This window comes from Tachysurus fulvidraco, chromosome 24 (assembly GCF_022655615.1).
Source record: "Tachysurus fulvidraco isolate hzauxx_2018 chromosome 24, HZAU_PFXX_2.0, whole genome shotgun sequence".
Lineage (NCBI taxonomy): Eukaryota > Metazoa > Chordata > Actinopteri > Siluriformes > Bagridae > Tachysurus > Tachysurus fulvidraco.
The window spans coordinates 7,147,137-7,219,225 of NC_062541.1; the positions used below are offsets into that span (position 1 = coordinate 7,147,137).

Genomic DNA, 72,089 nt, shown 5'->3' on the forward strand with positions numbered 1-72,089 from the left:
CAGATCTGTAAAATGTCTAGGTTTGTGTAAAGTGTTCCCTTGAGCATGGGAGAAGGAAATCAATGCTCCGCTCTGTTAAATCTCTCCCTTCTGTATTCTCTGTTTGGTGATTTGTTTTAATGTTGACAGTCTTGACAAGCTCAAGAAGGTGAAAATGCCAGATGATGTAGAATACACTGGGCATGTTTCAAATACGCTCTCATATATTCTTCTCACCTCCAGGATGTGAGAAACTATTTTTGCTTGATGCTTATGGATATTTTCTTCCACTGGTGTTAAAATCATCAGCTAATGGCCCGGCACAATGCAATACTCAGTCATTCATAAAAATGAACAAACTAATACATTATTGGAAGCCAAACAGTTGTTTAATGCATCTTTCCTAAAAAGAAATCTATCCTAATGAGCCTGAACGTGATTAGAGGCTTTTCTGTTTAACTTTGTATGTTTTCATGTTGTAATGTAGTAATGAACAGATTATTTTGAACCTGCCAGGTTATTCTGAGATGTATAATTTAAATGAAACTATAGGTATTATTTGAAACTACAGCTACACATTTACTCATTTTTATGCAGTTGTCACACAGCTTACACGCCGTCAGTCTGCGAAAAATCGAAAAGCGGCTATTTAACTCACGGAAATAGTTTCAGTGTGACAACTAAACATAGGTGTTCTGCTTTAAGCTAAATGTGAGGCTTTAGAGGAGTTTAAGTACCTGTTGATACGCACAAAAGAAGGACGTGTTAATAGATACTGTTATGTGTAGGGGGAAGCTCGGCGTGTTGGCGTTCAGCGGGGCAGATTGCTGTCGAGCTCACCGTAAGGCGGCAATAAAGAGTTAATGACATGCTGTGCCTGCCTCACGCCTCCTCTGCCTCGGCTCCCTATTGTAAAGGCCCGCGCAAAACAAAGCCGCCAAGAGGGATAAGCAGACAGAGACGACGGGGCTGCCAATGAGCAGGAAATGAAACAAAGAGACGGAGGATGGCCTGATAGCAGTGATTATTACCCAAAATATAATATAAAGATGACAGAGAGCATGAGAGGGAGGAGGACATCCATGCCACCCACTTAGCCCCTTATAATGAAAATGAGGAAGGTGCAAATACAAGCAGGAGGAGACGAGCCATTTACATGACAGTGTATACTGTACGTGTGCTGAACATCTAAAAGTAACACTGAATTCCGAGCCAAAACGGATACAGATAGGCCCAGAGTGGCGTTGTTTTTTTGTTGTTGTGTTTGTTGCTGTTTTTTTTTTTTTTCATACTCTGGATCCATGCCAGTGAGACTGAGACAGACTTTAGATACAGCTTTTAAAACGCCACTTAATCTGGCTGTAAAGTGCATACAAGCTCTCTACACTCTCATAACACAGAATACCAATGTATCTGGATGATCAATGTGCTTTTCTTTCACGAGCATATTCTTTAAATTAACTGACCGATAGTGTTACGTCTCGGTGGCACACGAAACGAGCCCGCGACCCACCGACGACGAGTTAAATCGGCCGCTTATGAAGATATTACCATGTATTAGCAGCTCTCACTCCCCCAAACAAATGAAATCCTCAGTAAGTTGACTTTAAATCAATAGTTTTCAATTGCAAGCAGCTGAAGTTTTGGGTTGAGATGAAACAACGTCCTGGTCATTGTGGCTGGTGAATAAATCTTAGGGTCATGCCCTCTATGTGGGCGATAGCAATGTCAGTGGAAGAGAGTATAGCAGGAATGAACTCGTGCTGATGGAAAACATTAAAATATTTTTCCATCGTGTAGGACAACTAGATTAAAAAAGGACCCGAGGGTCATGTGTTAAAAAAAAGTAAGACCATAAGTAAGTAATAAAACAATTTGAGACAAGCTGTTTTAGGAAAATAATCAGTGAGGCAACACAACATTACTCTTACCAACCTATGATTTATTTTTTATTCATTTATGGTTACATTTAATGTTGTGCAATGTCCATGAGGCGAATTAGTTCCTCTTATCACTTGTGGTATTGCATCGCAAAATCCTATGTCCTAAAAACTCTCCCATTGCGGAAGAATTAATACTCACTCCTTCCGTACACGTTAAATAACATCCTTTATTCGAAACTTCCAACAATTAGATAACAATTCCACATTTCGTCGTCAGTTTCTGTACATTTTATTTTGAACCTTCTCCTATTTAAGCCTTTTTATCTTAATTTTAGATTGTGATTATGTCCCGTATCGAATATGTGAATTATTTGTTACTATGGAAACAATAACATGTTAGAGTGAGCACATTAATATAAACCTTGCAGCCAGCACTATGAAGCGTTGTAGGAAATGAATCAGCACCTTCTGTCCCATCAGCTTTGTGATACAGGTGATGTTAAACTTATCTATCTTAATGCCAATCTGTTAAAAAAAGAAAGATCCATCTTTAACGTCGACTAACATGGGCCTCACCCTGTGTAAGACGTCCCAGCTCCACTTAAGTTCAGACTTCCTTTCGATACAGTGTGAGACTTAGCGGTCCTCTCCCCTCCGTCTGACCCTCATGGGCACGGTGTACCATTATGTTTTAATATGATAGGCAGATTCTATTTCCTGTCCATCAATCAGACACTTAAAATGTGCTGTAGTACAGATTATGATGAGCAAATTACACATACGAGGGATCTCAGGCTCCGAATGGCTATGGGAGCTGTTAAGAGTATAATTAACCTTGTGTTAAGTGGCATTTGCTAATGATTAATGCACAGTATTAAAAAGGTAGATTGTTTCCAACAATGAATATCTCGAACACACTCAGCTTAAAGGGATAGTTCAACACCGACACACCTCCTTATTTCTACACAAATTGATATTAGCACCATTATCCTTCTGTGTGTGCAGTGTGATGGTAGTGTAAGAGGCATTTATTTGGTACATCAATGAATTATCTGGAACAACAAGAAGTATAATGATTGCTCATTTGTAGCTCGCATAGCGTTCAGTTGCGTTTAATACGTTCATTTAAAAAAAGAAACGTAATCAATAAAGTAGAGTAGGTTACAGTGCATTAGGAGGTTAGATTATACTGTGATTTTGCATTTTATTTCTATTTGAGGCCTGGGACTTTTTATTTTATTTTGTGGTTGTGTGTGTGCGTGTGTGTGTGTTTAAAACTGCCTTAAATAATATCTTAAAGGTGTTATATCTAGGTCTTTTGTAAGTATCTATCTATTTATTTATTTATTTATTTATTTATTATGTTTTTTTATAAATGGAACCTAAAGTGTTCTGGATAATCCGTGAGCAAAATGTAATAAAACGAGAGCGCATAAATAATAAATAAATTCCCTTAATGGAAAGCACTTTAAAAATAATTAAAGAATTAATAGTCTTCATGTAATGTTATCAAATTATTAAAGTCAAAAAGCTCAACACATTTAACCTGGCACTGTTGGCTCATGTTGAAAGTGTTTCTGATAGACAGATAAATGCTTTATTCTAATTTATTTATTTATATATTTATTTATTTATTCTGGAGAAATATTGCACAAAATAATGCTGGAATTGTGGCAGTGTTTGCTGGCAATGAATCTGGATTTTTTTTTTCTCTTTGTTTGCTTTTTCTTCTTTTTTTTGTGGATACAATCCAAATTTCCTGGATGCTTTTCTTAGAAATTTTAGTTTAAAAAAAAAAAAAAGATGATGATGATGATACATCTATAGTGATGACTAAAATAATAAATAAATAAATAAATAAATAAATAAATAATAATAATAATAATAATAATAATAATAATAATAATAATAATAATAATAATAATAATAATAATAATAGTCTTTTACATGAGTTAATGCAAAAAGTATGTTTTTTGGGGTGGATTTGGTCATTTCTCAGTTCTGTAGTTACTCTAGAAAATATGAATGTTTTGAAATCACACACATTTAGCTTTCAAGGATTAATAAACTTGAATAAATCAGTAAGAATGAAGCTTATGTGTGGAGTGATGGAGTGTGAAATGCATGGCATATATTCCCCCTTACTCATAGTAAAAAGACATAAAGAAAAAGAAAGAAAGTTTTAATAATTTTAGCCACTTTTAACATACCAAAACATGAGGAAAGTGAGGGGGTGTGGAGACTCTGGAGGCATTTGTGTTGAGCTGCCATGTCACGTCTACCTGACATGAGGATGTAAGGATTCACCGTGATCACGAGCACAAAAATAAAATAGGGGGCCCTGCTCCCTCTCTGTTCTTTCATTTCTCTTTCTCCTGCTTTCACTGGCTGTGTTTGTGCATGAGTGAGGCCCTGGCCTCTTAGCTAGCCTTTCACAGAGCAAGACGCCTGTCATTCTAATCATCCTGCTGCCCGTCTCCTGTACCTCCGACTGGCTGAGTCACAGAGACGGAGACAGAAAGAGACGCTGAAAGAAAAAGAAAAAAGAGAGGAGCGCTCGCTGCCAAGGAACATATGCCTCTGTAACCGTCCTCACTTCCTGAGCCCTGAAGCAAACTCGTGATGGTCTTCTCAGCCGTCGCTGGCTGGCAGGCCAGCCATGATCCGTGTCTGTTAAACTCGAGTCTGACTGATGCTGTCAGTAAGCTTTATCCTTTCCTCTGTATCGTTGACAGCACTAGCATGGAAATCATGCCTTAGTAAAAATAGCAGTTCTAGACATAGAGGGAAAGCTCATGATGCTATGCAGAACAGGTTATTACCATAAATATTGACCTTGATAAGCAGATCCAAGATATTTTAACGTTTAAAACGTCCGATTTCACATTTCCTCCTTATTATGTACTAAATGTTGACCTTACTGTAGAAGTTTCTAGAGGCTGATTCTGAGACATATTATGAGCGATATTCCTAGCGTCTCTGCTTGCTATGGTGTGCCATCTGCTGGTCTTCTGGGTAACAATATAATTACTGAGAATACACTTGTGGTTGTGCCTTTGTCGAAGATAATACTGTAATCATTACTAACTGAAACATTTATAATGTAGCGGAATTTGTGACGTTATAAAGCATTTCTAAGTATACGTATAAAAGAAGGTGTTGATTTATTATCTATGTCGGCAGCTCTGGTGATTATTACAGGTTTATATGAATGCACTTGTCTTAATACACTATTGTTTCTATAGTAACAGTGTATACAGGGACCTTGTATCAAGGATGCTCCAGATACAAGTGTGTATTTGTTAATATGGTGAAGTTTTCTGTGAGCTGTTTGTTTAGTATTTTTGGAAAGACTCTCTGGTGTCAGAGCTTTGGAACAGTCAGAGGTAAAGATGGAAGTTTAACAAGACTGGAAAGTCTTCGGGAAAGAGATATTTTAGGTTTTGTCATAGTAAAACAAGCTGCACTGGCTGTCTTAATAACTTCACAAGAGAGAAAACTAAAGTTTGTTGATAATAAAAATGTTATTTCCAATATTAATGTATCCATAAATGGATAAAAGTATGTGGGTCATGCTTTAAGAAACATAATAATATTTCTTGTTGCCAAACTGCTGTGGAATAAAGGGAATAAAACATTTTGCAACATGCTGTTCGTCGAGTCTGCACTAGTTTCGGTATGTCACTGTTTCTATAGTAACAGCTTATTCACAGCTAATTCAGAGCGTACTTTCACGTAATCCAATCTTAGTAATAATTTCATTGAAAAGTGTGTTGTTTAACAAGTACAAATATAGCATTGGTAGTATGGAGGTGCTTTCTATAAAGAGACGTTTATTTAATATACATGAAAGGAGTCGCCTGTGTTAAAGCTTTGTGACAGTCAGAGGGAAAACTGCAACTGCAAACGATTTCCATCGTGGTAAAACTTCAGCATGGAGTTACAATTAAAGCAACAAGAAGTTTACGAAAGGAGGAAATGGTGCTGGTGAGTCAGCAAAGGTTCCCAGCTGCTATAATGTAAGTGATAACAGGAACTAACATGGTTCAATCATTGTAAGGATAGGTAGGTAGGTAGGTAGGTAGGTAGGTAGGTAGGTAGGTAGGTAGATAGATAGATAGATAGATAGATAGATAGATAGATAGATAGATAGATAGATAGATAGATAGATAGATAGATAGATAGATAGATAGATAGATAGATTGATTGATTCTGGGATCTGATGTTGAATCATTTTATATCAGTATTTTATACCATGATGTGTTTTTAAATAAAATAATTTGTTCATGTTATGTTCAGATGTTCATGTTTTGCTAGACCAGCTTTGTGTTCATTTAACAACCAAAATTGGTCTAAGGAGATATAAGATATCAGTACTGAATCATGATTGGGTAGTGTCCAATACTCAGACCTCAGGTACAATATTAAAACTAAAAAAAAAAAAAAAAAAAAAAAAAAATCATTCCTCAGTTCTAATTTCATTCAGTCATGTAACCGACAAATCCTTTTCCCGGCAACGCCAATAGCAATAATGAGTTTTCTTTCATTCCAGCTGACCTATTTCAGCTAACACCTATGAAATACTTTAAGAAGGTAATGTTTGTTTCAGTTCAGCTTCACTATTTTACATACATCACTAGGGGACTTTTTAATCCACTCAAGACGGGCGTGTAAAAATTCCAGCACCATGACAGTCATTAAGAGGTTGTGATGTGGACACTTTCTTGTGTGTTATTCACCTTGCTAAAGTCACTCTTGGCTTTTTAAGACCTTTTTTCATTAAGAATAATCCGTCAGAGCTTGGCTTATGGTATATCTATGCTCTCGGTTTGCAGCTCTTTGTCGACTTTATGGTAACACTAGAATATATTAAACTCTGGTGCCCTTCTCTATAACTCTTTCCCACTGTGAGTAATTAGCATTTCGTGGGGGTGAAAGATTCCAGTGTGATTGTTAAGTATAATCCAAAAGAAAAAAAAAGCTCAAATTACTCACCATTTGCTTTCATTCATACTGGGTATTTATCTTAATGACTGACAAAGTGCTGTTCCCGGGTGATTATGGAAAATACCTTGAAGGAGACAACAGACTTAACTGTACAAAACTACTTGTGTGTCTGTGATGCATTACAGAGTCTGTGGGACAGCATAATGTAGCCCCTAACTTGTAGTGGCCCAAAGATGAAACATGATTGATGCTCTCGAGAAGGCAAAATCTCGTTATCATTGGTAGCCACTTCTCATGTCTCTAGTTCCCCAAATCTCTCAGGTCCTCTCAGGTGATTAGCATAATGTATGCACAGTTGTATGTGTTTCTCCTTAACTTTGTTGAGTGTTTAGGGAGCCGTCCTTCCCCCCTTTGTTTGTCTATTACGAATTTAATGTGGACTAAAAGGCCTGATCAGAAATTCCACTCCACTTGGTCTGGGATACTTTCCCCATCCCAGATGCCAATAAAGAAGACCATGCCAATAAAAAGTCCCCCAAGATAATTACACCAGAGTTTAAACCTTCAGGCTAATAGCATTGGCACAGACACATTGCCAATATACATTTAGCACCTTTAGGACTGGATGGGCCATAGGTGGTTGGCCAGAACCATGTCCCTCTTAAAGGTGTCTGGTTGGAAGATTGGGTTGTCCATCATCGTTGGGCCTGACCATTTCCCATGAGTGCGCAAGAAGCTGAACAGTTGTTGCTATTGAAGGCAAGGTGATTGAATTGTCCTTGTACTGCTCTGACTTTGAGAACATCACTTAGATGTAGGGCACAATGAGTGTTTTAGATGTTCTCCTCCAGGCAAAAGACCTTTACTGACTTGATAATTAGATCAAATGACACGGGTGAAGAACTACATGCTGTAAAACACAAAAAGTGCTTAAAAGTTTGAAGCATCAGGCCATTTTGGCCCATTTTGTCACTACCGAGCATATTACATAGGGAATTGATTGTCTTGTGCTAGAACACTTGCACTAAACTCAATACAAGGTTATGATTTTAATGAAGGATGGAGTTTGTACAAACAAAGCTCAGGATAGAAAGTAATAAAAATCTCTCACTAATATATTTATAGTGTCCAAATATAAATACATTCAGCTTGAACAGATAGAGTCCTAACATCGGGTCATATTGGTGATCGTTCCAACCACAATTTAACTCACAGGTTTATATGAATGCAGTGTACAAAGGACCTTTGTATTACGGATGCTCCAGATAAAAGTGCGTATTTGTTTTCTGTGAGATGTTTATTTAGTATTTTTGGAAGGACTCTCTGCTGTCAGAGCTTCAGAACAGTCAGAGGTAAAGGTTTAACAAGACTGGAAAGTCTTCTGGAAAGAGAGATTTTAGGTTTCTTGGTAGCCAAACAAGTTGTAATTTTTGTAATTAAGTTTTAGTGAAAAATAGAGGATGGTGATGGACTGACTGTTTATAGCAGATTGTTTTATGGTCGTTTCAACACTGATGTATTCATAAATGTATAGGAAGTATAAACCTTCTTTAACAAGTCTGAAATATTTCATGTTGACATACTGCAACGTTATACAGGATCACTGTGCTTTTTACCTTCGTTCTGAAATATCACATGCAGATTCAAACAAAAATAATAACTGTGCAAGCAAGAACACAATAAAACAGCCCCCCCCCCCCCCCCCCCCCCCAAAAAAAAAAAAAAAAAAAAAAAACGTCTCAGACACATGTGTAGCTCAGACCAATTATTGACTGGAGTGATGAAGTACAGTATCAGAGTCAGAGTTCAGAGACGATGATGGCATTTCTACCTTTTCCAGTTTGGGACACATCCACTTCAGTTTGAAATCTAAATGCAGTTACAGATACAAAGATTTGGAGCAGATACAGATACTAATAGTGAAATTGCCTTACATCCCAAATCTATAGCTTACATTAAAGATGCTCTAGAAATAGCTCTCCTTGGCATGCTAATCCTCTCTTGCATTTACTAGAAGAGCACTGGTTGTTCCTTAAAATGTCAGCCTGATACTCTGAGCTCCATGCTACAGGATTTACACTTTTTTATACAATGTATTTCTTATTGTTGGATAGCTTTTCTTCTACAGTCATTGTCCTAAACAGACTACGCTGGCATTGCTAGCGACAGAAGGATTTTTTTTTTTTAAACGCCAAAAGCGTAGCATTAGTTTAAGCTCTGGGATCCTTTCTGCCACATGCTTTAGTTAAGTATCAGTAAGAAAAAATGTGGATGGCAATGTATGAAATGTCATTAATGTTAATGCTAATCACTTTTTGCCTATTAAACACAAATTAGTGTAGGCGATGTTAAATGTCAGTGGATATCCTGGGAACCATTTGCGCTTTTAAGAGCAGGGGCCAAGCGAATAGCTTCTGATTAGCATACTTTAGATCCTCCTAATTCACTTCTATGCCGATATGAGTCACGAGTCTTCGCAAACCATAAAAAAGACACGGTAAGACTGCTAGATGGCTACAAATATACCCAGGGTTGGACATAAAGTTAGTTTGATTGTTAAATAATATATATATATATATATATATATATATATATATATATATATATATATATATATATATATATATATATTAGGTTTATATATATATATATAGGTTATATATATATATATATATATATATATATATATATATATATATATATATATATATATATATATATACATAAAATGCCTTTTTCAGTGGATGTAACGTGCATGTTTGGTTCTGAAACCAGTAAAATCTGTGCATCAACTTTAAAAAAAAAAGGCTCTCACTTGGGGCACCATCCTCTTGGCTACTGGCCTCATATTTGACAGCAGGCCTGTGAGGTGAGCTAAAGTGAAGTGAGCGTGCACGTCCCTGATGACTAGCGTTCCCTATCTCAGCTGTTTGGGTGTAAATAATCGTTGATATTCATAAACAGCTCTCTCCATTCATTACTGTCAGCGTAGTGAGAGGCCTGCAGGCAGAGGTCGTCCGCCAGGGGTCCGCTCTCCGCTCTCAACCCCGCGGTACCCGTCATTCCAACCTGCTCCGTTGATGCCCTAAACCCTCCATTAGCAAGGCTCTGGGTCACGACCTCTCTGTGGCATTTGCAATTCCAGATCGTTTGATTAGTGGCGTATTTACATATTTCAGCCGCCGAAGCTGTTGGGGTGTCGGGAACACTTGAAGTGTTGTAAATTCCTTTGGCCTTTTGTCGAGCGTGGCGATCAGGGCCTGGTGCGTGTTCCCTTCTTTCTTCTATTCTCCTTCAACAGCGCCAACAATGTCCTTAGTTACTTCTGACAACTCCCCAGATTCGCTCTGACCTCTAACCTGGGACAGAACTAGTACCAACTGGAGTGAATCATACTCTCTCCAAACGCTGTGATGTGTCTTCTTACCATTCATATCTTCACTACTTAAACTGGTTAAGTTTGTAACTGGAAATAATTGTGTAAAAAATAAAAAATAAAAAATTAAAGTTAAAGTTAAGTTAAACTTAAACGAATAAAGAAAGAAAGAAAGAAAGAAAGAAAGAAAGAAAGAAAGATTTTGCTAAGATTTTATGTACTAATAACTAGTCACTAACTGTACAGCTTATTATTTTTAAGGGAAAAAATATAACCTATTATATTTAATATATTATAACATTTACATTTACATTTATGGCATTTGGTGAATGCTCTTATATAGAGCTATTATATATGTATCTTATAGAGTGACTTACATTTAATCTTTTTTTTTAAATAACAAATACAGTTCGAAACAAAATTTCACAGAAAAACTATTTCAAAAATGAGTTTTTCCCTGATCTTCTTATTTTCTAGAACAATGAAGAAGGCAGTGTATGATATCTGACACAGGTATGCTTTATGGGTTTGTTTAACATCTTTGTGCTAACAGTGTGAACAAGGCCAACATTTAAGTGTGATGATAACAGCAGAAAGGGAATTAAACCTTTGTGTTTCTGTTGTCTGCTACTTTCACTAATATCTTAACATTATTATTATTTGTAAGTAACTTTTTGTAAATAATCATTTGTAAAAGTAAACTTACTTTAAATTTTCAGTTAAGGTTATGCAAACGTTTGCGCTTGACTATAGGACTTGACATATTGAAGAGTACAACAGAGGCGGCTTTGCTAATACCCAATTTTTCAGCTCTTTCAGTGTGGATAATCTCTTTTTCCAGTATGAAACAGATCAACAGTTAAGCTTAATATATGTCACAAGGCTTTGGCAAACTGCTAGATAGTTGGCCAGTGTTACACCGGATGTCAGTTATACTTTACATTCTGTTTCAACACTATAAAGTATTATAATACCTGAGGCTATTTGGCACAAATTCCCATGTCTAGACCTTGTTAAATATCTTTCTTTCTGAACTCACAGTAGATTTATATGTTCTGTGTTAAGCCCTCGGTTTAACAACTACAACCTATAACATTTATTTTAGACAGCCAGGTGTTATTCTGTAACTTTAGTAAGCAGCCATTAGAAATGTAAATTTAAATGAAACGCTGGTTTCCTCTCCAAGTCCAATTGTAGGCTGTAGGCATCTTGTGGGGTCAAACAGTATGTGTTTAGGTATTAAAAACAGTTAAACTTATGAGGTTTGTACCTCCTACTGTATTTGGACAATCCTATAATATACCAAGAGTCTTCTTCTTCTACTTTTGGCTTTTTCCTTTATGGGTCTCCACAGCGAATCATCTGTTTCCAGCTAACCTCGGCATCCTCTACACTCGCACCAATATTATATTACAAAGAGTATTGGAATCTTATAATACCTGGAAGATATTATTATTATAATTATAATAATAATAATAATAATTATTATTATTATTATTATTATTATTATTATTATTATTATTATTATTATTATTATTATTATTATTATCACTGTTGTTGTTGTTTATTTATTTACGTATTTATGTATTTATTTATTTGAGTTTGCTACTGTCAATATTTTTTCATTAAGCCTGCCTGTCTGTACCATTAATGTAGTTCTGAGCTGCATTTGTGTGTGTGTGTGTGTGTGTGTGTGTGTGTGTGTGTGTGTGTGTGTGTGTGTGTGTGTGTGTGTGTGTGTGTGTGTGTGTGTGTGTGTGTGTGTTTTGTTCTTGTTGGTTCTCTTTTGTTTTATTTGTAGGACTTGTGTAATATTAAATTGAAAAGCCCAATAAATCTAATTATTATTCTCTAATATTCCATCAGCTCCTGCTACTATAAGTTGGCGTTAGGTGTGAATGAGTGCGTGAATTTGTGTGTGCATGGAATCCTATGATGAATGGGTGTCTCATGCTGGGTGTATTTCCGCCTCAGGGCCCAGCGTTACCGGGATATACTCTGAAAGCCTTGCTACCCTGCCTAGAATGAATGAACAAACAAATAAAAAAAGAACAATAGTTTGAGTGAAGTAATAATTCAGAATTAAATAAGAATTGAAATAAATATGCAAATAATTCAGGACAGAAATCAGTAATTACACAAGATGTGAAATATTAGAGGTAAACTTTATTTCGGGAGGTTTCAAACTTAAATAATGGACAGTGTATATGTGATGGAATGAATCCAAACATGTAACTGACAATTTTGTGTAGTTCATTAAGTTATGGAAAAACAAATCTGGCAAACACAAACTCATACCACAAAAATCCACACATTGGATGACTACTACTAAAAAGCACAAAAGAATGTTATATAAGAAAGAAAATCGAGGGGGAAAAAAACTACTGTTAATGAAACATTTGAATCCAAATTTTCAAACAGCTGCTATTTCACTCATTACATTCTGGTCTAATTCATCTAGGTTTTTAGCTCAGCAAAGAAATAATCGAATTCAGCATAGGATCATTTGTTGCTTAAATGTTCAAATAATCAGATTCGTTGATTTATTGGGTTTCACTCAGCAATACCTCACAGAGGGGCAGGTGACAAATTAAAGGAAAAACTGGAGAATATGATACAACATGCTGTGGGTGACTGCAGATCAATACAAAGATATCCTGACATGTGAAATCATGTTTTTTATTTTTTTGTTTTTTTATATACCAACACAACAAGATTATGTTGTGTATGTTTTCTAATTGAATTTTCAAGGCTACAAAAACTCTGACTAGATTCCAACCCTGAGCATGTGCTTATTAGGTGATAACTCTTATAATCTTAGAATATGTTTAAAACAGACCAAAGTAAACCCTTAGCTTAGTTTTGTGTATCATCTACTCTCTTAAAAAGTCGTTTTTATTCTATTTATGTTGACAGTTGTGTTTATTGACTATCTAGCATGACCGAACTGAAGAATATGACTTAGTGTGTCACGTTTGACTGCTGCATTGATATTCAGCTAATTTCCAGTTTAACATTGGTGCATTTGTTTCAGCAGGTTTGATGGAAATAAAATGTTAATCTTCTTGATTAGTGATAAAATAAAACAGTTCAACCTTGTAGTACAACTCCCAGCTCCTTGTACTCTAGTTTTTATACTGAAATTGTTCTGATGGATCGTGTAGACCAGACTCCTTACTAACACACATCATGTTAAGTTTTCCTTTAATCTGTCACTCATCACTTAACTTTGCTTGCATGCACATGATCACTGTGTGTAGGAAAATGTATGTTTAACTTCATATGCTGCTATCACTTTAGATAAAACTAATTGACAGACGAACATATATATATATATATAAATAGGAGTGTAACCTGGATAACATTATCAGGATGCCTCATGGCTAGCAATTATTTTACTTTTTTTTTTTGTGAGTTTTCCTTCATTCAGATTCAGAATATACATTGCAATCAGGAAATATCAAGATAAATGTTCACCGTCGACTACTGTAAATATATGAACGTATTCAAACTTGCACAACTGTGTATTACTAAATGTGTAAATACCTAAGTATATTATTCAACATTCATAGAAATATATGGCCATGAATTTCCTTGCTTTAAGTATTTACCATCTAAAAATATGGCATTCTAAAGCTTTTTAAAGGCGTTAAAAAACACGCTACCTCTTGATCTATAGATCTGATCAGAGCTATTAAGCTAATTTCTATAATGCAATAATTTAAACTGAATTAATAACAGAACATTGCAGTTATGTACATTTATATTAAGTCCTCTAGCAACAACTTGAATATTGGGGGGGGGGGAAAAATCTACCATGGCTTTAAGTCCTTATGTGCCATCAGATGTTTTTTTTTTCTTTTTGAGATTTTAAGGTACAATTAATGGTAATCACATAACTCTAGAAAAGAAAATGACAGAAATGATAGATAGAAAATCAAACTAGGGTAAATCACACAAACGATATTAAAAATGGATCGTTTCCTGACTTTCTTTGTGACATCACAGAAAATAAGACATTTCTACACATTCCTTTGATCTTAAAAAAAAAAAAAAAAAAAAAAAATTGGTTTTGGGCCCAGTAATGTTAAGAGTAGGTTTTAATTTGTTTTGAGAATACTGGCCCTGATTTTACAAGACATAGACTTCCATGAATTAGGGAACTCTAAGATAAAATTCCTGTGGTGAAGCGTTTAGAAACCTTGAGGATTCTTCTGGTTGTCCCTGTGGTGTAGCCCTTAAAGGTTGAATGTAGGTACATGCCTTTTTTGGAACCTAAGAAACCTTAATTATCCAATGAAGCCTCAAAGAATCATTTTTCTAAGAATGTACCAAGTACCAAAACATCTTCAGTAAGGACTTTATCCTTGAAGATTACTAATCCTAAGAGAAGAGGACTGTGGATTTGCAGTACACCTTGGACAGGATTCTAGACCTTTGCATGACCAACCTGTACTTTTTATGGAGGTGGGGGAAAAAATTGTTCACCCAAAGGAAAATGGGGAGAACAAATGAATGGAAAAACCCATACAGACAGTAACCACAGCCCAGGATTGATCCAGGAACCCTGGGGCCATGAGATGGCAATGCCCCAGTTTCACCAATTTTCAAATGACTGCCACACTGTTAATACATGGTTTCTAAAGGGGTCTTGAAGGATTCTTGATGCCTTTGTTGGACAATTAATGGTTCTTAGCTTATGCACAAGGTTTTGACTTGGAATTTTGTTGATGGATTCTACCAACAGACAACTAACGAATGCTAACTTTATTACTGTAGACTGTACATACCATGGTATCTGAAATCATAATGACATACTGTGTGTATAATGCCAGAGAGATAACCTGCAGGTTCTCTAGAAGTACCACAAGTAATCTACAAAAAATAAAATAAAATAAAATTATACTATCCATAATACAGACTTTGGAATTTTATCTAACTGAGGTCCTGAGGAGTGAAAGATATGGACACACAAGCACACAAGCTAAGGCTACTACTTCAATTTATAACATCATCCTGGCCATTATTTGTAAGGAAGCAGCATTTTTAAGGGATCCACTGATGATAATTCAGGACAGTGCATAAAAACCTACAGTACTTTGTGTCAGGTTCAACATTTCGGTCAAGTATGAAATGAGTTAAGAAGGAAAATTGGAGCATATTAGAAACATTGGTTTGGTTTGCAAAGAAACTTAGAATTCCACATGTCAAAAAACCTTGACACCGGCTTCCAATTACAGTTGGCACAGAACCTGAAACTAAAGATTACTGAACAACTACAATATATACACTTAAGTGTTTTCATTAAATCTATCCTCCTTGGGTATGTCTATGAACACATTACCCCAGAGGAGATAACAGATCTTTGGATGGACATGTTCTCCTCTTTAACCCGTGTAGCCGAGGTTTTCCTGTTCAGGATGTGGTCGCTCTGTGGGATGATCCGGGACTGGAAGGGTGTGTGTGGTCAACAGATGGGGCATGGTGGAGCCTCCTGTCAGGGTATTGGGCATTGTCAAAGGTGAGCCGATGTACAGTCTGGACATGGGTTTTCAGGTTGCCTTTCTGCGAGGCACTGTAGGGACAGTACTGACACTGGAACGGTCTCTCACCTGGAACAGAGACACACAAGGGCAGTCCGAGGTCAGAGTCAAGATGAGACATTGCGAGCAGCGAGAGAGATTTTGGCCGGTGAGCTGGCTGTCAAAGTGATACTTTCCTTTTTTAGGAAGAAAACAGAGGCAGGTTGGGAGCGCATGGGGTAGAGGAGGGGCCATAGCTATGATTGATGAGCTGATGACATGCCATATGGAGACGGTTGACTGTTCCCCCTAAGGGGAAGTCAGCCTTTTGTTTTCTGTTTCTGTCAGCTGCTCATAGAAACACAGAAACCCACAGACATGAGTATCACTGCCTACCTTCCCCTGAGCCATAGAACGTCATAACGATGGTGGATGTTGAAAGTCTGGGCACATGAAGTTTTCACTGAGAGGAAAACTTGACAGGTGTGCACACACCTAAGCTTTTGCTTTTGCTCATCTCTTACAGAGCATCGGAAGAGGTATAATTGTCTTGGTCCTGCTTTTCTCTGCTTAATTAGACTGATGCACTGCGTTATCCTCATGCAATTGCATAAAAATATCCCCCCACACCTGAGCAAAACAAATGAGTCTGCCATTCATTTGCTCCATATTATTATTTTTGAAAAATGAATGAATTACCCACTAGGAAATAATTGTCATTCCGAGAGGCTGAAAAAGAGGGCATTATCATAAATCACGTATTATAAAAAAAAAGGAGACAGACACTATTAATCAAGACTATCTGAGTCTCGCTAGCAGCATGATAAGGTCTGAGCCAGAGTGAGCACTCCTCCCAGGGCAGCGGCCCTGGCTCCCCAGTGGAAAATAAAGTGAAATTCCGACCAAAACACAACCCACTTAATTACATTAAAGGTTATTGTCAGTACATCACATAGAGGCTAGAATACATATTTAATTTGACCTTTCCTCTCTCCCTGATTTTACCATTTGTCGTATGCAACACATGCAAAGGGGGTAATTCATTAAGGAAGGCACCCTTGCTGCAGCAGGCCACATCTCTTATTGTTAAAGCAGACACAATACATTTGTCCTTCCAGTTTTCAGAGAATACCGGGCACAATGGGACCTGTTTATTTTTAGAAAGTTGTGTGGCACTGGTGGTCATAGCAATCACACATAATAGCTGAAGCGACATCACAGCCCATGGTACAGTGGAGAATGTAGAAGATGGTACTAATAGTCTAGATGAAAACACACACACACACACACACACACACACACACACACACACACACACACACACACACACACAAACACACACACCCTCCCCAAACAAAAAAATCAACATACTTGTTGGGGGGCTTCTGTAAAGGTTGGACTCCCAGGAGTCCATTGCACTCTAACAGGTCTGCAGGAAGAAGGTGGCCAGCTAAGAACACAAAGTGCTAAAAATTAAAAACAAAACTTCAAACATGAAAAAAAGTATTTTTCTTGGGCTATAAAATGAGTTTCGCCATGGCAGATGTACCTTAGACACACGACAATAAAGACTACGCAGAACACTTGGTATCAATGACAGAATAAATGATACTGTGACTATAAATGATAGTGAATGTTCAGGTTCTGAAGTTCTTTGGATGGTTAATGGTTCAAGCTTTCCAAATGGTGCTACTAGAAACCCTCTGTATCCCTATTCTACATTAGAACTAGATCTCTTTATCATTTCATTATATGATGAGCATCACGTCATGCGCATCAGGTAAAAGTAACACCTGGTTTGACGGCTTGTGTTTTTTTGTGTAGCCTAATGTATTAGTTAGTATTCTTTTTGGTGTTAGATGCTGAATTAGCTATTTAATACACCACCTAGTTTAGTAAGGTTTTTGTATATACTTCTCCTTAGGTAATGCCACTGTTCCCTCTCTTGGGTAAGACTATCTTGCTGAATATTTTGTGTTTGTTCTGGTACTATAAACCAGATGGTGCCACCCATTCAACCCACAATCTTAATATTGTTAGTGTTCACACTCTCGCATGAGACCTTAGTCTCCTGTGGGACTGTAACCTGATGCTAGATGGAATCTTTTAAAAGAATTGTAAAGGAACTGCCAGAAGGACCAAAAAAAAAGGTCCCCCAAAGGCTGTAATACAAGATTGAGTCTAGATCCTAAGCAGACCATGCCCGAGCAATGATCAAATATCCCTATTGCTTTATTGACTACAGAACACATGGCGAAGTAGACATATGTCATATTTGAATGTGATTTGGTAGACGAGACATCTTCATTGAAGTTAAATCTCTACATATAATATTAAACATGTTTATGGATAATGTTTAAGGAACATCTGCTATCACTCTATATTATTTATTTCCAAAGTTAGATCATTTCATTGCCATTGTCTTAGACAATATGGCATATCACAGTGATATGCATATAAGATCAGCCTTCCCTACTGTTTTAAAGGTCAGAATTTCAGTCAATGCACCAAGTGCTAATACAATATTCCAGTCAGGGACATCCGTACACGATATGTCACATGATTAGGATCAGATCATGTCTTGATAGTCAATGTAGTCATAATAATGATTACTTTTTTCCTGTCTCAATAGCTAACAGTGTCTAATATTGTTTTTAAAGCCCATGATGTGATGTCCTCAATCCAACTAAAAAAGAGGGACATGTCTTTCTAAAGGCAGATTACCGCATTAACAAGACAAGCTACATCAATAAATAAACAACTGCAGCTTGGCTTCTCATTTTTAAGGCACACTGATTAAAAGTCCAGGTTAAAATGTTTCTTCAAGAAGATTTCAAGGCCAGTATATCTAAGATTTTTGTAGAGATCATTTATGAATGAACTTAAAAGCAACAATGTCATTTCTATATTCCTAACTGGATGGTACCCCACGAACAAAGAACTAAAATTCAATTAGATACGTTGAAGAATTTTCTCCAATTTGAAAAAACACCTTTATTCAAAGCAACTGAGATGTATTTCATTTATACAGCTTAGTAGCTGAATTGGACTTAATGTCTTATCCACTCAGTTACCATGTCCCAGCTACCATTTGACCATGTCCATTGTCAGATTTACGCTCACTTAGAAGGTCCTTGCAACAGGAATGTCACCAGGAAATGATCTTACAGGGAAGAAAAGCAAAGGTAAGAGAGATAAGGAAATAAAAGAAAGACAACTATCTTTCCATTCTGCCTTCAATTTAGGGCTAAATTTTGCATTATGCAAATGATTTAATATATGGATCTTTGGAGACCACTACCCAGTCTGAAAGTTCCAGGGATTGTGCTTGCTGAGAAATCCTTCTAATCCTAAGCTCCAGCTTGTTTCTAGCACCGCTTTTATTTACAAGGTGGTTGAGGCTATTCAAAGTCCATTCTGAATAGATTTCTAAACAAGCCAGATGACTACCTCATGCTCACCCTTATAAAGCAACTGGCTACACCTTCAAAACCAGGAAAAAGTCAAGTATGCTTATTACAACTGCCACAACAATTATAATGGTTAATGGACATGGATAATGAGACTTTGTCTTGCAAAATCAATGCTTACTGATCATTCGACTTCATAGGGACAACCTCGCAGCAGGTTTACACGGGCCACCTCCACCCGCTTGTACGGCGGTGGTATTCAACTTTGGGGCTATGCCCTGTAAAACCACCCCAGTAATGTCAACTTGCAGTAGCCTTGTATGATCTGACCTTTGATATGATTCCCTGGTTTGGTCTGATATCTGTAATCTTGGTAGCTGCCTTGCCTGCTATACAACCAGCAAAGCTGGATGAGAAGTCACAAGCTTTATCTGCAGGTCTGATTGTTACCAGATTAATATTACAGCATCAAATAGCCCTAACACAGACCTTTTGTTTGACAAACCAAATGTTTACTTGTCACAGAATGAATGGATAAGGACAATACCCTTGTTAAGGTCATATTGGAAACCCATGAGTATACTGTATGTGTTTATTGGACTGCCATGTAAAGGTGTGTATTGGGACTGGGTTGCAGGACTGTGTTTTTCGTCTTATATGCAGATGGGAGCAAACGGTCAGATATGAAACTCAAGGGAGATAAAAAAAAAAAAAGGCCAAGTTCATTAACATGGGAGAGTAGTGGCCACAGCAGGTTGCTTGCACAGGGGGTTGCCATGTTCATTCATTCTTCTTCAGCAAATTATCCTGTCCAGGGCCACCGTAGTTACTAATCTGTTTGTATTTGAGAAACAACTAAATTAATTACAAAATGTCACTGGAAGGTAATGACAACTCTACTAAGGTGTGGGTGAGATTGATTAAGCAGATCGGTTAAGCAGTGATGACTCAGTGGTGAAGATTCTGGATTACTGATCAGGAGCTTGGGAGTTTAAGCTCAACCGCCCTAAGCTGCCACCATTGGGCCCTTGAGTAAGGCAGTTTACCCTATCTGCACCAGACACTGTATAGTGGCTGAGCCTGTGCTATGACCCCAGCTTCCAAACATGCTGTGCTGTAATGTTATGTGTGACAAATAAAGGCTCCTTCCTTCCTTTAGTAGAGATGAGTTAAAGCTTCTGTCAGGGTGAACTGGTGAGTATTCCTTTGTGACTAGATTATGGTTAGGTAATTAGTTTAAGCGTTATACCAGGAATTTGGCAATTTTATTGGGTTTGTTCAAGGATGATCTATTTGCTCATCTGCTAGGAAAACATCAACCCAGTGCCAGGTTTTACAGCCAGAACATAAATTTTGCTGGTTCAACTGTTTTTTTTTTTTGTTTGTTTTTTAAAGCAAATTTGATAACTTGTTTATTTATTTATATATTTATTTGCAATTAATTTTTTGAAAATTATAATTGCTTCTTAAAGTATTTTGCATCCATGGGATTTGCGTCAACAATATTCAGCTACATAGAATTCTAGTTCTTTGAGCTAGATGCCTAGCGGTTTTCTAGAATAAACACGATACGGGATTATGGAAGTCATTTTTGCAATTGACAAATGCGTGTTGTCGTATGTTCAAATATGAATAATACAACACTGGCATTTTCATTGCTACAGTGTCCTCAGATACATCACACATGCTCAGATTAGTAAGTCAGCCCTTGCACTAGCCATCTGGCAGTTTTTTGCTTTTTTTTTTTTTCCATTCACGAATCAAGACTGCAAATCCATTGCCTCATGATTTTAAAGTACTTTGCCGATTTTGGCTGATTCTTCTTTAAATAAACGACAGATGCCATCTTGTAAGACATTTATGATTTACATTCTGAATCCGAAATAAAATACTGATTTTAAAGTAAAGAGCTTCTTTAAGAGCAGCCAGACAGCCGTGCAAGAGACTCACGCTCAACCAGCATTAGCCTTAGATTAGCATCACCGGTTAGTGCAGCAGAAGCAGCAGACAGTGAGCTGAAACTACCAATTTAGTCTGACATACAGAGTTAGCATATGCTAATGGAGGCCTGGGGCCCCTGCCCCATTTCATTTGGACACTAACACTGAAGCAAGCAATCACTGATGACATTGATTATAACTCCATGCGTGGAGAGAAGCCTCTTTCTGTATAATGTAGCATTTGGCCTCTGTCACTGGGGATCAGGCTGGCTAACACAAGCAACCTTCGCACATTCTTCTAAAAGAACTCACACTTCTCTTGTGCTGCCTGCTTGCCCAAGTGCTTCTAGTCTAAATGAATGAACAGACGTCTGTTCTTTTATTGAAAGGTTCTGTGTTTCAGTTGGACTTTGTTGCAAAACCTTATAGATTTTTTCTAAAGTCTGAGCAAGGAAAAAAGTCACTCACAAAGATTTTTAAACCACTTCCACAGTTGTTCACCTGTTTTAAAGTGAACACACAACAGATATTTCATAACTCATCTTTCCTCAGCATCCCAATGCAAACTCCATGGATCTTTTATATAAATAAGGTTACATCGCTGAATATCAGTTCTTGCATTCAGAGTACAATCGTACTCTTGAGCTTGTTAAGAATTGGTTGTTTTAGTTGTGTTCTTAGCACTATGAAGTATGCCCTTATCTCCATAAGTTCTATTAATAAAACTCATATAGCTATTGAAGAATATGAATGTACTTTGTTACAGATGTCCTGTGTAGCTTGGCTTGGTAGTACTGTTACACTTTGATGGATATTTTGTCAGATTAGTGAAACCTCAGCTCACCCACATAAGTCAAACACAGGTTTTTGGTTTCTGGAGGTGAAACAAAAGTAAGCCAGCTCATCCAAGGACAGAGACATCACTCACAACTGCATTGCATTTACACCCAGACACAAAGAAACGTGACCTCGGTGACTTGAGCTTAGGTGATTTCATAATTTCGAGGCATAATGACTCATTGTTTACAGATGGAAAGTCATTTTCATACAGTGTACAGTATGTATGCATCGTCCATGTCTGTGAGTTTAAAAAGATATTCCATGATTGCGGTACCATCAAACTTTAGAAGTGTTAACAATGAAGAACGACATATTACGGACATTTGTTAAAACATCGCAGGCAACAAAATTTACAGCAAAAATGATTTTCGTCTTTGTTAAATTCAGGAAATTTACAAGAATATAGGATTTTAGAATATTTTAGAATATAGGAATGAACGTTTTCAGACAAAAGTTTTGAGTGACTAAATACAACTAGGGATACAATTAAAATACACTATAATTATAACGATGATGTATTTTTTTATAACCTATGACAGACGACCCATGGATAAAGGATGTCTCAGGCATCAGATTTTTACTTGCATTCTTACTTGCTTGCAAATAGAATGAGATTTTTGAGAATTTATTATTTTCATTCCAACTTCGAATGTATTGACAATAGAATGGAGGCAGTAAATATTCTACTTTATTGTTATTGTTCATGTTTTAAGACATTCACAGAGAAACATGCACACAGATTGGACACTAAAAAGGAAACAAATGGCACCTCAATCATGGAATCATCCATTCTGTAAAGAAAGGGTTCTTACCTGTATGAGATCTCATGTGTGTGCGGTAATGACTGGGTTGACTAAAGTTCTTCCCGCACACTGGACAGATGTACTCTCCTTCTTTCTGCCCTGACCTCGCCATCCCTAAAACACACACACAAAGAAAAAGAAAGAAAACTAAGTTGAATAGAAGAAACATTGTATGAAATATCCAGCAAGAGAAAGACAGGGAAAGAGCGAGAGACAGAAAGAGAAGCAAACATCATTAGTATGTCTTATGTGTCATTATGTGAGCTACCTTGAGGGCCTGGATGAGAAGCTGTCTGGCTGCATCATGCGAGCAGTTCTGACAGGCTGACACACACAAGGCCCCACACAACCGCATAAATTACAGTGAATTAAAAGCCTTGCCCTGTGATGTGCCCGTATCTACGCTACCATGTCACATGTCAGGTGTGCCATTCTCTCCCTCTCTCTCTTTCTCTCTCTCTGCCCTCCCTCTTGCTCTCTCCCTCTCTCTCTTTCCCTGCCTTTGCTCTTTTCTCCTCTAGCCGAGCAGCTGGATGCTCTTTTCCTGCCTGTCGCTCTGGCTCTGTCAAGCCTCGTCCGCTCGGCCGATTTGCTAGGACACCCGTGTGGCAGCAGAAGGGCCCGGCGGAGAAACGGGAACAGAAGTGGAACTTGGAGTGGTCCGCCTTTACGTTTTTCCCCTCAGGGCTGGTAAAAAAGAGCACGCACAGAAATGCTGTCCTCTTGGCTCGTGTCCGTCACTTGGCACTGGTTGCCTCTACCTGCTCTGACCCCTGCGGCCCTGCATTGTCGTGGTGACAAGCTGTGACTGAGAGTGTTGGTGGCAGAGCGAAACCAGGCCACCTTTCGTAAACATGAGTCTCCAAGTTATTAGCATGCATGAGCTGCGCTAACAGGAAGAGCAGCGGACGGCATGAACAAAAGGGAAGCCCGATGTTAGAAAGGTCACTGTATTGTATGTGACTTAAAGGGCTAAAGTGGAGCCTGATGATATCAGGCTGGACAGCTGACAGGAACTTCCTCTGTCTCTATGTAGTTTAACACTCAAATCCTGGATGCGTCGGACAACAGCCCCGCAAATTGTCTTGCAGCAAAGAAGTGCAGAGGGAAAAAAGAGATAGAGAGCGAGAGAGCGAGAGAGAGAGTCAGTAATCACCATTTTTTTTTCCAAAGCAGCTGGTGGCTTAATTTGACTCCTCTTGCTCTTTCACTCTCTCTCTTCCCCTCTCTGGGCTGCTTTGCATATTTGTAGCATTGAGGCACTCTGAGCCCTCAGAGATTGCCTGCCATGGCATTGGAAGCATGTTGTTTAAAATGCCTCTCAGCGATAGCTGTCTGAAATGTTTTTGCACATTTTAGGAGTTTGCATAAAGATGAAGACATTACTCAATAGTCCCATTAACCTTTTGAGGCCGTGTGTTTGTGTGTGGTGTGTATTGGTGTGTCAAATCAGCACAGAGGGATCCCACCTCATGCCACCAGAGGTCCCCGTCTCTCGCGTAATACCAGCTTGTCCTAGTGACTCGTTACACTCACCTGTTTTGCGTCGGGCTGAGATCACAATTTTACTCCTTTTTGGGATTTTTTTTTTTACTTTTACAGGTTTACTGTACTTTTAGTTTCTGTGTCTTTGTGTTTAGAATTGTTTCCAATATTAAATATGGATTTGCTTTATGTGGTTGTTCTATAAAGAATCATCATTACAAATAAGAGATTTCTAGAGATTTCTATGACTATGACTCTATGATTTTTCCATTTATAAAATCCTCTATAAGCCTGGACAAATACCTGCTATTTATTTATTTATTTATTTATTTATTTATTTATTTATTTATTTATTTATTTATTTATTTATTTCTTATTCTAGCTTAACTGAATTCTAGCTTAATTCTTAGCCCGCCCACCCCCCCACCCCACCCCAAAGAAATGGAACTGATTCCAGTAAATGATACAATAATAATGACAAATACAACATCGGCTGTTAATTAAATAAGGAACGATGAGCACAAATAAATAACTTGGATAAAAGTCAATTAAAATGTTGCCTGACAATAAAACATGCATATGAGAAGCCAGCTGAATCTTCGAAACCATCAGCATTTAATATGTGTGATGTACAAGTGCAATAATGTTTTAATGAATGTTTATTCAGTGTATCCCGCTGTGCTGTGTAAACGCAGATCAGTTATGGAGTGACAGGCGATAGCTGTGCAACAAGTTAATAAATGAAGTCACTTTAAAGTGATGCTTCAGTAAGCAAGAACGTCTCATTAGGCAAATATGTTTGCCCTTGATTCCTCCTGTCCTTATTTGCTTTTCTTGCATGCTGTTTTTTCTTCCGCTGTTGCACTAAGACATGAAGCAAGGAATGGAAATAACACAAAGTAAAGAGAAGCACCTTTTTGGTCTAAATATATGCATAAATATGTTAATTAGAATCATCCACAATCTTACAAATGAGTGGACCTGACAGAATTTTCTATATACGTCTGTCACACGCTACTCACTCACTGCTTTTTCAATGCAATTATTAGCTCCTCTTTACAACTGAAAAATCTGTAAAGATTAAATATGTGGAGTAATGTGAATTAAGCTGGGCTCCAAAATACTCCTGAGCAAGCAAATTCTACTTTAAACCTGAATTAGTTAATATATGCTAATTAATATACGTTGATGATCGTACATTCCTTTATTTGCTAAGGTTATAAGATTTACTGATTGTACATAAAGGAAAAATCTACTCCCTAGGCCAACCTGTACATTAATCTTTAATATTAGCCTCTGCTTAGCTAGCTAACGGTAGCTAGTCGTAGTTAGCCTCTTGCTCTGGTGAGTTAGGGAAAAAAAAAAAAGCTCTTCCTGTTTTGTTTTTCTGAGCTAACACTAAAGCCTGAGTGTTAGCCCTTGAAATATTTTCTCCAATTTGACCCCAGTGTCATTTTGCTAGCAATGTCCCTCTGTGACATCAGCATGGCAGATGTGTGCTAACTTCTCACAGGAATAATACAACTACAAAATGTTCCAGAATCACTAAACACAAGAAGTTCAACATAACCACATTTAACGTGTGGGTTTTTCTTTTAAAGTAACAAAAATCTTTAAATTCATTCATCTTATCTGTCTTTTTGCAAGGTTCTGAATTCAGGTCCTGATTAGACAATGTCATATAGTACAGGGTGTACCAAAAGTCCCCATACAAAGAGGAAATGAACACTTTTTAGCAAAATGTCTTCCAATATGGTTCTTATACAGTTTTATATAAGAATTAATTTGACAAAAGATAAATGTACTGAAATAATTTTTATGGCTGGATCAGGAATCTGTCTCAAGGATGCGATGAAATTTAACAAAAAACATGGCATGTATTTCACACACGACTCGATTGTCAAGTTAAGGGAAATGACTCTGTGGGTGTTCTAAAAAAAATGCTATTCATATAGAGAGCAGTTTGTAAATAAACAGAAGTATAAAATAATTACATTTTGAAAAAAGGTTTCAATTTCCTCTTTTGAGACTTTCAAAACCGCATGATTATGTTTTAACTGGAAATGTGGAAACGTCTACTTTGAGTACTTTCTCTTCTTACCTGCTGGTTCCATCATCATGTTACTAAAGCCCCAGTGATGATAAAGTGCTGCCAAATCATGAGGGCTGCAATTCTTCAAGAAACTGTAGATGTCATTAAGAGCTCCTGGACTGTCTCCTGTCTGCTGTTTTTTAGTTTGGGGGTGTGAGGATGATCCACCTAGATTAAGCCTACTACAGAAGTCATATCCAGAAGAGCTTTCTGCGTCCTGGGGCGGAGGTTCAGACCGGCTGGAAGTCTGAGGTTTAGGACTTTTATGTTCAGAGGCATTGTGTTTGCTGGTGAGCATGAAGCGAAGTCCCTCTTGGGGCAGCAAGCTACTTTCCATTAGTCTGCTACCTGTCTTTGGGCTTCCAGTCTTTTGGGGACTCAGTGATGGTTTTGCTCTGCTTGTCGATGAGGTGAAATATTGGTTGGTATCCGCTTTGATCCTGGTGCTCTTGACTTCATCTGTCCGGGACCTGCTGGGATTTTGCTTAGAGGAGTGTGACAGTCGTCCAGCATGTTGACCTTTGCTTTGTGAGAAAGTGGATTCAGCACTGCTGCTTTGAGGTTTGTCCTTGGTTCCTCCGGGTCTTAATTCAGGGGGACTGGTGCGGAGAATTCGTGTCTGAGGCAGCGGAGGGCAGTCCTTGCCCTCCAGAAACGGAGGAGGTCCAGTGCGTCTCTTGAAATCAAGACTTGACTTGGGACTCTTAACTCCATTTTTAGGGGCCCACTTAGGGATCAGAGTGGTGCTGTCAATTTTATGTGCAATTCGTTGATGGATCCACAGAACCTCAGGGTACAGTGAGGCATGGGAACAGTAAGGGCACTGATGCCTCACTAGACCATTCTGTACTGAGACTACAGCTCCATCTTTGTCACCTTCGGCCTCCACGGACAGATTCAATAGGCTGGCATCCATTTTGTCAGAACTGGCCTCTTCATGCTCTTTGCACTTCTCATCCTCGTTCTCATCAGTGTTCTTGGAGCTGCTTAGTGCTGCCCTCTCCAGGTGGGTGGAGGTGGTGTAGGGACAGTAGGGCTGCTGGAGTAGTGCATTCCTCAACCTTGGGTAGCCACTGTGGCTGGTGGAAGGAGAGTGGCTTTGGGAGATCGTGCTGGTTAAGGCCTCATTGCTGATAGCTGCATGCTGAATGCGTATGTGGGACACTAAGGCAGCTGAGTCAGCGGTGCTGAAGTCACAGTGATCGCAGGTGTATGGCTTTTTATCTGTGTAGACAGAAAATTCATATATATTGAAAAAAACAAGAATTCCAAACTTATGTATATGAGAAAGCAGCCTACTGAACCCATTGTATTTTTCATAGGAATATATAACAATGTAGTTAATCCATTTTAATTTACCATTTTTATTTGGATTATATTTGCAGTTGAGTTCAATTTTTTTCACACCCAGAAACAAATGAACAGGACTCTTTGTCTACCAATATTTCCCAGTAAACTGTATACCAAAATGATTTGCCTTCATAACTGGAACTGATTATTCGCTCAGGTCATGCTGTATAGTCATAAGCTGTATATGAGCTACAGTACATCATCTACTTTTCATCAAACCATTCAGTGAGCACTCGTACCTGTGGATAGAAATGCTTTATTGTAGGGTAAATGTGATTAGTCAGAAGAACTGTGTATAGATTTGCACTGACTCTTCTGTGCAATACAGTAGCTTCCTGAACTATAATTGCCAATTTTTTTTGACCAATCTTTGCCGTTTCTTGTTAATCTGCTTTATGAAGACTATGAAGACAGAATGTATTATGACACAAGATTGAGGCAGGTGCCATAACCTGTTATTTATAATAACATATACAATTGTTAAACGTTTGGCTAAAAGGAACACCAGTGCATTTTAGTCAAACTGGTGCTAGTCCTAAATTCTCAGTTTGACCACAAGATGGCAGCACTATACTGTAAAACAACAGCTCTTCATTAGCTTGATGCAAAACATTTAGCAAAGTATAAATTCACACACACACACACACACACACACACACACACACACACACACACACACACACACACACACACACACACACACACACATAAACACTATATCTTTAGAAATAAGTGTTTATCTAAATTTTCAGTGGTGCTGTTACATAAAACACAACCACAAAATAACCATACTGTAACGTTTACTGATGTTACACAACAAAAGTAAGTAATTCAACCACGTTAAGTTGAATCAAGTAATTCAACCACAGAATGGGGTAATGTGTGTGAACAGTAGCTGCGTCCTCCCACACATTCAGCTGTGAGAACAGAAGAACATAAGGAAGGCATAAGAGGGAGTAACTGAGAGGGCCTGGGAACACAGCCTGAACCCACCTTCTCTCATCTGTCACTGAGATGTTTGTTTACATTGAGTTTGTCTGGAACCAGCAGTATCCTCTCTCTCTCTCTCTCTCTCTCTCTCTCTCTCTCTCTCTCTCTCTCTCTCTCTCTCTCTCTCTCCCCCTCTCTCTCCCCCACTCTCTCTGCCATCTGTTTTGCATTTGGTGCTTGAGCCTGGCTGCTGTATGGCTCTCTTTTGGCCTCTAAGGAACATTTTTTCAGCCAAATCGGAGTAGGAGGTCCTCACACATTAACTGTTCACAAGTTTCCTCATTATGGCCATTCCCATACATTACATTTCCCATAAGCACACATTTTAAAAGATGGATCTCCAGTCTTATGTTAAAGTGAGTTAAGGGGATCACTAACGTTTTTGACCCATAACTTTAATCAGTAGTGAACACTTTCTCACACACTGCTGTGAATGGTTCTCTCTTTGGTTTCTTTTTTGTTGTTGTTCTTGCTGTTGTTTCATTCAGGACTAAAGATATAAAAGGGGCCCTTGTTGTTTTCTACACTAGATGCCTTGAAGCATGCTATTTGCTAAGGCACACTAATCCTTCCTTACTCTAGAACATGGAAAAGATTTTTTTATTGCTACATGTGGTGAAGCTTGCGCCAAAATGATAAGGATGAATTTAAAGCAAAGCGCCACTCAAAAACATATTAAATACATTTCTATTAAAATATATGTTTAGCGATTATGATTCACGATATATGTTTAGCGATTCTGAGTTAGGAATAATGACTAAATATTTTGCGTTTGAAAGGTCTGAGAAGTTTGGTTGTGTTTCCCTATAAGCTCTATATAGAAAAGGGAAGAGACAAAAAGGCACATACTGTACATTGTGGGGGTTGTCTTTATGAGACAGGAAATCCTAACAAAGAATCATGCAAAACAGGCATACAAGTCCATAGGCAAACAAGCAAAACAAAAAGAAAATTAGCAATGCTTAGGATTCTTCCAGGTGTTTGGCTTTAGCACTGTCCCCAGTCTGTAATCTCTAAAGAACGAAAGCTGGGCTGATTTACAGGGGTTTTCACTTAAACAGTTGGTGAGAAGTACACCTAGTAAAGTGGATGAATATGTCTAATAATAATAATAATCATAATAATAATAATAATAATAATAATAATAATAATAATAATCGTAATAATAATAATAATTATTACGATTATTATTATTATTATTATTATTATTATTATTTTATTTTATTTTTTTTTAAATCATCTAGAACTTTAAACAGTTTGTTGGTTTGAACCCTTAAAGATTGCCAGGACAACTGAAGGTGTCCTTTTCCGAAGGTACCACTTCTTCTAGAATAGAACAATCTTATCTTTACTTTTAGCTAATTATAACAAACCAAAGAACCATTTACAGTAGGTAACACGTCTGATAGAGAACTGAGGAACTGAGAAGCTGATCATAACAAAGATCTCTTAAAAAATCTCGTTAGCCAAAATGAAGCTAAGTGTATGTTGCCGTGTATAGATATTTTATTTGTTTGTTCAGAGGGTCAAAAAAAAAAAGAACCCTTCAGGGAATCCTGGAGTGTTTTATGGAGAACAGGGGGCTTAAAGATGCCACTACTTTAGGAAGCTATGATCTCCTAACTATCTCTTTGGTTAACTAGACACCAAAGGGAAGTCTGTTAACTATAGAACCATTAAGGTTTCCTTCAGAGGGCCGAAAGAAAAACCCTTTAGGGACCCCTTAAAGGTTTTTATGTAGAACAGAGGGCTTCAAGATGCTGAACCTTTAGGCAGCTAAAAACTCTTGTTGTCCAGGGAATCTTTATATATTCTCTCAAGACACCAAACCAAATGATCCTTTAGATATTATGAAAAACAAAACGCTTTCCCTTTCAAGAAAGTGTCATTCCTTAAGAAGCTAAAAAATCTTAACTAGCTCTTCAGCTTAGAGAATACTAATGCAGTGATCTGAATGAACAGCAAAATGAACCGCTGTTGTATATTCATCTGTGCTTCAGAATTTTCCCACAAGATGTCTCCCTGCTCCATTACTCAGGAACCTGAATTACACAAGGGGTAATATGCACATCCCTAAACATACAGTACATGCAAACCCTTTGGCATAACAATTTTTGCATTTTTGTAAAGGTTTTTTTTTTTTTTTTACTCGGAATCATTTTTACTACTTTCTAAACACTGCAAACGATTCAGCACAACTGACTGAATTCACTTCTATTCAGCTGTATTGCAGGGTGTGAAAGACACAGCTGTACACAATGGTGTCATTGCTCAGTTTAGCTTGTGAAATCAAACAAAGAGGATGCTGTATTTCAACACTGTCTGTATATATAGGGTAGTTGCTAAGCCTTCCGCATAATGTCCATCATTAATGATTCATTGTAGTACCATTTCTGGTGTTGGTGTCTGGTTATAGTGTCAAGATAAATCTACCAATGGTAGAACTCCTAAGTACAATAATTCTTCGCTACCTTATGGACCATAACATTCTTGTACATGTTAAGCAGTACCAGCCTGAAGCAGCCAAATCGAAATAATTTTTTTGTTAATTATTCACGAATCCTAGATGACCCAGCAAGAATTTGAATGAAAATGATATGAGTAGCCTTTCCTTACCTGTACCTTCAGGGTATGTTGTCTGACTTTGGTCATCTGCAGTTTCCACAGGTTTAGAAAGACTGGGCTGTGTATTAGGAAAGAGAGTTTGGAGAGAAACCCCATTTATGCTTTCACTCATGCTGCCATGTCTTATGAGCATATGAATCACCATCTGTTGCTGAGTTCGAAATCCTTTTCCACACTCCAAGCACTCAGAGGTCTTATTCTGGGAATTTTTACGGCTGTTGCGAGAAGAGGGACGATATTCAGAGTCACTCAAATTCTCCAAGCTTCCACCCACTATTGATGTCTGCCCACCATGTCTATGGTGATCAGTGGCAGTGCTGGTGTTGCTTGAGCCTTGAGTCACTGTTCCTCGCTTCTTCTTATTAGGAATATTTAGAGTGGCATCCAATTGTTTCTTTCGTTTCTCCTGTCTCATCAGTACATATTCACCCTTTTTCTTGTCATAGACCACATCTGCATCTGCTAACCTCTCCTCCCATCCCAGGCCTTTTTCAGAAACTTCCATCACCCTGCCTCTGGTGGCCAGCTGCCAGGCTTGATAGCTGCTAACAGGGTCCAACTCTGGGATTCTCTTGCCAAGCCTTCCTTCTGAGAGCTTCTCCGTGTCACCTGCTGTCTTCAAGTTCAGGCTCTCTAGGAAGCGTCTCTTGGTGAGTGGAGATGGTCTTTCATCAGCACTATTAGCAGAATTATCTGCGTTCTTATGGACCTGCTCGTGGAGCCGCAGACTCTTGCGATCATGGAAGAAGTTACCACATTTGGCACACAGTTCATATAGGCATACATCATTTACCAGGGAAGCTTCAACCTGCGTCACCTCATTAACAGTCACAGGAAGTTCAGAATCACTCTTTGGCTTGGTCTTTGTGTTGTGTGTCTTCATGTGGCTGCGCAAGAACCAGGGTTCACGGAATCGTCTACCACAGATGCGACAGCCATGATCCCTAGTGTTTTGATGCTTCTTCATGTGGGCTTTGAGGAACCAGGCTTGCGTGAAGACTTGGTCACACTGATCACATGGAAAGTCCCCTTTACCAAGCTCGTTCTCTTTCTCTGCTTCCTCCATGTTGGGACTTTCCTCCATGGTGCAGTTTTCATCCGTGGGATGTGTGTTTTGTGTTTCTGCCTGCAAGTGCTCTTCCTGCAATGTATCATGAAGGTCTTGCATATGCTGCTCCAGCTCAGATTGACTCCGGAGCCTCTTCCTACACAGCGAACACTGCTTTCCTCCCTCACTGTTTGCCCTCTCTTTTTTAACTCCTTTTTTTCTTGTCTTAGAGGTTTCCTCACCACTGACCACTTTATTGCAAGCAGAGGTACTTTCTGTTGGGCTGGAACAACCTCCCTGCTCCTCTGGTACTCCTCCTTCCTTGTCTCCTTCATCTTCCACCTCTTCCTCTTTACCTCCAGTGCTCTGACTCATACTATCTACCTTGTGGGTACGAATATGTGCTTTCAGGCTGCCTTTCTGGGCTGAGCGATGCTGGCAATGGGGGCATTTGTATGGCTTCTCACCTGTGTGCTTCCTCATGTGCTGGGACAGAGAGCTTAAGAACATAAAAGTCCTGCCACAGAGGTCACAGTTGTGAACTTGATTCTTTTCCTCATCCGGACCTTTATGAGAGGTTTTGGAGAGGGAGTCATCCATGACCTCTTGCCGCTCAACCTCCATGTCAAACCTCGAGTGCTCTTCTTTGCTGTTATCTTCTGTCTAATTCGTTACGTCCTAGCAAATATGTCTGCTCTGGTCATACGTATTGAATGGAAGTTCTCTCCGCAGAAAGTATCATTGCTGAGTGTTTTAGGAAAATTGTGTTGTTTTCCACTGGACTAGAGCTGGGGAAACTTCTGCTAGAACTCATTTTTACCAGCTGGAGACCTGCTTCATTTTGGGACCTGTTGAGCAAACAAGGAGAGCGTTATAGAATGAGCCAGTCTATCACTTAAGTTTGTTTGTATAAAAGATGAGCTAGCATTAACAAATGTGAACAGGAGTGGCACTATACATGCTTACAATACGTATAATGGTCGATTTGCTGAAAGACAAGTACCCTTGGGCATTTCTGCTTTGTAAGGTTGTGTATTGCTGAAATATGCTACAAGGAGCACATCCATGTCTATGACTTTTTAAACTGTTCAACGTTCAAGCTTTTGAACCTTGAGGTTGCTCACCTTAAGGTTGCTCACCTAATGCACAGACTCTGTATCAAATGTCCACGTGTGCATAACTTACTAGTCATCTTAACCCGTGCAATCACATCCACATGAGACAAGTTCAAACACCAGGTAAGTTATACTGCTATGACTACAAGACGGTTAAGTGTTATCATTGTTTTGTTTGCAGTTTTCCTCTATACAAGTTTAAGATGTGATCAGTGTTGTGTAACTGGACACGGTATACTAAGCACAATAGACTCTATTGATACACTATTTAACAAGGAGAGCAAGAGAGAGCAAACACCATTAGTATGTCTAACGTGTCATTATGCAAGCTACCTTCAGGCCCTGGATGAGAAGCTGCCATCTAAACACTTCTGACTGTCTGATATTTCAAAGAGGCAGAAGGAAAGATAGAAGCTTCGAAATCTCTCACCAATATACCAAAAGATGAAAACATGGAACTTTTTTTTCTCCCAGAATATATACTACTCACTCTTTTTAAGAAATATGTGTGCAAACAAGCACCTTAAAATGTTATTTGTAAGTAAAATGATTTCAGCCATTTCATCAAAAAAAGAACAGGGGATGTTTGTAATCAGTATTCACACATCGCAGTCAGGAAGTGAGGATTTCCTGCCATTTTGTCTTGCTTTTCATTTGTTCTAAACAGACAAATGATTTCCCATTTTCTAGGGAGTATGTCTCATTGAATACACAGCGTGCCTGCTTTGTCATTATTTCCTTGTAATTCATGTTTATTTAATGTTTAAGAAGTTGAAGAATGGTGTGTATGGGTTTGTATGTTGTCTTTCAGAATGCTGTGAGCATGTAAGGCTTTGACTTGGGGACAGTAGTGCCAGGATCATCCTACTCTGAGATCAGCTTCCTACTGTAGTCAGAATGAGTGATGGCTGTGTGCATACAGACATAAACCTCGCGTGTGTGTGTGTCTGTGTGTGCACTGAGGCATTAAGCACTGCATTCCCCATGAGCAGGACAGGAGAGGAGTTGGGCTGGGACAAAGCCTCAGGGCCAACCCTCTCTCTTTCCAACCAATCAATAGTCCATTATAAAACAACTGCATTTCACCACACACTCGGACAGAAAAACGCCGCACTCAACTGACTCAGAGAAAACAGATTGAAAAAAAAAAAAAAAAAACCATTACATAAACTAACAGCAGTTCATTTTTAGTGGCAAGGGAGTCAAAAGTGTCTAAACTGTTTAAATAAGAGTTACAGTATATGAAAATACAGTTCGCATTTTGTATTTTTGGTGGAAGTCCTGAAAAAACAGGATAACAACTGAGACCCTACATTATAAGAACTCTGTTTAGTTGTTTCGTACATAAATACACAAAAGCAACAAATTCTAGTTACAATGATACGGGGAGGTATGGGAGATGTGTAAGAGGACAAACGCACTCACAAACATGCAAAACAACAGCAGTGGGGTTATTATTCAATCGGGCTTGTTCTCCGAGGGCTTACCTCAGCTCTGCTGACCTACTTATCCCCAGACAGTTGAGCTCATCTTGGGGCTCTATCAATGCAGGATCAGTGCATTTTTCAAATTGAGCTTCTGTTTCTCTGTGTGTGTGTGTGTGTGTGTGTGTGTGTGTGTGTGTGTGTGTGTGTGTGTGTGTGTGTGTGTGTGTGTGTGTGTGTGTGTGTGTGTGTGTGTGTCCTTATCCAAATGCTCTGTGTACCCAGATGCTCAGGGACAGATATCCAACTACAATGTGATCTAGGACGGGCAAGACAACGGAAGAGTAAATTACCGGAGACAAGCCAAATGCCAAAGAATTTCTCTATCCTGTTTGATTAAATCTGTGTTTTAAAACTCACCCCTACCCCTCCACCTGACCCAAAAAATTACAAGAAGGAACATGGATCAGTGATTTGCTTATTTAGTGACATAAATAAGCCAGTCCTTTTCTACTGCTACCATAAAATGTTCTAATGATAACAATAATGTGGTCCTGCCGAAATGTACAATATATTTTAACTAGGAGTGGCCGCAGTGCAGTTTCAGCATTTTCCGACTGTGACTTTAAGGCGAGTGGGTCTCATATAACCTCATAGGTCATAGTAACCTCTACCTAATTAACATTTGGCAATGTATCATTGATTCGATCAACATTTGGTGTTGTTTCATTGATTCCCTGCCCACCCAACCATTACTATCATGAAGTCCTCACTGTACTTATCCTCTACTCATTAGCTCTACTAAGTGTGTAAAGCACATTCTCAAGAGCAATCGGTTCCCAGTAGGTTCTCCCTTTCCAGCTCTTAAACTATCCAGAGGATCCCAAATCCCCAGTCCACAATTGCATTGTGTGTCCCATACCAGATCTGTCACAATAGTTCATGTCCGTACCTCCTCCTAGCAGCAGGGAGTAAGGCAGTGCCATTGTTAGGGTCTGGCCTTTGCTGAGGACTGAGCCTGAAGCTTGTCTTCACAGGAAGACAAAGAAGAATCCATCCAATTTCAGTCCCTGAATCCTAATGGTGATCTGAGGCTAGAAATGTAATATATATATATATACACCTGAGTGCACCAGTTGTTGCTACCGAAGTGTCTCAGAAGAAGGCATACACCCTAGGGCATTTGTAAGAGAGGAGAAATGGCATCAATGCTCTTAGTTTGAACTGCAAACCAAAAATTCCAGATTACAGATGTGATCATGAGATAAAACAGTGAGGCTAAAAGTTACAGCAGTTCCTATTCAGTCAGCACATGAAGCTCAGTGCTGCTGTGTTCACATGGTGAAGGGATTTCTTTGTTCACTCCTGGTTGTTAACCAGAGCCTCATGCACATCCAGAACACATGCAGGAATAAAGTACAATTAATCTATCAAAAAAAAATTTTACTTTTTACACCACCAGTAATAGTGCAATAAAAAAAAACAGAAAACACCACAGGAAATAAAAAACTAGTAAAGAAATGTAATCAATTTATACAGTTAAGAGACAAAGAATTCAATTACAAATACAAATGTGCTTACAACCTTACAAAAGTGTTTAATTCTGTGATTTTCAGTTTTGTACAGACTATTTAAACAGTTGACATTGCAGCATTACAGTCAACCCCGCAGTGCATCTATTGTGGTGCACTACATGAGATTGCTGACATAATGAGTACAAATATAACTCCAGTTACAAGCCTCACAGCATAAACTGATTTCATTTTTATTTCTTTTTTTGTTTTCCGTTTTGAAGCACAAAAAAACTATTTCTTCAAGAACATGCACCCAAAACTGAGTAATTGAAATGGATTATAACACCGTTTCATTCTTTTCTAGTTTCCATTTGCTTTTACGCGATCACGTTTAAATATTCCATATTCCAAATTAAAAATTTTTTTTCGTATTTTAATTAAGGATGTGTTACTGATGATCACTTTCAAGCCCATATAATCCTGGGTTAATATCTGGGTAAAAAATGAATAACGCATCTCCGTTGTGCGTATCGGAGATCATACTGGGTATCAGACCATCTTTAGAGCTCTGACTGTATAAGATATTGTTTTGCAGTTTGATTTTTGATTTACAGCCTGAAAAGAATAGAGATGTCATACATAATTTAATACAACTTGAAGGGTGGGTATTAAATTTAAAGCTGCACAGTTCTATCAGTTTCCAACAAACAAACGTATTGAAATTATGTCTTATACCTGGAAGTTAAATAAATAAATAAATAAATAAATAAACGAATGAATGAATGAATGAATGAATGAACGAATTAATAATAATAATAATAATAATAATAATAATAATAATAATAATAATAATAATAATAATAATAAAGGTGTGCATTTACATCCACCTGATTAATTATTCTTATTAAATTGTATTGTGTTACTAAATATAATATCAAAATCAATAGTAAATATCATCTTCATAACAAGATACAATACATTATGCTTGCAAATGATGCTGTTTGGTTACAAATGTGGACATTTTGTGTATAAAAAATAGGTTAAAATGCAGAAGGAAACTTGTTTTCCTCTTTATTTTAAGCTTTATCATGCCCACAACCTTGTAGTTCCATGCCTAAAAGACATGCTGGATGTTTTCCATATATATTTGCACTAGGGTCAAATTCAACTGCACTAGCAACTGAAACATAGAAATGCAGATTGTTATCAGAGCCTGGTCAGCATCCTTTCCCCAGTCACATCATTTGTTAGTGTTTGGGGTATGATGGGTGTTTATGATTCTAACGGTTTCCACGGTTGCTGTTACTCTGGGATACATGCAACCTTAGGTTCACCTTCCCTACTATCTGAGCTCTGCATTTCATCTGATACATCTGCAGTAGCAGCTACTTCTGCATCTCCCTTATACACTCTGACTCAGCACATCAGTTACTACATTCATCAATAAAGTGAGCAATGAAAACTGTAATTGGAATTATCATGATATTACTTGTGATATGTCACTGGTATGAGCCTACGTGTTCTATTTCAACCTCCACTTGCATACATTCACAAATATATACATATATACTGTACATATATGTGTGTGTTTGTGTTTGTGTTTGTGCAAGTAGAGGTTGAAATAGAATAGATGAAATAACACACGTAGGCTCATATCAGTGACTTGCAGCCCTAAGCTAGTGATCCATTCTCTCTCTCTGTATTCTTTTCTCATGCCGATGAATGGCCATGTCCAGTCAGCTGTCCACAAGTTTATTCAACCTGACGGCCAGACCAGCTCAGCACAAACACCCCATGCTCTGGACGCTGCTCCTCTGCTCCAAGCCAGTGCCTGTGTGGTTGGTATTTTGTGTGTGTGCGTGTGTGCGCGCGCGTGTGTGTGTGTGCGCGCGTGTGTGTGTGTGTGTGTGTGTGTGTGTGTGTGTGTGTGTGTGTGTGTGTGTGTGTGTGTGTGTGTGTGTGTGTAAAAACTCATGACAGTCAGCTCTCTATTAAAGTGTGCAAGCTTTTCTATTCATTGTAGATGCGTATTGTGTGTGTAAATGTGCACATGGGATTTTGTCATAAAGAATAAGCAAGAAACAAAAAGAGAGCGGCCCCAAATGACTGTGTGTGATTTTGCTGTGGTTGTGTGTGTGTGAGTGTGTGTGTGTGTGTGTGTGTGTGTGTGTGTGTGTGTGTGTGTGTGTGTGTGTGTGTGTGTGTGTGTGTGTGCTACTTCAGATGCCCCACACTTCTGTTCTCTCCAACAGACAAGGCTCAAGCCAAAATCGTAACATATAACATATGCACACATGAATAAGGATTTGTTTTAAGAAGTGTGTGTGTATCTGCATCAAAAGAGATGATGCTGGTGCAAATGATCGAAATTCCATACAGACAACACTTCTCATACATAAACAGTCGTACCTACAGTCATGTTTCCATGTTGAGGTTACATAAACTTTCTTAACTTTAATTATACAAACATCATCACTTAGTTTGGTTTAAATCATACAGTTATCATCCAGGTCATGGAAACCTCAGCATGGCTGAACAGACCCTTCCCTGGATCACTATGTGAGTGTTAGGAGGGAGCAATGGGCATCTGCTGATAGGATTATAGCACTGCAGTGGCTTATGCTCCACTGAAGCACATTAACAGAGAGTCTAAATGTAGACTTGCAGGTAAAGAGCCACTTCTCAAGTCCCGAATCAGTCATAAGCCAGAAATCTGATCTAAGATCTGTGTTTATTTTAAATCCTCCTCACATATTGACTGGAAGGTGGCCAGTGCGTGACCATAAGATCAGTCGTCTAGTGAGATCACTACGGTATGGCCAGAGTCGCATAGAGCTAAAAAAAGACAGGACAACAGCTAGGACTTCTCAATTGCCTGAGGCATGAAGACGATTTGATTGACAGCATTGTCTGAAATGTAAAAAGTCTCTACCAGGGAGCGAGGCCAATAGATTCCAAGACTGATAAATGATTTATAAATGGAACCATAGCCCAAAATATGTTGTGTTAGATTTGATTCGTAATCAAAGAATGTACCTTCCAGCCTTATGTCTCGAGATATAGACAATGTAAAAAAAATTCAACAAAAAATACCGCATATACGTTATATGAGGAAAACGGCTGTAATTTATCGAGACCAGATTTCTGACTGTGAACCAGCTCAGCTTCTGTAGCAGATGCTTCTTCTCTAGCAGATTCTCTATTTAGAGAAGAAGAACGTTGAAGAAAAAAGCAGAGTGTTTGAAGATAAAAGGACAGAGACGAATAGGTTTATTAAATAAAGATGTATATATGTGATATATTATGTATATTACATAAATCACTTAAAAGACAAGGTAAGGAAACCATTTGCAGCTCGTTCACAGCTCGTCAAGGCCAATAATCTAATACACAAATCCTAATATACTAATATTACGCAAAGCCTAATATACTGTATATGCCAAGAAGGAAGACTGATCTCTTGATATATTAAATACAAGAAATAATTATTACACAAAACTAACATTTAAAAAATTAACCAAGAAATGCGGTCAGATGAAAAAATGTAATTTGGTATGTTTTAATATAACGCACTCCAGATGTATCTCAATGATCTTTTCAAAATCAGGAAAATGCAGGTCTGTAGAAACACCGATAAATCCAAGCAAACGTGCAGCACAGCGTCAGCATCAAATCTCAGACTTAATATTCTGCGGTTAAACACACTGAGAGAAAATAAACCTGGACTTTATTTAAAAATCTTTCACATGTGGTGCAAGGATAAGAACATCACATGTGTCCTACATTAGAAACTTGGTTATCAGAGGATAACAATAAAAAGACTTTTGTTTCCATTAGTCTGCATTAGCGCATTTATCTAGCTAACTTGTTCTAGCTCGCATTGTTAATACACTGTCTTTTCTGAGCTACAACTTAGGATTCTAGTCAGCCAAAACACAGGACTGGGCAGCACACAGGAGATTTGACCTGCCTTGTGAGTTAGCTAATAAACCACTATGTGTATCTGCACAGACATTTCCTCCAGAAGAGAGCCACCTCCTTCCCTCACCTCTGCAGATATTAAATAGTATTCACAAAGTGTTCTGGTTAAATCCTTAGTAAGCTTATTATAAACTATTGGTTTGGAATAAGTGGACTGCAATAAACTCTATTTATTTTATCTTTTTTTTGTAACTGTTGCACAGTGGTTTGGGGCTGGACTGTAATCTGGTGGTATTAACTTACTCTCTAAAAAAGCTCTCCCTCTCAACATGGATTAGATTATCATGCTAAGGTCAGCTCAAACACACACACACACACAAACACACTCACACACACACAAACACATGGTCGGTCTCTCTCTCTCTCTCTCTCTCTCTCTCTCTCTCTCTCTCTCTCTCTCTCTCTCTCTCTCTCTCTCTCTCTCTCTCTGTTTCTCTCTCCACCGTAAGTGGTTTAGTCTTTGTCTACAACTATATGTCCATACCATGGTGATGTAACCAAATGCAAATGCATTACTTGGAATTGACTCATAATGTATTTTCAAAGGTTCACAGTGCATCTGGTTTTTACTTTCATGTGGGCATAAGCGAAAGTTAGATTTGAACCTCGCAGAACAAGGAAAGAAGAGTTTAAATTAGGCCACTAGTTTGCTTCTATTTTAGGAAATGGGACCTATAGAAGCTAAACCACAACCACTTTAGCTTTACAACCAAATACAAATGTCTCTATGGATCTTTTGAAGCACTAAACAGATAAGAGATAGAGATCGTGGCATTGCGTTATACCCCTAACATATTACGAACATGTAGTACTCTGTACAAGCTGCAAAAACACAAACCAATTGTTCTCATTATCTAAAGCTAACCTTTGCCCAACCCCCATTCAGTCTCATTATCCAGGTCTCTGGACTCGACAGCCATATTGATTTCTATATTTACAACTCAGAACAGGACAATGTAGCATGGGCAGGAAACTGAAATCACACCCTGTAAGGCTAAGAATCTTGCTTAAATATGTTATAATGGTTGTTTACATGAATAAACATGACCCATATATAAAGAGTGATGGTTAATACACTGCTCATATAAACACATAACTCATATATTCATTCAACTTCAGATTTTTTCAACTTTACCTGTTCAGGATCAAGGTGGATCCATAGTGTGTCCCATGAACACTATTCTGTAGCTGTGTATAAAACTACAGAAAACACTTTCTCCTAAAGGTTTGATGAGATGAACTGTACCAAACCTGAACCTAATCCAAACCTGACATCTATCTTCAGGGCCGAGTGACCTTGCAGGACACATTTCCTCAGTCTAGACTCCTGTCCTTTGTGAGAAATATCAGTCCTTGGTGAGATCACATGATCACATGATCACATTCAAGAAGGCAGAGATGCCATTCTCACAGCCCTGTCTGTATTGTTTCCCTCTCTGTTTATTTATTAATGTCGAGTCACACGGTGGCGTCTCTTGGACAACAAATACTGTTTATCATAGCAGAACAATGAAGCTAACCAGAGAGAAAACAGAGACATGGTACAAACACTCCTGATCATAACAAGTGCCATTTCCTCTATTATGCATGGTGAAACGTTACAGGCAGGTTCTGAATGTGTGTGATTGCTGAGAATTCGGATTTCCCCCTAAAATTTGTATGTGTTTTGCTTAATGATGTGATATGTTTGAAGCTAAAAAGGAACACACTCCAGATTTTGGGGTTAGGGCACAGGAAAGATCCTCACTGTTTCTGCAGGAAGAATGGTTTTAAGTTGTTTTTTTAGTAAGACTACAGTTGTAATAAACTGTAATCTAATACCATGAACACCCCACCACCACCACCACCCCCTCACTCTCTCTCTCTCTCTTTCTCTCTCTCTCTTTCTCTGTTCCTGTTTTGGGACTATCTTTCTATTACATCTCAATATACTGCCCATCTGTCTGTGTGTGTGTGTGTGTGTGTGTGTGTGTGTGTGTGTGTGTGTGTGTGTGTGTGTGTGTGTGTGTGTGTGTGTGTGTGTGTGTGTGTGTGTGTTAATTTCACTAAGAGATCTCAGCTCTCAGAGAGTTTTGACTTCCTGTTTATGAAGTGAGCAGCCGAGTGCAACAATAGGGCTGGATTTTGATCTGGCAGAAGAATGAACCCTAAACACACACGTTTCTTTTCTAAAGCTGTGTGTATGTGTGTATGTACATGTATGCATGCTTCATGCCTTCCAAAAAAATAAAAAACTGAGTAGGCTTTTTTGTAGTTAGAAAGACACAACAGACTTTTGTTACTGCATACAAAAATATGTGCAAACACATTAGAACGTGTTAAAAAAGAAAGCTGGACCTCTTTAAATACAAAGACAAGCTGCATAATCGTCTCTTCTACCACAGCACTGCCGAACTCTGATAGCTGATTGTTAGATGGTGTTGATTCATTTTCTGTAACAGCATCTCTGACTGTAGTTCCGGCTGTAACTCAAACCACATGTTTATTAATGTACTCATTACAATAACAATACGTTACTGTGTCTAGAGTAGCAGCTGCATTAACAGGGGTTTATAAGGCATACGATGCACATAATCTAAAGTCATAATGATAAACTGTATTATTTAATATACATGTTGGGTGTATCATGCCATCATACCACCCTGTCATTGATTCTTTCCACATAAAAGCACAACCCTTAAGTTGTATTATTTACTCAACCCACTTTTGGTTTTAATAATGAAGGCCCTCATGCATTACTCAGAGTTCCACAAGCCTGTCTTCCATCTCTGAGGTCTGTTGTTAATGTGAGACACTTGTATGTCTCTTCCTTTCTTTTTTTTTTCTTCCAGTGTTAGCACTTTCTTTGCCTGTGGTTTATATCAGTGGATTAATCACATTACTGCACATTTTACTACAAGACACAAAATAGCAAAATAACTATTCAGATCGAGCCCCAGACCTGAGAATTCACGTCACATTCAGAAACATTTGCCATAAAGAATAAATTGAGGATAAAGATTATGGCTTTAATGTTAGCAATATAATGCTATAATGTTAAAAATTTAAGGTAATGAAGTTAAAGATTTTGGATGATTAGATTCTCAAACCCTGACCTGATTGCACCAGCACGAGGGTGTGTTTTCGATGAAGACTACGAAGCACTTCTCTAAGTCACTCTGTAGAAGGGTTTCTGCAAAATGCTGTAAATGTAAATCCAAAATTCAGGGCACTCGGCAGAATGAAAACAAAGTTGTTGGGTTTTTTTATTCTTACAATAAAACAAAAACAAGTAACAAACACTATGGTTACGTATACATAATGTGCATATGAATCGATGTTGTAAAGGAAAATATGTTGGACAAAACGCATTGTCATCTGGCTAAAATTTTCAATACATCGCTAGTTGTTATGTCTATAAACAAGCCGTTTGAATATTTGATTGCAATACTAACTATATACTTCCTTATGTTTATATAACAACACCTTGTAACAGTTAGCATTGATTTATTTCTATTGTTGTTACACTGCTTTACACCACTGTGTTAAATTCTTTAATCTCATCATTCGATTTCTATCAATGCGCTCATGACTCGCTACTACAGGAAATAAGTCGCTTCATTTATTCACATCGAGCTGTATCACACCAGCAAGTCGGGGGTTATTTTTCTGTAACAGTGTCATGCTTTATTCCTTACATAACTATTCTTTGAGCACTGAAACCTAATCCTTTGAAACTGCCAGAAGTCTTACATGATAAAAAAAAAAGACAGGTTTGCCATTTAAAACTGCAGCTCAGTTTTTTTCACAAAAGTGCGTTTGAGAAAAAAGAAAGAGGGCAATCAACAGAAACATTAGCACATGTGGATTTCCTCCCACGTCATGCTTTACAAATAAAACGTACAGATTCACAAACAAGCCAAGAAACTACTGAACGTATTGGGCAAAGTAGAAGTGATTAATGGACAAGCCAGAAAGAGCTAGGACAGATGAAGTGGAATTCTGAACAGGAGCTGCTGAATGAAATACAGACAGACACCATTTCCCGGGTCTACGAGATCCTCTACGAGATCCTGCACTTCAGGCCCTGAGGGATTTGAAGCTACTCCAGCTGGACGTCTGCTGCCAAAATCAGTAGGATTATGCCGTTTAATCTCAGTCTGCCAAAGATGTGAACTAATGCTGCTCATACTCCTTTCCAGGCCAAGGACACCATTTTACATGCAGTAAATGAGATGAAACAGACTTGAATGCATTGACTAGTTGGACAGTAGTCGTACTGTGTCTCCTTCGAAATTTTAAAAAAGTGACATGAACAGAACAGAGATGCTTTAATTCAGAGTATTGAGAATGAGCGTGATGGTGAAACCAAACTCTTCTTAACGTCAAAAAATGCACAAAAAGCCCTTTACATTCACACTATGAGCTCAAACAAGCATGTGCTTTGATTCCACCCCCACCAGCATGTTAAATAAAAAAGTGTTTTCACTATAATGTGCAGTATATTGAATGTAGGGTTAAGTTAGAATCCATATAATAATACAAAGTCTGGTTCTACAACTACTGTATATATATTCACTTCAATCAATTTCCCAATTCTTGATGAAGCTTTTAAGACACTTGCATTTCAGGGGGATTCGACATTTCCCAAACCATCATACTTGACATGGAAGATTTGGCTCTGAATGGTGGCTTTATTCCTTTGACTACCAAGAGAAATCCCTGGAGCTGGTGCTAATAATAAACTGTGCATGCTTTCTCACAGGGCCAGATGTTAAAGCACACAGATATGTTGATATTTTTTTTTGGGGGGGGGGGGTGTTTTTAGATCAGTGTGATCTCAACAGATCCTCTGCTTTAGAAAAACGTTTCAAAATACAATGCACTCATGGGTGTTTGAACATGTATAAGTGAAACTGACCTAGAGTCAAAATAAAAGAAATGAATCATCATCTTTGTCAGCACCTTTGTTTCTTCCTTCCATAGACAAACCAAACTGAATAATTGAAAGGCACAAGCACTTGGCATCCCCAGGCTCCAATTAGTGCACATCTATGTCCTTCAGTTTGCTGAACACAACACACAGCGAGCACTAAGCATGTTCAGTGTGTAGTCAGACATGTTTTATCAGTAAAATGTGATGTTCTCAAATTAAGTTTATTTGCAAAAGCAATTTTTCCAATTGATTTTGTGAAAAGGCACATTTGCAGAAATACAGACAGACAGACAGATATGATGTTAGTCTAACATAATTAATACTGTAGATAGATAGATAGATAGATAGATAGATAGATAGATAGATAGATAGATAGATAGATAGATAGATAGATAGATAGATAAGACTCAAACGGATCCTGTCTTCCTGGTGATACCGGATGGTGGAATTGTAAATAATTAAATAAATCATTAGAGCATACATCTGTAAAAGAGTAAAGAAAAGCAACATAAAGTGTGTTTACAGGATGTTCAACATTAGCAGATCGTGAACAAGCGACAGGACAGTAATTTATAAATACATCAGAAGTTCTATACAAACCTACTGTACCCAGATGATATTATTCAGTGAAACAAGGCTAAGACTTTTGGTTTAATAAACATTTTAATACATCTCCATTGCAATCCTTTGTATATAAACATATACTGAGAGTGCTAATTAATTGTTCACAAAATTGAACGTGTGTGTTTTGGCGTTATCAGCGTCCTTGTACTCGATAGCTGTGGTGAGTTCTCTCATTAAGGATCTCTCATTAGTGTGAACTGAATCTTGCCATACTAAACACAGACGTCTGTCGAAAACGCAGAAGAATTACGAGTGTGTTTTGATCGTAAGGTGAAAGAAAGCCTTTTCGTTGTTAAATTTGGATTTGTGAAGATGTCTGTGAAACAAACCAAATTTAAATCACCACAGTAATATTAGACTAGAATGTCAGGAAGCACTCTTTTGAAATGATAAGTGGTTATCTGACATTCCTGACGTATCGTTAAATCGGACTACGGCTGCTAAACGGATCCGTTTACGTCAGCACCAAGCTGCATTCAATTTCATTTTCATTAAGGCGAATGTACAAAACAAATAAAATGTGCTGATATTCTTATCTGATATACACCTTTCCTTCTGGGAGTAAATTGGCATTAATGTTTTTTTTTAAGGTGTGGTTAAGTTTGTGCATGTTTTATACATAGCCTCAAGGCCTGACTGTGATTCCATCCACCAAACTGTTTTGTTTGGAACGCTGAACAGAAAGATGTCCACACCTTGCCATGCTTTGTTGGGTGACCTGCTGTGGTGCCCTCTCTTTCTTTCTCCTGCCAACCAGACAGAGCCAAGTCCACCACCAGTCACCTTCCTGAGCAAGTGCCCAACACCACATCCCACTCACTCAATAAATATAAATATAAATAGCACACTGTTTTCAAATCCTGCCACCTTTATATACATTCTTCCATTTAGCGCACAGCTATATCACTAATAGAATAACTTCTTTTTTTTTTCTTAAAACACAGCAATTTCACTGTGTATTTTGTGTAAAATGGCACATTTTAGATTTTATCACTATGTAGTATGCATTTAATATTGTGGAACGTCTCGAGGACAAGCTGCTTCTTGTAATCAGCTACGTAATACAAATTCTAAATAGTCCTTCACTCACTAGCAACTTTTTTTTTCTTGCCATTTATTGAACTTAAAATGGAAAAACCCCTCCATCCTGAATACCTTCCATAAAAGAAAACTTACAACTTTCTTCCACTGATACAAACTAAACATCCCTCACAGAAAACTATATCACCGATTACACGCTTTCTTAATCTGATTATGCTAAGAGTCTGCCATACGAGTCCCTGTGCAAGTTATTACAAGAAACCATGTATTAGAATGAATGCAATACGAGTGCAGCTGGAACGATGGTGAAAGCTCCTGTTTTCTATTCTCACCAACAAAAAATACAATTTCAACCCATATACAGCAAGAGCAAAAGTAAATAAGAAGCATAATCATGATGGGACTTTGAAACTTTACCTAATCTAAGAAGCTACAGGATTTGTGTAGTAGGTCATTATATTATGAACAATGCACAAACCGTAATCATGCCCAGACTTGCCTAATGTTAAATACAATAAACAAAGCCAAACTGAATGTCATGAATAAGACATGTCAATGCTACACCAACGCAAAGATCCAACTACTTACAGGGTAAAATGATCTCGCCTGATCCGTAAAAAAGCAGAGCTTATCTTACTGCTGTTTGCGAGAAAGTTTGCGTTTTTGTTTCACTTGTTTAACGTGTATCCGTTTGTATATACGATGAGTAAAATTTAGTCATTAATTACCAGTTAAAATTAGCTGTAGCTGGAACTTGCATGCAAGTTGATGACATTTTAAGTGGTTTGTGTTAGTCATCAGTGAATTACAGCCACATGTTCATGTAGGAGCTATGTCTAATAAAGTGACTACTAAGTGGAGATACTGTTAAAAAAAACTTCAGGAAAACTGCTGTACGTAATACACAGTAAGGGGGGGTTCAAGTGGTTAAGGCTCTGGGATGTTTATTGGAAGGTTGGTTTTCAAGCTGCCACTGTTGGGCCCTTGAGCAAGGCCCTTAAACCCTTACAGCTCCAGGGGTGCTGTATCATGGCTGACCCTGTAATCTGACCAAGTTTCCAAAGTTGGGATATGCAAAGAAATATTTTCAGTGTGCTAGCTGTGAGTTTCACTTTACTATTATGTGAGTGTCAGCTCCAGCTCCAAAATAATATCTGTTCTTAAATAAACTCTGGTCTTAATGTGGTGCCTTTTGGTTGATAAATGGAGAAGAAGGAAAGTTATACAATTTTGCATAACAAGAATTGTAACAAGATTAGTTACTAACTTGATAAAATGCCCAACGTGTATAAGTACAAGGTAGGTGTAGTAGACAGTCCTGGCCTTAAGTATGTGGACACCTGAGCATTACATCCATATGTGGGCCTTCCTTAAAGTTGCAAGCTAAATATACTCTAGAATGTCCCTTACCTGGAACTAAGAGGCCCAAATCATGTTCCAGCATGAAAATGCCTTTATGCAATCAAGGCCCATAAAGAAATGGTTTTCAAAAATTGACCTCATCCCCACTGAACACTTTTGGGATGAACTGGAACGCCGACTGCACACCCACACTCCAACATCTAGTGGAAAGGCATTAGACTAAATCTGCACATATGGGTGTGGTGGTCAGGTGTCTAAATACTTTTTGTTGTATTTTGTTAGTTGTTTACTGCTAGACGTCTGCGGTAGGCTACGTAGATATGAGGCGTAACAACATATTTTGAGACGCTGACAATTTGAGCCTGAAATCACACTTTCAAAAAACAAACGAAAAAAGTGTTGCAGGCATAATGAACGAATTAACAAACAAACAAAAACAACTAAATAAATAAATCAAACCTTTTGTTTAAGCTTATTTTGAAATGACTTTTTTATGGCTTCATTTGTTTCCTTTTTTCTTTCATTTGTTTTATTACACGGTATTTATCTTAAGGTGGAAATAAAAACAATAAGAAACAATTTCAATAAGAAATAAGATTTTGTCTGTTTCATATATGGACATATCCATATCCATTTAGAATTTTTATGTCGGTTTAATCTATTGTCCATGAACACATGCCCAATGTCTAAGCCATTACGTGCAAATCAGTGAAAACCTGATTTTGACCCACATCAGCTTTAGTCCAACCTGGACATCTTAGCTCAGCAAATGAATACCTTCAAGCATTTCCTTACCGCTGCCCTTAATACAAATAATTAAATCATTTTTTTCTCCATTTTGCTCAGTCTTAATTTCTCCTGATACAGTGGCTCAGCTGAAGCCAGGGCATTCTAGCTATTGATCAGCAGCCTGAGCAGATTACACTAATAGCAGGATTAGCAGCCACATGTTGGCCACACGTGGTCCACACTGCTCAGCAGTAGTGCCAGATCCCCTTTGAAATGACTGGAGGAGAATAACATTCAATAAACAAGATTACTTGATTAATGTGTGAATGGAAACTGGTTAAACAGTAAAGGACTTACAGGGCACATTGCTAAATCATGCTCAAGTGTTATTGGGAATGTGGTGCTATAATAAAATGGCACACAAATAAATAAATAATTTTGTTTTTTTTTACCCATTGGGAAAGTGAAGTTTACCACATCCATGCTCAGAAACTGAACAGAAGACACCAAAATGTAGAAACTAGTATGATGAGATGACCAGAGATACACGGAAGGGAAAAGAAATATTGATATGATCTCGTGTCACTTTGTGTTTGCGAGTCAACCATTCCTTGATATGCATACTGTCCCCAAAGATATCAGATATTATTAAAGTCCAGCTATCGTCTTTTCCTTTATCTCGTTTAACTGCAAGTTAACTGTGTGCTGTGCTAGCACGCGTTCCCTGGACTTCTTCCAACTATTTCATCAGCGTTCCCAAATATCGAAAACAAATCCTCGATCTAATGAATCCGCAGAATATAAATCATTCTACCATCAGCAAGATTGCACTTGGAAGCAACTACAATTAAAAAAATAAAAGAGCAAACTTGAAATTTGTTTTCGTTGCTACAGATTTGCCCACCTGTGTGCTGTAAATGGAAAGGCATTGTGGATTTGTTTGTCAGTGAATTATAGGTGAGGCAATATTACAGTTGGCATTGTTTCATGCGACTGGAGGAACTACAGCCAACTTTTTATCACATGGCAGGTTATTCAAATCACTCTCAATCCAACAGAGAAGCCCTGTTTCTGACATTTCACTGCCTTCCTACTCTCTCTCTCTCTCTCTCTCTCTCTCTCTCTCTCTCTCTCTCTCTCTCTCAGTGTGGTTTCTGAGACTCATAACAGCATTTTGTTAACTTCATAAATGTAATCTTACTAGTTACACTGAAAAGCCTTATTATGGCACTCTGTCAGAATTGGCACTAATAGCTGTAATTGCCCAACAACACCAAATTCCATTCGAACAATAGCATTAAAACATTAAGGTGCAAGTTTTTTTGGCTACATCCAGATGGGGAGCACTGAAAGCCTATTCAGGCAGTGAGAAAAAAAGGAATTCCAGTAATCTACTGCTGATCTTCACAATAGCACCCTTGTGCCTTTTGTTTTGGTCAGTCAGCACAACTGCACACATTCTCAATGACATATTGGCAAACTGTCTTCTTAAAAAAAAAAAAAGGCAAATTTTACAAATTAGCAGTTAGAGGAAGAGTCATAGACTAATGATACAGAAGAGCTCATAGCAATCGTGATCTGTGATGTTTAAAGCATGGGTGTGAAAACTTTTTGCATACACCGACCTCTTTATTTATTTAATTAACCGTACGAGTATGAATTGAGAACGCCACTATTCACTACTATATATCAGAATTGTTCTATCATCCCTTTATACATTTATACACCCCTGCTGTAACATGATGTAATGACAAAAAAAATCTAAATCTATAACTGAAAGAAAAAACTCCTACAAGCACATGTAAAAAAAAATCAAAAATCAACCTAATTATTTAAACACATCTTAAATGTGTGTATTTTATATATAAAGTTAGTATTGAACGACCGACTTTTGAGTTATTGAGTTTAAACACAACTCACGTGTGAATTTGAATGATCTGTGATATATTCAATGAGAAAATTAAAAAATGTGAAAATCCTGGGTAAAACTCACTTTTAGAGTCACTGACTTAAACAATGCTAATTTATTATAGCGTGGTGAGTTACTTTCTATTATTGAAAAAACAAGACTTATATATAATGATTTAATACAAGAACTTTAGTATCTTACTATATAGTATATAATATATTACTATAGTATATTACAGATCTATATATTTTGATTTTGCACAACTATCTATTCTCATCCTCATCTCATCAAAACGTAAACCTCAGCTTCTTCCTCAAATTCAGTCTAAAGATCTCTAAACTTCCTGAAAGTTCACAAATAATCACATACAAACTGCTTGACCCAAAACACTTCTAAGGACTAATCAGTTCTCCAATCACCACAGGCCTGCTTCTGCTTCTACATCAGATTAAAAGCAGTGCTTCCTGAGGTCTGAGACAGGTCATGTGCTTTGTGAGGCGAAGATGAAACCTAACATGCCAATAGAGCTCTCCGTGTCAACAACGTGAGTTTGTTTGATTAGCCTTGTGGGTGCAGAGAATGCAGTTAGCTGACAGAAACACAGCCTGGTGGAAATGTGCTGCAAATGTGAGCAGCTGCAGCAAATAAAAGGGAAGTTGGGTTTAACTCGAGAGCTTGTCCATGCAAATATCCCAACTGCTGGTGTTGTGTCTAATATAACAAGTGGCAAGGCTTGTAATATCTTACAAATATAAGCTTCTATAAAAGTGTTAATTTAAAAACCTTAAGCAAAGATTAATGTAATGTAAACCATGAAACTGTCCCAATAACCAAAAAGTACTCACATTTACAATTTACAAACTGATAATGAACCACATATAAGCCATATAAAGACAATGTTCTGCCATTTAGATCCTGTTAAAAGTCATGCCTGTTAGAAACAGGGGCCCTCATCAGTATTAGCTGTTGTGCTGACACCATGCTAATATTCCCCGGAGCCCTGATCCAAGCAGGTCTGCATAATCGCGCAGCCAAACTAAACCGGTTAGTTTTAGTGACTATTATTACAAAAGTGCACTTTGACAGCATGATGCAGATCATAACTCTGATAAACTGTGATAGATTGTCTAAGGCGTTTCTCATCTTAATCACATTGCTTGTATGCATTCATTGGAATGCAAATGTTTGCATCCCCCACCAGGAAAATTAACAAGATAATCAGGAAGTACAAATGTTGTCTAGTCACAAAAACGTTCACCTCGTGTATGTTAAGACATTAACATAGTTTTTTGGTTGTAATATAAAATAATATTTAACAGTGTATATGCCCATCTTTTACCTTTCTAACTGCATCCTGAACTCTTTGTGTATCTTCAGCAGCTTTTAGATCCTCTGAGTTGACGGCCCCCACCCCCTTCCTGCCATGTCCGCTCTAACTCTGCCATATTGTTGCCCAGTCTTTGTCCGTTTTTTAGGACATCTGTTATAACTATGTTATAACTCTGCCAGATGTCCTATACTGCTTTCCTGTTGCTGGATACATCCAGATTCCAGTTCTGAAATCGTATACCTCATTGTTTTTCTGCTAAATTCTAAACTACAGGTGTATTTTTGAAGTTTTACGGCTTTCACCCTTTGCAAAAGTTCAAACTTACCTCTCCATATATATATATATATGTGTGTGTGTGTGTGTGTGTGTGTGTGTGTGTGTGTGTGTGTGTGTGTGTGTGTGTGTGTGTGTGTGTGTGTGTGTGTGTGTGTGTGTGAAAATAAAGGAGAAACGAACTTATAGCTCTTTGTCCGTAAATTAATCCCTTTGTGGTTTCATAATACCAACCTTAAAAGTTAAAATGTGTGTCTCTAAAATTGTGTGTGTGTGTGTGTGTGTGTGTGTGTGTGTGTGTGTGTGTGTGTGTGTGTGTGTGTGTGTGTGTGTGTGTGTTTGTGTTTGTGTGTGTGTGTGCGTGTGTGGGTGCCCTGGCCTATACACAGATAAAGGATCCTGGCTGTGTTGAGTTTCTTATAACCTACATGCATTCTTATGGGGGAGAGCATGAACATCCTCCCATGTGTGTGTGTGTGTGTGTGTGTGTGTGTTTTTCTCTTCTCTGAGCTTTCCAATGCAAATTTGAATAGCCGTGTCTGCCTTCAGCTTTCACTCAGATGCTTCTCTAATTCCTTATAGTCTCAGCTTCTCAGGCTGATCTTGCTTTGGGTAGCTTGATAAGAGAAAATGTGACCTGACAGGCATTGGTGCTTTAGGAGAGCTGGAAGGAGGGGAAAAAACTGAACAAACAACGGAAAAAAAGTAAAGAGCAAAAGCCCCACCCTGAAATTAGACCAGCTTGACAAGTAGCTTCAGTTTTATCAGCTTTGGATATCAAAAGGGTTTTAGGTTTGAAAAAAAGAAAACACCTGAAGCTGTGAACTGAATTGTTTACATTTACAATCAAACCAATATGATGTATACTGAACTGGGTGACAATGTATAACGATCTGTATACTATCTCTCTATAAATAATATATGTATATATATATAAGTGCCTTAAGAAGAGACTAAACCAATCCCATCCCCCAGTCCAGGAAAGAAATGCTCTACATTTCAACAACTTAAATAGGTCTTATTCATCAAATACAATCAGATCATCTGTCTTGAAGGACAAAACATTATCCTGTACTATAATTAATTTAGAAACGTGTACACATTGGTGGGTTTATCAGCTCTGGGTCCAGATCCAGGACAGAGTGCTGACAATGAGCTGACTAAAAACTCTTAAAGTTAAATGATAATCTGCTGACACACTGATCAGTAAGTAAATATTAGATGTAGATATTGTGTATAGAAGCACGGTACTGTACAGGCTACACTGCTCAGGCAGCGGTTCATTTGAAAGATCTCAAATCGTTCAAGCCGCACGGACAAGGCGAGGAACGGGGGGGGAAACTTCCTAAAAATAGCGCATCAGGAAACCGAGTAGGTTCAAGCACTGACTCGACAATGCAGCCTTTATGCTTTATCCTTCCATGCTCAATCCTGTAAGAGGTTATGCTTTAATGCTGTCAGATGAGTTTGATGAAGCGCTTTATCATCATATCTGTAACCCATAACGCATTCACATCAGCGGCTCAGTGCCAGGTCTCCGCACGCCTCCAAATGCGTCCCTCTGGGATTTTAGCGCACTGAAAGTAGCTCAACACTGAGCGATCTGTAGAGTTAATGTTTCTTAAAGCAGCCCTCATAGACGAACTGGTCGTTAAAAAACTTACCTCTGAGCAAGAAAACAAATGACGTAATGAAGTTGTGGAGCAGAACAACAAGAAGACGCAAGGTGACACTCCGGGGCTTCGGGTGGAAATGACGAGCCAAACAGCGGCGTCCGCTTTCACAGGCTCTCTCCTACTCACAGTGCACTAACGAGGGCCACTCTAAGCGCACTCCAACCGAGTGAACTTCCACCTTTTAACCTTCCATCCAAAAGAGATGTTTTCGGTGAGCTCGCGCCACGATTTCGGGGCAAACGGCTAGCGATACGCGCGGTGTGTGTATGTGTGTGTGTGTGTGTGTGTGTGTGTGTGTGTGTGTGTGTGTGCGTATGTGTGTGCGTGAGTGCGCGCGCTCCTGCATGTGTGTGTGTGTGTGTGTGTGTGTGTGTGTGTGTGTGTGTGTGTGTGTGTGTGTGTGTGTGTGTGTGTGTGTGAGTGTTAGTGCGACACCTGGAGCGCTGTCGGTTCCTCCCCGTTTCCATCTACTGCTGCTGGGATGCAGGAAAGTGTGGAGGTGGAGAAGAGCTGCAGATCTGCGTCAAGCAGGCACACTTTACACTTGGCCAGTGTTTATGCTTCAGAATGAAACTTCTAAACGGGAAGTTTGTTCTTCATTTAATCTATTTAGTTCCAGCTTAACACCCCCCCCCCCTTAACACACTCGCACACACAGCATAAATATATATATATATATATATATATATATATATATATATATATATATATATATATATATATATATATATATATATAAAACCAAGGTCATTCAAAATTTTCTACAACCCTTACTTAAATAATTTGTCATATTCAAAAGATGGAAGTCTCAATGGATCAGTAGATTCGACAGAGCTGGAGGAGTGGAGTGGGTTTTACAGATAAAGTAACTCGGGACAGTATTACCAGTAATGAACATTAACTGATAGACACTTACTTACAAATTCAGAGAATAAACCAGAATAAATCTATCATAAATTATGCATTGATTATTGTTTTTATTTTTGCAAACCTTTGCAATCAAAAGTATAGAAACTCATGTATGTAAACTTCTAAATTCTAAAAGAAAAACCTCAGTATCCGGTTATATGAAAATAATAAATACATTTTTAAAAAATCCATACGGCTCATCTGTATACAGGATAAACTGTTACTACAGAAATGATCATGTTTTAGAATGAATGCATTAATATAAATCTAGCAGGATTCATTCATTCATTCATTCCTTTCAACTAATCACAATAAAGAATTGTACTGTGGACTGTTCAGTACAGTAGATAATCAATACTGTGCAAAAAAAAATAAGAATCACAGAAAGGATGTTTTACAAACACATGTTAAGTTTATTATTTATCACCACCAGAGTGCTCCAAATCAAATAAAGTACTGACAAAAATGTTTATCTGTGTAATATTTCAAAATACATCAAATAATTTTACTCCTAAAATATCCTAATATTTGCATAGGTGACTTGTAATTGCTCCATGAGTGTGTGGATATGTGTGTGTGTGTGTGTGTGTGTGTGTGTGTGTGTGTGTGTGTGTGTGTGTGTGTGTGTGTGTGTGTGTGTGTGTGTGTGTGTGTGTGTGTGTGGTGCCAAGAATTCCCTCCTCATTCCCTGGATAGATCCATTGCGACCCTAACCAGAATAAAGCAGCTCCTGAAGATTATATAATAAATAATTAAAAAAACTCATGGCATGTTTCTGAATGGTCAGTTTATGTGACATACACATTCAGCACTGCAGTGCACTGCAGTACATCAGCTCCTCAGATTGGGCTGTAAATTACAGGAGCAATTTGATCCGTCTCTGAAGTGCAGTCATCGAGTATTATCCGAGGACGTGACAGCTGGGGCTGTGTCCACTGAAGCCGCGCTCCTCACCCTGACATTAAACAATGCTCCAGTATGGGCCATGTGTTTGAACGGCATGCAACCTGACTCTATGCTCTCCACTTACCTCACTGACACTTAACTCCACACCATCGTTACTTCGCACCCATCATTACGCACCAAGCACAACATACCACCTATGCCTTAGTCATTAATCAATCCATCTGCACAATTATCCATCTGCTTATCAAAAGAGCCTTTTTTTGTCTGGTTTCTTGGACTGATTTCTTATTCCTCATATATTTTCTCAATTAAATTCTCTTTATTCTTAAATGAGTGTGAATAACATACACAAGCAGAGTGGTCCAAAAACTTATTAATAACCCCGATGACATATTGAAGCCTCATCTTCAGATGGATGTTGGATTGCAAACGTGAACATTGATGTTTTTTGTTTTTTTTTTTCATTGGGGGAGGGGTGGAGCTGAACTCTATCACCCCTCCTTTCCTCATGAGCAAACACAAAAGCTCAGACAAATGTGTGCCTCTGGTCTGGGCACAGGAGGACCACGATGAGCATGAATGATTGCCGTATACATCTGCAGTGAATACCATCCTTCTCAAAGAATATGATTATTCTATTCAAATAGGTTATAAAATCACACCCTGTGTGATATGATTTAAATATCTGCTTATCTCTTATATATCTGAATTTTAATATGTCACATGTGGAAAGATAACATTTATGATTTTGTGCTGTGCTGTTCTTTTTCTTTCTTGTTTTCTTAGGCCAACTATCCCGACTCCCCAACCCCCCTATGGAGGGCTTGCTAGCATTATTATGCTTAAACAAGAAAGATTCTGGTGAGACTGACAACATCGAGAAAGAAAACTTTAAGAAATCAGTAAGATAGAAACTATAAAAAGGAAAAAGCATACTTACTTAGTGTGTATTTTATTAGTAATAACATTAGCAATCTACAACAGCGTAAATGTCTGAGCATATTTTGTCTTGTTTTGCCCGTTAACATTATCTCTCATACCTTAACAGGTCAAATAAACAACATTCACACGCAATGGTATTGAACTTCACATCTGAACATCACTGTATGTCCAGTATGTGTCTATGGTCTCTGTAACTTCCTGTTTGATTTTTCAAAGAAACATCAAACTACAAAATTGCAACCTGTGGTTGTCGTCTTCTATCACAATGTACTGTTTCATCCCCCTTTTTTCATTGGGGGGTGTTGGGGGGAGGTTGGTCGCTTTCGTATGCTGATCAGGGAAGAGTGGGGGCTGAAAATGCTCCGCCTTCAGGTCAGAGTTCAGGGGCTCTGGTTATACGTTACATGTTTTTCCGTTTACTGTTTTTCAAGGTTTGAAGGACAACAACATTTTGATGTATAAAGTTTATTTACAGCTTTTAGCTTATTTTTATTATCCAGCTAATTCGTTGTGAAGTCTATACATAGTGTTTCTTTGAATATGTCCTGAATACCCTGCAACTCACTGTCAATATTTATGTCAATAGTCTTAAAAATTTGATTAGATTAGATTAGATTAGATTAGATTAGATTAGATTAGATTAGATTCAACTTTATTGTCATTACACATGTACAAGTACAAGGCAACGAAATGCAGTTTAGCTCTAACCAGAGCACAATAGCAGTAAGTGCAGGATATACAGTTTGTACAAGATTTAAATAAGTTAAATAAAGTGCTAATATATAAGTAATTTATAGATGTGTGTGTGTACTATGGACATAATATACAGATGGCTATAATTATAAGTGAAATTTACAGAAGGATGTAAGAAAATATATGGCTATTACTATAAACAGTAATTTACAGATGTGTATGTACTATGAATATAATATACAGATGAATATATATAATATGCATACATAAATACATACATGTATACATGATACTATAAGGACTACAAGAAGACAGATGTTAGACTATATTTTATAAAAAAAAAAACAATCATTAGCTGTATTTTTATATCTATTTATTCATTTGTTTTTTTAGCTCATTCCTGGACCATAAGTCTCATCTGATTAGTCTCCTTATTTCCGACCGACACCAGCCTGTTGCAGTGACAGCAGAAAGTTAAGAGTATCTGGTCATATGGGTTGGGGGAAGGGTCGGAGGTCACACTTTACTGCGAGGACTAATCTAATCTGACACACAAAGCCCGAGACCCTGCGTCTGAACCCTATGATTAGGTTTCAACAATATCTAATTGTACTAAAATACTGTTTTCTGAATTTGTTCCTGAGTGGATCTTCAGTCTTCTAACTTTTTCCGTTTTTGACGAATATTTATCTGCGGAATTTCAAAGACATTAAAGCTGCCAGCTGTAAAAATGCACAAGACATTTATTTGTCTTGTGTGATTTGGATTATAATAAGGACACTGATTTTACAGTGTAACAGAAGTACAAACACTTTATATCCATAAATGTGTGTTTACAGGCAAGATTATGAAAATACTGTTAAAGGTATAATTTCCCTTAAACCCTAAACATTATTTTGATATCATTAAACATTAAAATGAACATGTATAGATATGCGTACAGAAGTATTAGCTGGGCATATATGAATTTATTTTGGACATAACACTGAAAAGGACTTTTTTTTTTTGAAACAGTGAAAAATCCCTTAAGGGTGAAATGTTTCTAATTTACATTAATCCTTTGTATGACATTGTCACTGTATGACTGTGTACATTGTTAACAGTTTACTATTATTTTCTTGTCTGGAGCACATTAATAATCTTGCTCAATCGTTTGTCTATGTTCAGTGCTTACAGTTTGACCTAAGACCTAAGAGCTACTTATCATTTTTTTGTAGGCGTGTTCCAAAGTAGCACAAGAACTTCACTGTATATAAAAGTATTCTTTATACACATGACGATAAACATGAATCTTGTTTATAACGCTGGAAGCAGGGTTTGACTGTATATTTTGGTACTAAATGATATCCAAGCAGAGGATCCTTCCGTGATTAATTTACAAGCCGAAATGTTTAGAACCATAGTTGAAATTCCTGAGCTGCCAGAAATGATGTGTGTAATAAGTATAATCTTAAGAACGGTCCATATTTCTCAGACAGTTCTCATGAGCAAATATACTGCTGTTTATGTTTCACAGTTTTTTTATATGCTCGCTCCGGCTGAAAATGCACTGTGCTTCATCCAGCCACAAATACAGGAACAATTCCATTACCACTGTAAAATATTCAGGCATGTGTGAGTACACGGGTGTGTAAGCGTTCAACATGTGTCAGCTGCCTGTTTTACTGCACGGATAGCAATCACAACACAGCGTAACAAATCCACCAAGAGCTACACACACACACACACACACACTCCTCTGTTGTCAATTAGGGCAGAAATCGTATTTGTGGAGCCCCACACCATCTATCAAAGCACAGGTTCTTTCATCTGCCAGTGTCTCTTTGTACCTGTAATTAGTTTTGGGACAGGAGATAAGCTTCATTAAAGCAGCGAATGAAGAATTCAGTAGGTCATATTTCCTCATTGCTGGCTGTTTAGGAGCTCTGTTTAATAGATTTGTTTTTTCAGGCCTCGCAAAACACGTGAGTCTGCACTGTTTAAATGTCATTACGTTTTCAGTAGAAGCAACGCTGGATTTTAGCCACTTGTGCTCCCGAGGCTTTTATGGTAGTGTCCAGCTGCACCAGTGCTAGCATATGTTGAATGCTGCTTCTTCCTTCTGCTTGGTCAGAAGGTGCAGGTTACATTTCCATAACAGCAGCTTAGACAGTTTTCCCCACTGCAAGTTTTTCAATTAAATGCTTGTTCTAATAATTTAAAATTATTACGCTGGTGGATACTACTTTAAAAAAAAAAAAACTCTATAATGCTTGATATGGTTAGATTTTCTGTAATTTTCTTTTATTTAATATTGATGCAAATATTTACAGCATCGCAGAAGATGTCATCAGTGTCAGTGCTTTCTAACAGACAGAGGAAACGTATTTTGTCCTTTGTGGTTGTTCTGTGTGATAAAATATTTTTTTTTTTAGTCTTATTCACTTCAAGAGAGAAATAATATAGCTTTTGATGAGGAAATGAGTCTTTATACTAGTCATATTGCTATAATCATTAGGAACTTATTTATTTTGCAGACATTCCACAACATCAAATGTAACTAAAAACGGATAAAAAGTACAGTATGTGTTATTTTAAAGTGGTAATGAACGTAATGCCGATCGCTTTGGTATACTGTAAGAGGATTAAAAAAACAGTGTTACTGGAAAATGATAAGCTTTGGAGTTTCAATAACAGCCCCCTGTCATCCAGAGACTGGCTGCTAACAAGCTAATGGAGTTAATGAAAAGTTAATGAATGTATCTAGCTATGTCTATATCTATTTCTTTACTATCAATGCATATCTACTCCTTTACTATTAGTGATAATAATTACTATTATTTTTTAATGATGTTTATGTGTGTATGTATGTGTGTGTATACATCAAGAAGAAGGAGGGAGGGATGGAGAGAGGGAGGGCTACAAGCAGATGGTACGGCTGCTGCAGAGTCTTTACTGGTGGAAATCCCTGAGAACTTAACCCACCCTTCACTGGGGAGAGATGAGAGATGAGCCATGGCAACACCCCCTCCATATTGCCACTAGTGCTACTTGTAAGCAGCAGCGCATAACATCGTTACACGCAACCGCTCTACTCATACATCTGTCACATTCCAGACAGGTGTTAATACACAGGTATAAGTATAAGGGCTCAGACACTTAATACACATATGTTCCCGTGTACACACATACAACCAGAACTGTTCAAACAAGGACCATAAAGAGTCATTAGATGAAGAGAAAACAGAAAACAAGTGGAATAGGTTGCTGTTGAATTTCTCCTCTTGGCTTCACAGACTCAGTGATGCACTCTGCTGGTTCTAGTGAGGTTCTTTTTTCGTTTTTCTTTTCTTTTTTCCCTTGTTTTCTATGCAGGTTGCTGTATGTTAGCCAGACGTATCAAGATGTCGGGAAAAGAAGCATTTAAAAGTTGCAGATTGTTCCAGACGCAACACTTGTTTTTAAGTATTGACTTAAAACTGATATTTATCATTTAGAACCCATTTTTGCATAAAATTGTTAAAAGAAAAGACATAATAGATGCTGCCAGTGAGATCTATTTAATTACCAGACTACTTTGTGCCATTCTGTCAGCTTTATTGTTTCATGTAAAAATATTAGTTCACAAGTTAACACCAGAGAGTCCTGGTTTTCCTTCCAATTCATATCCCAGAGTAGGTGAATAGTCTAAAATAAATTTCCTCCATGCCATATGTGAATGTTTTGAATGTTTTTCTGTTCCCAGTTTTGCCACTATAGTCTCCAGATCTTCATAGATTATTTTGAATATCCCAGTATTGTTTATATTTGATTCTTGAAAGAGTTGCCAGTGATTTATAAATGTAGCTCTGAGTTCACAAAATACATTCATTTATTCAATGAGTTCACACTAATACAAGCTAGAAATTGGAATAATAGCCATTTTAATATGATCTAAACATTTTGTAATAGCCCTTTCATTAAAAAGGAGACATTACAATGTCCGAAATCCCTGGTAGCTCCTCAACTGATTTGATCTGCTATATTTACCTGTAAACTGTTTATAAAAGTTATATGAATTTGAAATGTTATTAAAAGGTTATCGAATAATGCTGTTTATTCTAAAATAATCCTTCTCTTTGTACACTTCCCTGTATGACCACAAGAGGGCACCGCAGCATTATAATCTGTCTCAGCTTGTTTTTCTCTGCATTATCTCATCCTCTGTAGGAGTGTCCTGTTCCCAAAAGTGCTGTTTATATAAAATTATGCACTGCTGAAATTTTAAGAAGAAGCGAGATAATGGAAGGGAGTGTGTTTAACATTTAACAATTACACAGAAACATATAGTTCTTACATGCTGGGTGGGACAGTGGCTTAGTGGTTAGCTCTTATGGGCTTAAGGGTTCGATTCCAGCCTTTTCCCTGTGTGTGTGTGACGATCACATGTTCTCCCTGTGCTTCAGGGGTTTCCTCTAAATACTCAGTTCACAGACATGGGCTGATAACGGAAAAAGCTATGACTGAAGATCCACTCATGACCAAATTCCGAAAACAGTATTTTAATACAATTAGATATTGTTGAAAGCTAATCATAGGGTTCAGGCACAGGGTCATCGGCTTTGTGTGTCAGATTAGATTAGTCCTTGCAGCTCTAAATTGTTTACTGGGCGTAAATATGTACAGGAGTGTGTGCATCTGTGCTCTGTGATGTACTGACATCTCATCCAGAGTGTCCCTCAACTCGTGCCCCAAGGTTCCCTGTGAGCCTGTATAGGATAAGTGGTAGAGGGAATGGATAGACGGATGGATTGTTCACGGTTACACGGTTGTCTTGTACTTCCAGCATGATAATAAAAATAGCAGAAGAATGTCTTTTTGTTCCTGTGATCACCTTCTTCCATCTCACTCAGTCTCTTCGTTGCATCTCTGATTACTGACAGTTTGGTGGAGGACGTGATTGATTTGCACGTGCAATTACAGGACTTCAGATAGCACTAAAACTCATTTAGGGTGTTCATAGAAATGTGGGTGATGCTTTTTACCATTTATAAATATGTCCAGCCTTGTTACATATTACATTGGGATTCCTAATGCTGCTATTCTCTCCAAGTAAAAGAACACTGCTTTGTCAAGAGCAGATACACATAATATACCCACACGTATATTTAGGAATTTTTATTTGTTGTTACTTAAAATATCCACTGATTAAAAGTATTACAGATCATAACTTAAAAACTTGGCCACTCTTACTCAAATATTCTTTGCATTATGACTCTGTAGCACCATTTGGGACATATAAAGCGCTGATGGGGAGAATAACTGAAATTTATTTATCTCTTCAGCACTCATTTATAAACAGTACATGCATGAAAGTTCTAGGAGACACAAAACACAATATGAGGACACATTATAAACAGAAAGTTGAATAAAATCAATCTCACTCTTCTCATCACTATTCTATCCTTCCTTTCACCGTCATTCGTATCTTTCCTCAGATCCATCTTTCACTTTTCATTTCCTCTCATGCACCTCCTCTACCTTTGAAGATCTGCCATCCTGGAATTTTTTTGATCCTTTCTTATTTTGGATATATTATACAAAAATACAGAAAAGTAAAACATTTCCACTCAGTGTATTTCTCAAGCCATTAAAATCAATATTTAACTACATCAGTGCAAATGAAGGGCATCTCTGCTGGCTTGGATACTGCTTTTCCAGTTCAGAGACTTGCGATTTTAGTATCTGCTGCATGTTTCTTTGTGAATTAATGTTAAACAAATTGATATTTTATTGTCATGCATTAAACATATACAATACTGAAATGTTATAAAGAGGTCTTAAGTGGCAAAACACAGTCCAAAATCCTATATGCCAAATCATTTTAAACATAGAAACAAACTATACAAGACAGGACACTTGACAACCACAAGGAACACGGACGATCCAAAAATACGCTACACTTACATAACACAACCTGGAATCATTTCTCACAGTATTATATGGATTAGAGGATGAAAGATATTGAAAGTATCAAAGAAAAAAAAATACACTAGGTGTATATTTCACATGGAGGAAAGACAAAGTGATTGAAAACAAACTTTGATGAAAATAAGACTATTGATTACTGATGCAGCTTTGCATAATATTAAGTAAAATCAAGTAGGAGGTGGCTTTATATCGATTTATATTACTTTTATTACTTAAATGAAACTCAATTGGACTTGTGTGCCGTCGTGGAGGTTGCCATGTTGGTACAATATCATCAGTTTGATCACTTTTGGTATGAGGAATAGGTACAAATCAAATTTGATCCTAACTTTTTTTTAAATAGTTTCTTCATTTATATTGTATATTTGATGATATTAAGGCACTTATTTGTCTAAATGCTATAGAAATATGGCTGAAGGCACATAAACACTGAATCTCACCAGCACACCCCTCGTTCTTATCACTCTGTAGGTAAATACTTTCCGATTTCAGGATTGTATCACTGTCTAATAAGCGAAGGTGGCCAATATTAGTCTGTTAAATGCAAAGCAAAGTGTGAGTCCACAAGGCAGAGACCCTCTGCTTTTCCTTCCTCCTCCACATCCTTTCACTTATCTTCTATCTGGCTCGTTCTCGTGTCACTCGAGGGCTCAGAAGATGGTGCTCCAGCGTTTTGGTGGAGAACGAGATCTACTTTCTCCCTGCGTTTAACAAGAAATGCAGATGAATAGACATTATCAGTTATTGCTTGTGTCATATCGTGCAGCCTTTCTCCAAAATCTGTTGTAAAGTGTATGATTATGCTGAATAGAAAATGAAATATCTGAATGAGAATACGTTCCAGCTAGCACTCTTGAGCAGCACTCAAATAGGAACACAAATGGAGATAGAAGACATTACAGCCATCACTTTGATCACATACGTTCTTTGAGTGATTAGTGCAATTTGGAGCTCTGTTCATTTTATTGCATGAGAGGAGTAAATGTAGAAAGGAAGATTGCTTTTTTTTTGTAATGATTGTCATATGGAGTACTTAGAAGGAGAAAATATGTGCATTAAAAGCTGAGGTAGGTCATAGCAAGTACAGTATGAAGACTTGCCTTTAATGGCTGTAGTGGAATTATTCCTGAAATATAGACTTCCTGGGCAATTTAGGTATAATTTAAATTGGATTTAAATTTAAAAAGGATTTTACCTCCACTAAATGAAATAAAATAAAATTAAACAAATTAAATTAAAAATAATTTTAAATTAAACTTAATTTAAAAGTAATAAAAATAATTAAATTAAATTAAATTAAATTAAATTAAATTAAATTAAATTAAATTAAATTAAATTAAAAATAGACACAATGATAATGTAACATAAAACCTAAGTGAATGTGAGAAGGAATAAAACATTTCAAGTACTGTTATAGGAAAATTATCCAAGAAGGCATGGGGTATTGTGGATCAGTGCAGAGTTACTTTTACCATCCTGAAGTTGATTATTTTCCTAAAGCAGCATGTCTTGACATGTTTTATTTCTCTTATACTACATGAATTTGCCAATAATTATGATTTTTAATTTATTACAAAATAACATAACATGCATTTTTAACCTTTTCTAGCTACATTTCATGTTCTGATCAGTCCACAAAAGTGAGTTAAGCTTCTCTTAACACTCACAGCAGTTTAGTTTACACATTAAACATGTGCTTTGTCATGTTTGCCTTGTTACTGTGAGGATTTTGCTGACAGTCAATGCACTTGCATTGAAGACTCATTGAATAAATGTAAACATAGACTCCTTACAGAAAACTGTAGGCATTAATATTCATTTTGCAGCCTTAAACCACTGTCAGAGCTGCCGTTATAGAAAAGGAATCAACACCTTTTTTTTTGCTTAACACCAGTAATATAAGGAAATCTGGTGAAAAATTAATGTCCCCAAAGCCTTAGCTATTTAGCTATAATTTTAAATCAACAATGGAATTAAGATTTTAGTAAGAATCGAATTCAGAATTTTAATGTAGACTTTTTAAAACAAAACAGTAAAAAGACGACGAAAGCTCACATAAGGAAGAGTCGTACGTAACGATGCCATTATAGTTAATATCACAGACAAGCAATTAACAAATTAATATGAAAGGAAGTCTGAATAAAAGAGAGTCAGTTCTATTTTTTTCCTAGAATGAATAAATCATCAGGTTGGACACCATGTAGAGCTGTGTTTCAGCATCCACAGCAGGTGTCCAGTGTGTCCCCAGAGGACCTGGAAATGCCATGCGTGTAAGTAATGGAAATGTGAAGATAAGCATCGATGATCAAGGAACAGTCATGGAGAATTCAGTAGAGTGAGGAAAAAGGTAAATAGGTAGACTGGTAGAGGACCTAATGAATAGGGAGATTGTGGATTAGTGTCCGAGGCTTAGGGTCATGCAGGTGGACATGCAGGCAGGACTGACCAGTGATAGACAAGGAAAAGGAAAGTTGAAACGAAGGAGCTCTAGGGACATAGAGGCACTTTGAATGTTTTTGAATGATAGGAAAACTCCATGCTGAAATACATTAAATATATTTCCATGATACACTGGGATTAATGATTCTGCTATTGTGGTGTTTAATAAGATATATAGCATAAGTGATAAGACTTACGTTACTGTTAGAGCCTAAAAACGTCTTTTAGTTTTCATTTATGCAAGCAAACGTGACTCATTTTCATTTCATGTGAGTCGAGTCTTAAGAAAAACGAATGTCCTCCTTCTCTCCTGGTCCCTAGCTAGAAGTGTAATCATTCAATCAATCAATCAATCAATTAGTCCTACAAGTCGACTCCTGCAAACTTTCATGAGTTTGCAGACATGGTGCTACACCAAGCTCACCAGATTGAAGATTCTCGAGAGTGTGTTCTGTTCTCGACGGCGTCTGTGGGGTGATCTGATACTCTCTGAGCCACGTGCTGATGGTGAAGCCTACAAACATATCTTACATCAATACACAGAAGGCCCAAGCTAGACCCTCTTTTCGTTCTTATTGCCATTTTAAATGTCATTTTGTAATTAGCATTATTATTGGAACATCATATTCCATAATTGTGTATGCTCAGTAATTACATCATGTTACACCATGTGATATAAAATAAATTCTATAAAACCCTTAACAATCCGTAATGTCATCTCTTGTAATTCTACATTGTATGGTCACATCTGTATTTGTTTATTGCTTTGGATAAGTGGTGACACCTGCATTAGTCCTTTAGGACAACTGAAATGAATCTACATAAACATTTCTAAGGGGTAATTCCAACAAGCATCAGCTGCCATAAAGCCTTTTAATGAAATTTGGAGTCACCTGTTAAGCAATGTGGCCGGAATGGACGTCAGCTTAACACTGGGTTTGGCTGGGTTTGTTATCACCATTTATTTTGAAGATATCAATATTTGTGTGAAAAAAAGATCAACAAACTTTTTTATGAATATATTCCCATACTCTTGTAGGTAATGTAAAAACAGAAATAAATTCAGTGTTTTATATGGACATAACAGAAAAGGGACAAATTCTATGTTTTGGTTTCTGCTACAAAGAGTTAGGAAAAGAGTTATGTGAATCTTACTTGATTTTTTCACTTATTCTGTATGATATCATTATAATAATTTGATATAGTAGAAGTACACTGAGCTTCAAAGCTTCAATTGTCATATTTGTTTATATGTCAACTTGATGTTAAAATGAATGAAATTATATTCTTTATGTCAGCTGATGCTTATTTTAAGCTTTTGAATAGAAAATATTGGAAATATTTCAGTTTGTGTCAACTGTCTTGAAAGGCTAATATAAAAAAGTCAATAATAAACAAAATATTGATTTTTTTCTATACAACTGTTTTCCAATGTAAGAACAATTTACAACAAATTCAAAATTAAATATAGAGATTAAAAATATAAAAATAAATAACTCTGAGAATATAAGTCATTAAAATTAAAATTTTATATTAAATTAAATAGTAATAGTGAAATGGTCAAAGAAATAATTGCTAAATTATTAAAGATTAAATATGTAAGACCAATTAAACGGACTGAAGATAAATAATTGGCTAAAGATAATCGGCGTATATCTGACTGAGAATTTGCTAGTCAATTTAAAGCAATAAAATGAATACAAGGAAGTTATATTCTATTCTCTTTTGAACCGGATGTCAGTAAAGTGCTGCCAGTACTGGAGTAATGAGGTGGCATGAAGACTATCAGAGGGTTTTTACATGTATCGCTATTGTTAGGGCTTACTGTGTAAAATGTGACCATGATTTTGAATAAATTTTGAACAATATAAAATGAATGTCTCTCTTATTGTGCTGTAAAAGGCTTTGATGGTGAAAAGCTGTAAGGGAAAAAAGAAAACATTAAGGAATGAATGGATCAAACATCCTTGACTCATCACTGAGGTTATCACATGTGCACAAAGTAAACACAGAGCTACGTTAAAGACATGACGAATGTGGAGTAAGAGAAAAATGACACAGTCTAGACATTTTATCTTTCATTTGTGGTTCATTTGAATTGATTTAAAATCAGCTGTTCAAATGAGTTTAACAAATAAGCTTTTTTTTTCATCCTTATATATTTGCACATTTTTCTCTTTTTCACCACACTTTTCCTCTGAAAGAAGACTTATGTAAAGCAAAACCATAGACTCAGGCAGTACATGACTGAGCCAGAAAGGGGTGCTGAGGAGTAATTGATTAAAATGAGAAAACGGACACTTGCAGAGGCAGATGAGGAAAAAGTAAGGGAGTGTGAGCTGTTGGATGACACAGAGATTGCGCTCTGGTCTCTAGGCCCATAGAGGAGAAAACTGCTTCACTGGCTTCACCTCGGAAAAAAAGCTGTACTGTCTCATAGTCATCCAGGAGCAGAGAGCAGCTCTGGATCAAAGTGCCAGAAAACAAATTCAATTTGAGCAAATATTGACCCTCATACTGCAGAGTAACTGTGTTTAACAGAAGCTGGAAGTGACTCTGATACTTAGAGCTAATGGATTCAGTGGACTGACTGTGGGGCATGTAGACTAAATCCTACATAATCTTTTATACTTAGATGTACACAGTGGCCTTTTTACACTGTGTCAAGTTACTGTGTCAGGTTTTTTTATTCCCCATTAAAAACAGTACTCCCGAAGCATTGCATTCTTCTTATACAGCAAGAAATTTGTCAATGCTTAAATATATTATTTCTTAAAGAACGACAAATGATGTTTCTTCACAGAGATAATTACGTACATCTTTTTTATATGATCCCTGTAAGTCGTTCATTTAGAAACGATAATATATTAGAGTAACCTGTGATTTGATTTATAGCTGCCACGGTCAGAACTGCAGTTCTAGGAAATAAATCAATACATTTGAGTGATTAGTACTTAACATTCAACAACTCTGTTATACAGATATATTTATATCCTTACTACGTGTACATCGTTCTTTCGGCTGCTCTGTGTTCAGGGTCAGCGTGGTGGATCATCCGGTCTGAATATTTTATTTGGTACAGGTTTTACATCAGATGCCCTTCCTAATGCAACCCGCCCTGGCTGCAGCAATGACTGCACAGGATCCTGCCACTGGACCACTAGGAGGCTTTTCTTATTATGCATATAATTGCTTTTATAACTGATCCTTATCTTGTCATCAAATATTCATATCAATATTCATCAAAACAGTAAGCTTTCAGTTGAATAGCAAAATAATGAAACAGATGTTTACGATAGGGCTTTTCTTGTTCCATGCATTAGATCATAAAATCTCACTAATACTGTATAAAGGCCAATATTGAAGCTTTCACTGCTGATGTTTACTAGCCCAAAGTGATTTTAAGTCAGATTATTAGAAATCAACAACACATCAATCTCTGCTTTGGCGAATTGTTCCCCATAATAAATTAATAGAGGACATTAAAGCCGATGCTTTATCCTAAAAAGATTATAAATAACCCCAACCTCACAAAGAGCTCTGGAAAGCATGTGTCAAGTTGACAAGAGCACCATAGGGCAAAAAGCTGCAATTACGAATAAGTCATTTAGTTATTTCACAGGGAAGAGAAATGGCTGTTAATGAAGAAGACACATTAGAAACAATAGAGAGGAAAAGAAAGCTGACTGCTCAAGCCATGAAGGTCTGCCTATGGAGATGACTGTAAACACAAACATGACTTAATTTAAAGCAGGAGACATACCAGGCCCAAGAGTTCTCTCCACTGCAAATAAAAAAAGACAGAGAAAAAAACCAGTAACAAGATAGAACAATTATGTTTCGACATAGCAGGAAGAAAATCTTTATGAATTACATGATGTCTATATTGTATGTACAGATCTGGGATACGATGTCACATGCATTAACACACATGATGCAGAATTAGAAATGAATATTCAGAAAGGTTTGATGATCAGTGATAAGTATTAACAGTGATAAGCTTAAACCTAGAACCCTTATATTCTTACTCTAGCTATCTATAACTAAGATCTGAATGCATTAAGGGTTTCCATGTAAGAACATTTAAAGGACCAAATACTCCTCACATGTCTCAATGTTTACTTTTTATGTACTTATTATTTATTTATTATAACTTATTATGTATTATTATATAGTTAATATGTTTTTAACATGTGTATTTTTACACATGACTAATATTTATATTTTTTATCCCTACAGACAGAAATTCATAAATGATTATTTCACATTTAACACATTATATAAAACAAAATATAATATCTGTTCATTTTACTGTTTTATTTTTTACTTTTATTTATCTATCTATCTATCTATCTATCTATCTATCTATCTATCTATCTATCTATCTATCTATCTATCTATCTATCTATCTATCTATCTATCTATTTATTTACATTTTAAATTGTTAACTCTTAATGATTCATAAAAGTTTGCATTAGAACATCATGTCCTTGTGGCATGGAAAGCTAGAGTAGGTTACATAAGGAACGGGAAAAGAAACTTACCCTTGACTTAGGGCGAGGAGAGGACACCTGTGGGGTGATAAAAACCATAAAAAATGTTCGGTTACTCACTGATCGCATAGATGAACACTTGTAAACCAAATGGAGTACAGAATATCTAAAACACAGTATATGTGACAGTTTAATCCTAGTGCATACAGTGAATACCGATTGCAAACTTCTGTCTGATGAATGAAAGATCAAAGCTTGAAAAAGTATATAACCAGAGATAAAAACACAGGCTAAAATTTTTCCATGAATATTAAATTATTTCTGACATTAATTATTTATGTATATACCACAGCACCGCTGCAAACTCTATTCCAATTGGTGAGATGGTTCAGATTTATTTTCCATCTCTGCATCAACAGCAGCAGTAACGATATACAGAGGAACTTGTATGGCAGAGAGAAAATGAAAAAAAGGACCCCAGACATGCTTGGTGTTATTGCTAATTCAGATTGGTAACCTTAACGCTACTCTATCATTGTTTTTTTTCCTATAAACAACAGCTTGTTGCAGTCTTATCTTTATTTATAAAACCATAAGATTTAGTGTTTTTACTGTGCATTACAGTTACTGTAGTTATTACTATTAGTAACTGTACTACAAGTTACTGTTAGTATTGTTAAAAATCTCCTTTCAAAATCCCACTATCTAAAGAATCTGTATAGCAAAGAGATGAGTGAAGTAAGTGTGTGTAGTCATTGCCCACTGTCTGGTTGGAAAAACAAGCTGTCAGCAATGTAAGTCTGCAAACACAAGCTATATATCTGACATAATGACAACTTTGGACTGTAAACATGGGCTGCAAATGGCAGCTCACGAAGCGTGTCAAAAAGCAATGCACTGCCAGTAGTCGAGGTTATGTTTGGCTCTATTTTTTTCTTTCAATTAGAATGAACTTAAAGCGTTACTCAAAGGGGCTGTATTGTTTCACCAGAACAGTGAGGAATATGTTTTTAAGGCATGTAAGATGTATGAAAAGACTGACACACCAAAAGGGCAAGGTTGAAACACAAAAGCATAAGAAACGAAAGTCTTCTCAGTGGAAAAATAGACTGAAGAAAGGCTGCTGCTAAGGCTAATGGATGATTTTTCCTTTTGTATAAAAGATAATAACCTAAGAGAATTCTGCTTTTAGTATCAAACCGTTCACAAAGTACCCAATCAAAGTAAGCATGTGAAATCTGCACTTACAAAGCTCCTGAAGAAATGGACGACAGGGTTCACATCTCCACGACGTCGGGATGAGGAATGTTGAGGTCTTGGTGGTGAGGAAGACAGATGACCACGAAATGAACCCTAAACATAATGTCATAGGTTATAGGTGAGTTTTTGGTTACATTTCTGTCCTTTAGTACTGACTACACACAAAAAAATTCTATCCAGACAAAAAAAACCCTGCTTGCAAGGTTCTAGATGAATCCCTTAGACAAAAACTAACTAACTAACTAACTAACTAACTAACTAACTAACTAACTAACTAACTAACTAACTAACTAACTAACTAACTAACAACAACAA

The 72,089-nt window shown here is 37.4% G+C and overlaps 2 protein-coding genes across 6 annotated transcripts in view; both read right to left on the reverse strand.

The window, feature by feature from the left end:
* Window positions 1-12,331: 12,331 nt before the first annotated feature.
* Window positions 12,332-54,765, reverse strand: znf516 (zinc finger protein 516). 5 transcript variants are annotated; one of them, XM_047807898.1, is made up of 6 exons: window positions 54,172-54,499; window positions 31,234-33,138; window positions 26,287-27,501; window positions 22,710-22,814; window positions 17,079-17,157; window positions 15,659-15,797 (listed from the first exon to the last, which is right to left on the reverse strand). In XM_047807898.1, exons 2-6 carry the CDS (start codon window positions 32,912-32,914, stop codon window positions 15,794-15,796), a joined length of 3,084 nt encoding a protein of 1,027 aa, XP_047663854.1. In that variant the 5' UTR covers window positions 32,915-33,138; window positions 54,172-54,499; the 3' UTR covers window positions 15,659-15,793. The 5 variants fall into 5 exon arrangements, with proteins under 5 accessions (XP_027031662.1, XP_047663853.1, XP_047663851.1 ...); XM_027175861.2 differs by lacking the exons at window positions 17,079-17,157; window positions 54,172-54,499 and adding an exon at window positions 54,619-54,765 and having other exon boundaries at window positions 12,332-15,797; XM_047807897.1 differs by lacking the exon at window positions 17,079-17,157 and having other exon boundaries at window positions 12,332-15,797; window positions 31,240-33,138; window positions 54,172-54,500.
* Window positions 54,766-62,754: 7,989 nt separating this feature from the next.
* The window catches only part of mbpa (myelin basic protein a), a 10,491-nt gene continuing 1,156 nt past the window's right edge, over window positions 62,755-72,089 (reverse strand). The window contains exons 2-6 of the mRNA XM_027175532.2: window positions 71,763-71,867; window positions 70,566-70,592; window positions 69,785-69,805; window positions 66,446-66,535; window positions 62,755-64,283 (exon numbers count right to left, since the gene is read on the reverse strand). Of these exons, the coding sequence (XP_027031333.1) occupies window positions 64,233-64,283; window positions 66,446-66,535; window positions 69,785-69,805; window positions 70,566-70,592; window positions 71,763-71,867 (294 nt within the window). The 3' untranslated portion in view covers window positions 62,755-64,232. The remainder of the gene's footprint in view (window positions 64,284-66,445; window positions 66,536-69,784; window positions 69,806-70,565; window positions 70,593-71,762; window positions 71,868-72,089) is intronic.

Coding starts and splice junctions, on each gene's coding strand:
- znf516 (XM_027175861.2), bottom strand. CDS start 32,914: ATGGAGGTTGAGCGGCAAGAGGTCATGGATGACTCCCTCTCCAAAACC. Junction 22,815..26,286: donor CATGATGATGGAACCAGCAG/GTAAGAAGAGAA, acceptor TGTGTGTTTTAG/GGATGGCGAGGTCAGGGCAG. Junction 15,798..22,709: donor ACACATGAGATCTCATACAG/GTAAGAACCCTT, acceptor TCTCTGTTCCAG/GTGAGAGACCGTTCCAGTGT.